The sequence below is a fragment of the Nyctibius grandis genome, chromosome 19, assembly GCF_013368605.1.
Source record: "Nyctibius grandis isolate bNycGra1 chromosome 19, bNycGra1.pri, whole genome shotgun sequence".
NCBI classification, from domain to species: Eukaryota; Metazoa; Chordata; class Aves; order Nyctibiiformes; family Nyctibiidae; genus Nyctibius; species Nyctibius grandis.
Window position 1 is genome coordinate 1544585 of NC_090676.1, and position 56447 is coordinate 1601031.

The following is a 56447-nucleotide window of genomic DNA, read 5'->3' on the forward strand; positions in this document are numbered from 1 at the left end:
AGCTCTGCGGGCCCATGGCAGGGAAGGACGAAACCCTCCTCTCCTGCCACCGCTTCCCCCTTTCAGGGCGGCTGCTGCCAGCTGCAGGTGGGCACCCCCTAAACAGCTGCTTTTTGAGGCACATCTGGAAGCGGGCACAGCCCCGTCCCTGCGCACCCGGGGCGGGCTGGGGGTGCTGGGGCAGGCCCGGGGCACCGCAGCCACCTTCCGATCAGCCCCAAACCCTGCGGAGGCTGATGGGTGGGCGGCGTGGGTTCAATGCCGGGGGGAATTAGCAGGGTTAATTAATGAAGTCGGGGGGAGAAGGCCGCCAGCACCGGCCTGCAGCCGGGCCCCTGCCCGGGCCGGGTGACAAGGGCCGGGGCGTGGAGCCCGGGAGCGGGGCTTGCCAGGGCGGGGGCGCCCGGAGCCGCCCGGGCCCTGAGGGGCCGGCTCTGCCCGGCGCCGCCCGGTGCCGCAGGCCGGGACTGGCCGGGGCTGGGGCGGCGGGGCCGGGCCCGGGAGGCCCGTGCGGGTGCTGCCCCCTTCCCTCCGGCCCGGCGCACCGCACCGCCGGCCCCGCCCGGCCCCGCGGACCCCGGGCGGAGCGGAGCGCCCGCCCCATGACGTCACCCACACCCATGACGTCACCCCGCCCCATGACGTCACCCCCGCCCAGCCGCCGTTTCCGGTGGCGGGGTGGAAGGGGAGGGGGGCGGAACGTAGCGCCGTCGCCGGGGCGACGCGGCGGGTGACGTATTGTCCCCGCGACCCTCCCCGGAAGCGGGCGGCGCGGCGCTGATTGCGTCACAGGGGGGGCGGTGGCTGGACGGGCCCGGGGCGCCGCCATGGAGAGCGCGAGCCAGGGTAGGGCTGTGCTGCGACCCCCGGGGACGGGCCCGCGCCTCCGGTCGCGTTGGGGCGGGGGGGCTTGGGGACGGGGCGGCCGTGAGGGGGGAGACGGCCCGGGCAGGGGGGGGGGGGCTGCCGGGAGGGGAGAGGTGGCCCTGGGGGCTGCCGGGCGGGTGGGCCCCTGCGGGGGATGCGGTTCCAGGGCCCCGTGGGGGGCACTGGCGGCTCGTCGTCGTCGTTCCCCCCCGCCTCACTCCGCTCCCCGGGGGTCGTGTCCCCCCCCCCCGCCTTACCCCACTCCCCGGGGATCGTGTCCCCCCCCCACCTCACCCCGCTCCCCGGGGATCGTGTCCCCCCCCCCACCTCACCCTACTCCCTGGGGGTCGTCCCCCCCCGCCCCCGCCTCGCTCCGCTCCCCGGGGGTCGTGTGTCCCCCCTCGCGGGTGTTCGGCAGCTGGTGCTGGGCAGAGGACCCCTTTCCGCGGAGCAGCGCCCGGTGCTCCGGTCCCTTCCCACAGATGCTCACGGAGGAAACTCCACCGCCGGTTTCTCTTCCCCTTTCCGCCTGCCCCTGCCGTCCCCTCTCCCCTCCGCCGGCCCAGGTTTGCATGACGCGCTCGGCTTGCTGGCTGCTCACTCCGCCTGCCCTCTGCTCCTTGTCTGTGGCAGATATCAACCTTAACTCTCCCAACAAAGGGCTGCTCTCGGGGGCCATGACAGATGTTCCCGTGGATAGCGCGGCTGCGGCCAGGACCTGCGCGCCCGAGGGCCTGACTCTTGCTGAAGAGGAGGAGTTGAGAGCCGAGCTGGCCAAGGTAACGGGGTGTTTGTCAGCGGGGCCGCGGTTGTGTCCTGCTGGGAAGGAACAAGCAGGAGCCACAGGAGCAGGACTTGAGTTGTGTTTTTTCTTTTTTAATTTTGCACTGGTATTACCTTTGGATCTCTCAGCTAATTGTTAAAATGCACAAAGCTGGCAAATACTTCAAACGCTGCGGTATGTTACGTGCTCTTTCCCAGAACGACTTTAGAGCTCTAAGGAAATAAGTGGCTTTTGATGCTGTGAGCTTAATCTAGGCTTTAGCTCCATTTGAAGCAAGAAAGCACTTCAGGCAAGTGGTATGCAAAAGAAACTCATTTTTCCTTAGGAAGCTGAAACAATGGAGCACTTACGCTTTCTTTTTCTACCTTTTTCTCTTAAATATTTATTGCACTTTATAGGCAACTATTTTTAGTGCCTGTATGCTCTTGAAGAGCTGAAACTTTGTAATGTAATATCCTAAATTTTGGGCACCTTTTGGGGTTTAAAGGTCAGTTTATAATTTCTGTCTGAAATGTAGCTGAAGAGAATTGCAGCTGTCCTCCTGTAGTCCTTTCTTTTGAGAATCTCATGATTCTTTAACTTGCAAGTTTTAGCAAGGGAGGACTTTGCTGCTCTGGGTGGTTGCGCAGATCTTGGTGAGCTGCAGTTAAAGTAGAAATGAACCCTCTCTGCCTGGAAACAACTCTGGAGTACTTTGAAAATGTTGTAAGAAAGATCTCTGAGGAAAAACTCTTTGCTTTGATGACATCAGAGGAAAAGAATCATAAGATAAAAATCAGCTGCCAAACCTTATTAACTAAAGTTTCTATCTACTGTTGAAATTACAATGCTAGGAATGAGTTCTGTTAATCTTGGTGCCATTAAGTCGCCAGTACAGTGACTTGTATAGATGTTTTTTTCCCAGTTGAAGTCTGCTCTGTAGACCTCCCATTCCAGCGCCGTTGATGTTCAGTTGAATTGTTCTGTGTGTACCTGACGTTCCTACCAATTCTTTAAATCCATGTTAATGAAATCTTGCTCGTTTTGAGGGAGGCAGAAAGTTGGCTTAATTTTCAGAATTTTACTGAACTGTGATTTAAGACAAACCTCTGCCTCTCTCTAAGGTTGAGGAAGAAATTGGTACTCTCCGGCAAGTTCTGGCTGCTAAAGAGAGGCACTGTGGCGAGCTGAAGAGGAAGCTGGGTTTGACTCCCTTGGATGGGTTAAAGCAAAACCTGTCTAAAAGCTGGCACGACGTCCAAGTCTCCAACGCGTAAGTGTTGCTTGTGATGCACGTTTATTTCAATATGACTCTCTAGTAATTATTTCCCAGCAGCATATTCCAGGGCTCTGCCAAGTGGCCGGAGGCTTTTGCTCTGGTGGGTATGTAGAATAAAAGGCACTTAAAAAAAAATTCATTGCTCTTATGTGTCAGTGTAAACAGAACTTTCCTATCCGTGATTGGGATAGGATAAATTGTTGCTGGATGCTCTTTCTCATGATGTTAGAGATCTAGATTGCTGCTGAATGGTTCAGTTGGCCCATTTCTGCCCATTCTTTGAGACGCAGGCAGCTGCCACCTTGTGCTGAACTCGGGCTCAAAGAGAAGTGCAATAAGTTTCAAAGCTCTACTGCATAGTGCTGGTTCAGAAGCTATTTCCTGAGTCACCCAGCTTGAATTAAAAAGCCTGCACTTCCAAGGAAAAAAATCTGTGATATTAGTGTGCATTACACATAGTCATCTCTGCCTGAAGGAGATCTGAAATTTGACTGTTCCTGAACAGCCGTTAAGGGCACGGTCACTGCAGTGCCAAAAGGAGAGCCACAGAGGTAAGTGTGACCCAGCAGTTGTGCCTGGATGTAAAGGGCTCTCAGTACCTGTAGAGATGTTGTCCAGTCTAAAAGGTCTCGTGTAACTTAACTGGAATTTGGAGTTACTGACAGTGCTACTGCAGAGCAGGTCGTGGGGCTGTTCATCTGGCTGTTTATTCTTTCCCTTTTTCCTTGTCATCCCTCCTACACCCCTGCCCCATTTCTGTTATTCCTTTGTAACTGAAATCTGTGTCATTGTCTTCTAAAAAATGAATATTCAAGTTATATTCATTAACACTTTCTGTTTCTAGTTATGTGAAAACATCTGAGAAACTTGGAGAGTGGAATGACAAAGTGACACAGTCTGACTTGTGAGTGCCTCGGGCTCCTCAGCAACACCTTGCTCCTCGCTGTGTTCCCTGATTTGTGCTGCTACTTGTTCTCCTGGGCATCAGGGGCTGACTGGGAGCTGGAGGCATGGTGAAGTGGGACTGTTATTAGCAGTGTGCCTGGCTTCCAGCTATAAGCATCCCTCAGTTGCAGAGGAGATGAGTAAATGTTACTGCTATCATCTCATGGTCTTGCTATTGCAGAAGAAAAATTCCAATCAGTTACCAGACCACATTTTATAAAAAAAAAAGGCAGAAAATCAACCAAGATTTCCTTTTAGCTGGTCATTGGTAGGTTAGTCTGTTGTAATCAGATGTCTGATTAGTGAGCCTCTATCTTTGCTGTGAAACTATTTCTCTTCTCATCATCACATGTGGTAGGAATCAGTTTGATTGTTGCCTTTCTGTGTGGCCACAGGGGAGAGCAGATGCCTGACGGCATTTACCTGTAGCTGGAAATAGGGGCTGTGCAGATGCAAATATGTTTATTAGCTTTTGAAAGCTGCCCCGCAGTGGCTCTTCTGCACTGATGTACGTGGACCTTTGTGATGATGTCAACACTAGAAAGCCAGGAATTTTAGCCTTTGCAGTATATTCAAGCAAGTGGCAAATGTGGACAAAGAGCATCTGGCCATTTTTGTCTCTAGAATATATTATTTAATTATATTAGATCTCCATTTGTATTAGACATGAATCATTTTAATTCCTGCTGCATAGCTGAACGTAAGGGAGACACTGAATGTTTGCTGTACTGAAGATTCTCTCCCTTCTACATCTTGTGTTGAAGGAGATGATTAATTAGTTAAGAGGAAAGTGTGGATTGGGAGCATCCCATCAGTAGGCGAGATGGCACTGGTCTAATTGGGGAGAGTTACGCTTGTGAGTGACGTGAGCTGCCTGCGATGTGTCACCTCTGAGCGCCTCTGCGTGTTGTCTGAGCTGATTGCAGACCCTTTCTGTAGTACTAGTGTTTGTTCTGTACCTCCAGTGTTAATTCTCACAGCCCCTCAGGTGCTGTTTTGTATGTAGGCAAACATGATTTGTAAAGATTAGAAAATGAAACGAAGTTTAACGGTTTTCCAGATCATGCTATATTGGTAAAACGTAACTGCTCTGTGCTTTTAGTATATAGCCGCCACACAGTATGCAGGAAGGGAGCAGAAGATGCAGAATCTTTCAATTCCTGACACCTTCTGAACTGCAGGCTTTGTTTCCTTGTGCTCAGCATTTGAATGTGCTTAAATAAGGAAGAAACTGGGGCTTAGGTGTCTTCCTGCCTCTCAAACAGCAGCTCTTTTCCTTCTGACAGAAATAAAACCTGTTATACCACAAGTGCAAAGAGACGCTAATAATGTGGAAAGTGTCAAAAGAAGCATCTGTCCTGAATCTTGGCACCGTATCTAACCTCCATTGTGTTTGTAGATATCTTTCAGCCAGCACCACACTGGAGGACTGGAATGAAAAATTAACTCAATCAGAAGCGTGAGTGTCTTTAACCATCAGCATTAACAAATGCTTTCGTGACAGTTTGCTGCCACTAATGTTCTGTGCCCCTGCTCACAGTCCTCTGCTTTGACTAGATCTATTTAAACGTTTCTCTTTTCTAGCTTTCGCTTTTTTAACCCAATAAATGCCTCTTCTGGGAGAGGGAGCATTTCCTAGGTCAGTATTTGAATGATTTCATTGTGGTCCAAGTGATACTCTTCAGATGCCTGCCTCTCTCAGAGGAAAACTGGCTGAAGCCACTGGGTAGCTGAGTCCTGTGTGCCACACAGTATACCTTCAGCTGACAAGCTGTGGAATAGCCAGACTCACCTCTTCTTCTTACCCTCAACATGCTCCACAGGGAGCAGGAGCTTTGCTTTGTGCCGTGGTACCTGATGAGAACAGATAGAGCTGTAGTGTCCAAGGCAGCGGCTTGGTCATGTTGGGGCCCCAAATGGACTTGCACAGCTTAAACCTCACAGCTGTTAACACTCCAGTTGTTGGCTGCAAAGGTCTCTTAGCCGTGTTTTTATTAAATGCCTGGAATTAAGTTCTCATCTGGACTAAATTATAGAAGCTTATTATGGCAGTTGGCCTTTGTCCTTCTTGCTGCATCTTTCCCACAGTATGTAGGGGAATCCTTTACAGGGATGTGGTGGGAGCAGGCAGGCAGGTCATGGTTTCCTGAGCTGATTTAAACCATGGTAAGGTGAGTCTTAGGTCAGCCAGCCTTTCCTCTTCTCTGGAGTGGGTATGAAATTCAGTCCTTTGAGCTGCCTTGTTCCTGGCAGTGTGTGTGAATAGAAGGTTTTCTTTGTAAGACGGGTGAAAGATGAGCAGCGATAAAAAGTAGATCAGAAAAACCTTTAAAGCGTGCAGATTTTACTTTCAATGCTCCACGTGTGTTTTCTAGGTTAAGATGATGTGAATTGTCACTATTCCACTTGCTAAATAGAACGACCTTGGGTTTTATGCTTGCTGACAGTGGGACTGGCTCCAGCGGTGTTTAATCAGCGTTCCTCCCTGGGCGTGCCTGCTAGAACAGAAAACTTCTCGTTATATCTGTTTCCTTGTACTTAATAAGCGCCAGAAATGTGGCGGAAGCGTGCTTTTGTGGAGCACTTAAGGCCTGAATAGCTGTGGCACGCTAGTTTTCCAGCTTGCTTTGGCACTAGGCAGAATGACAATTCATGCTAGCAAGGTAGATGCTGATTAAAAAAGCAAGATGCCAGCAACGTTTCAGAAAAACAGAATTTCTACTTCCTTTGTCTAAAGCTCAGTAAATGCGAGGAGTCAAGTTCAAGAAATCCAAGGATGAGGTTTTATTTATGTAAATTATGTTGTGGGTTTGTTACACAAACGCATCCTCTTCCCTGTCTTGAGCTTCTCTGCATTATAACTAACAAGCATCCTGACTGGGTGCCCTGATGGTGCTTTTGTGCGCTGCTGAATTTCCTGGTAGTGGCCATTCCTGGCCACGGACTTGCCCTCTGCAAACACTATATAGAGAGGACAGAAATCAGCCCAGTCTGTCCCTAACTCCAGTTTCACTGTAACCTCGACACAAGATGACTTAGATGGTTTCTGTACTTAGCCAGACAGCACAATGGTGATTGCTGGATGAGAGCAAGTGAGAGGAAGCTGGTATTAATGGATAAAGGAGGATTTGAGGGTGCGGGTCTGGCTCCTCCCTGTCAGGAGGTATAGGAGAGGGGTGCAATGAAATGATTGAATGCCACAGGATGAGCACCACAGGGCAGGGGTCATTTCTGCAGCTCCTGCTGTAGCAAATTGCCTGCTAGTAGAGCAAGGTATTAATCAGAGCTCATATTTATTAATCCCAGATTTGGATTATTCTGTTGTGCTTTGTACTGGTGCTAGGCAAAGAAAGTGAGTGTGAATTTAAAGTCATGGTAGACCTGGCCATGTCACTTGCAGGAGAGTGGTTGCAACTTCTGGGTCAGGGCTGGGCACAGATAAATTGCATTAAAATCTTGTATAACTTGATCCCTGGTTGTCACAGATGCAATTCCACATGTGTGTCTGATGGCAGTTCTGGGTTAAAGAACTTCTCATCTCAGCTGCACTTTCCCAGCTCTGCCTCCTGTGTTGCAGCCGTGGAGGTGTGCGCGTGTGAGCTGTGGATGCAGGACTGTGCTGGGGATCTGAGCTGGCTGCTGCTGTCTCTTTTGTTCTTCCAAGTTTATATTTCAGCTGGATCGTTTCCTTGATCTAGACCCCTGTGTCAGCACAAACAGTTGTTCTGGCATCAGGAAGGAGCACACTCAGGCAGCAGGAGCAGCACTTGAGTGCTAGAGCTTCAGTTATCTTAAGAACACTGCTGTCCAGTGTGGAAAACACAGTTGGAAAAATCTCTTGCCTTTATCTGCTGGAGCCAGACATAATACCTGGGGGTTTGCAGTGTGTACAAGGCGTGATGGCATCATTTGAGTCTGTAAACCGTTCCTCTCATCGCTGCTCTGGTGCTCAACGCTGATCACCAAGAGCTGAGTGCGAAGCAGATGCAGAGTCAGCGCAACGTCCTTCAGTGAGCACGAGGTCTTCGATGTTTCTGTGAGGCAGCTGTGAATCAAATCCCATGACAGGACTCAGTCAGCCAGGGAGGAGCCTGACTGCTGAAGGCAGGGACTGAGATCCTCCTCTTCCAAAGCAGCTTTGGCCCTAGGCTTCAAAGCTGAGGCGGTTTTGTCCTGTTCTGCGTAAGTCTCGTGTACATTCTTGATTCAGAAATACTTGGCTGTGGCCTTAAACAAACAAAAAAACCCCCAACAAACCAACACGTTGTGATTGGTATTGCTGGAATCCAGTTCAGGTGCTGTGGTGCTGTGTCCCACACTTCTCTCTGGAGAGAATGGGATGTACGTAAGTCTGCTTCTGGCCTGGGGAGCTGAGGCACAAGAGAGAACGTCAGGCTGTTCCCGAGGCCCTTCTCCTAAATATCCTCGTCAGGCAAAAAAGTAATCTCAAGCTGAAATATTTGGAATAAGAAAACTTGGCTTAAATTGTTGAACTTATTTTCCAGCCTGAGTCTTTTTTTTTTTAATATAATTTGGAGAATGCCATAAATCTAGATGTTAATCACCAACAGTGGAATAGCTTAGAGAGGATGAGTTAATGAAAGTGGCTCAAAGAGTCATTGTTCCTGAGATTAGTCACATCTCAAGGAAACTGTCTGCTCCAGCTCTGGTATAATCTCAAATGTAATCAGCTGATAAATACAAGCTGTCAGACTTCTTATGTGTTGTGGTTAATGGTAACTGATAGGAAACTTCTCTACCAATTTATTTCTAAACTGCAAGTTGTAGAGATAATGCCGATTCCTCCATTTCTTTTCTGTACAGTGATGTTAGTCTTGCCTCTTTCCCCCATAACCTAACACTACAACAAACGCTATAACTTCTTCAAGGCTGCAAGTATATTAGGGAATAGGTTCGTAGACCTATTTTTTTCAAGGAGACCAGAAGATAATTGTAGAGCAAATAGGATACGATGTCATGGTGTTAGAGTTTCCACATGGAAAATTGGGTTGTGGTTTTTTTTTCCCTCAAATGTTTGTCAGATTTAAGAACGTATGGTCCAAGTGGTAAAGTGAGTGTATTGAAAGGTTACTCTTACACTTGCTGCCTTCTTAAAACTTCCAGTCTTTGAATATATGCAAGATTGGAAGGAGTTCTTTCAGTGGAGTCAGTGCAGCTCAGTAACCTAGCTTCTTTCCTTTAATATGGGTTCCTTTTTCAAAATGGGGGGCGGGAGATGCTTCTTGCTTTCAGATCCTACCTGTTAGTTCAATTTATGATGTTTTTTTTCTATTTAGTTATAAGAAGACCCAAGAAACCCTTTCCCAGGCAGGACAGAAGACTTCAGCAGCCCTTTCCAATGTAGGTTCTGTTATCAGCAGGAAACTTGGTGACATGAGGTAAGATTTCTCTTTTGCACTCTGGTGCTTTCATCTTGGTTTCAAACAGTAACGAGACTTTAGACAATAACTAGGCTTTTTCCCATTTTTCTGTGTAGTTGGCAGCACATTGCTGTTTATGGGCTACCTTCTTCTGTGTGGCCCTGTACATCATAGTTTAGGGCAGACAAAACACTTATTAAAGACTTGTTGATGGGATGAAACCTGTTCTAAGGCATTTAAGTTTGATTTGGCTTGGGAGCACCGACAGAACGTTTTTAGCAGCCTTCCCTCTTTCGCTGTCATATCATTTCACTGCTGCTTTTACATCCTATGTCAGAAACTAGTATTACAGTTTACCTTTTCCATTTGTTACTGGATTATGGAGGTGTGTTTTCTCTCTCAGGATTAGAAAGGGGTCATCACTCCTGTGCTCTGTCATGCTGTAAAATGGGGCAAAGTCTGTATGCTGCATTTCATGCAGTTTCAAGCCCTGCGTGTCAGCTTTCCATGGAGAAGGGCACTATGCCTTCCAGGCACAGTTGTGTCATGTTGATGGGAAGATACGAATTGATTCAGAAGATCATGACAACATTAAAAACTACTTCTTGTGGTTGGTGGTTATCCAGATTCCTTAAGCAGGTGACCACTGAAGTAATTGCAAATTTAAACCTCTCTGAACTGGGAAGTGGAGGGCTGGTTCCCTTGGTTGCTGGCAGAGGTTCTTGCTCTGTGAGTTTCTCAGCTGTACAAAGTTCAAGGTTAGAACTGGTGATTTACCTGATCTTCAGAAATTTAAGCCAAAGATTGCGTCCCCATTAATGGTGATGTCCAAGTTTTTCATGCAGAATACCTTGATGATGTTTTTCTTGGAATTGAGAGCTGATTCTGAACATACAACCTCTCTAGGTTACTGAGGAAGTATTCTGAGAGCTTGTATTTAACGTGATGTATCAGACCTTGGATTGAATGGGTAGCTGTTGTTCTTTGTAGGGAATTTCCTATTCCACTGTGGCTGGGAGTATCCAAGTGGTAAGAACTTGTTGGCCTCTGATCACGTAGTACTGATTTATTCTAGTTCTGTCCTCAGTGAGTTATTTACTGTGTTCCTGGAGGGTAATTTTTGGTGTTTTCAGTAGCTCACTTCTCTGAATTTGGCAGAGGACTAGCTGGCTTCCTACCCTTCCTACCCTTTCCGGTATTCAAGTTTTAACTGCTCTTTCCTGGAAGCTACCTAGTCTACTGGAAGAAGAGATTTAGATGTAATCACAGTAGGTTACGGATACTGGCACAAGATGTGGTGGTAACACATTTTGCTAAACTGCTAAGTGAAGTAAATTTGGTGCCTGACTTCTGCAGTCTGGTCAGGCTGTTGTGGCAAAGGGATGGGAGCTGTGCTTTTCGGACCAAATGGGGACCTCCTGAACCAGTGTTGCCACCAGAAGGAGCAGTTTTGACAGGCGTGGTCCTGCCTGTTGTCTTTTGGTTGGGAGAATCCAGCTCACCATGCAGCTGCAGCAATGTTTGTGCCATCCCAGGAGCAGATGATGGAGAGAGGGGATGCCTGGCCAGGTGAAGAGTGTGCCTGTTACTCCTGGTGACAGAGCTGGCCTGACATAGTCATAGTGACAACTGGCTGTGTGGGCAGCTGGCCAACAAACAAGTCAGACCTTTGCAGCAATGGTATTGCTGGTATTGCTCAGCGTTAATCACCTTTTTATAGCTGATACCTTGGGTGATGTATTACGAAATAGAGGCAGCTTCTGTCTTATAACTGGGGCATCCCTGACAGAGTTATTTCAGCAGGATTTGCTTTGTACATGTGGCCCTGTGGAGGAACACAGTAATGATTTTTTTTTTAAGACTTTCAGTTTTTCTGTGTGTCTACAAACAGACTTCTGTCTGCTGTGCTGCATTCAAGTCTCGATATCTCTGATTCTGAATAAGGTTTAACTCTGAGCATAAGCTTCTGTGGGAACTGTCCCACTTTCTACCCTTGCCAGGTGAAACTGAATGGTGTTCTGATACGTGATCAGAGCTGAGGAGGAGTGAAGCCTGTTATGTTGTTGTGATCACTTCTCTGACCGAGTGGGGATGATCTCTGTTCCCAGAGAATCTCTGGTACAGGCGTTGGAGCCTACACTGCGCCCTCCGTTACTGTACTTTCTTTTTTTCCTCTTACACTACAAATTCACTTGTAAAGCAGGTTTATTTTCCATCCCTGGAAGTGTTGAGATAACAGAAGGGATTTCCTTGTTTAGTCAGCCTTCACCGGTTGATAAATGCAAGGAAGGCACAAACGCCTCCGACGCCCAGGCGTAGCCGTAACGCCATTAAAATGCTCGGACCAAAATGCTCTGAAATAATGTGTCCCTGGGTTAAATCTTGTAGGGTTGCTGTATTCAGGTCAAAATAATTGTTCTAGGTGTGGATTGTGAAGGAGACATTGTGAAGTTAGTGCGGTAACTGTGTGCTAACATTATTAATGCTGTAGCTCTATTAGCTTGCCTTGAGGGGAGAAAATGTAGCTTAATTAGTGGGTGGGATTTTTTCAAATCTTGGCCAATTCGGCTTTTTCTGTTATCTCCACTTACAGTTAAAAAGTAAATTGGCTTTTAGATGTTCGGTTCCTGCATTTTACTGATCCCAGTGAACTGCAGAATTGAGAGTGTTTTCTTTTTGTTGATCATAGCTTGCTCCGTGGGTTTGTATCCCCCAGTACACTTCATGTTGTCTGATGAAGTTTGCTGCTGTATGTAATACTACAGGCAAATTCATTATGAAATGTTAGCCCGAGCCCCAAAGGTGCCTGCAAATTCCTGAATTTATGTAAACTTTACACCCTTATGAAAGGAGGAAAAGGGTTACTGCCAGGTCCAGGCCAAGGTACTGAACAAACGAACCAGCGCTTGTGGTATTGCATACAGAGTAGCACAGTGCATGGACATGTTACCTGTGTTCTCCTTTAAGCAAGAGTAAGTAGAAAGTTAATTTATTTCCCATGCAAAGACAGCATTTCAAGGAGTCTACCCTGCCAAAGAGGTGACTTGGATGCATGGCAAAATGAAACCACAAAGCCTAACGTCTTCGCTCTGGCTGTAAGGAAAAGCCCTTGTACTCCTTGCCAAGTACTTCAGATCCAACTTGCCATGACTGCTTCCTGCTGCACAGAAAAGAATTATATTTAAGCAGAATAAAACATTGCTTCTGGTAGGAGAAGCCCCTTTAGAGCATCCTGGTAATCTTATTAGTAGAGGTAGGAAACCTCGGTCTGTTGTTTCAGACTCCCGAGATGCTCCTGCATTGCAAAATCACATGTGGGAATCTGGTAACCTAGTGGGGAATAGTTCGCCTTGAAACCTAAAAACAGGCAACCAAGTTGTGGGGTAAACATGATACCTTTTATCCAGCTCCTCTTATCTTTATTATGGCTGAGACGTGTTTGTTCTCTGAGCTGGAACTTTGAGAGCTGCAGGCTTGGCAAGATAACGTGCAGGTATCCGTTGCAGGTTCCTGTTACAGAAGTTCTCAACCAGAAATCCTGGCAGTGCTGTCTCTGTATGAGAGATCACGGGGGGAAATGGGGCACGGAGGCATCTTTACCAAATTAGCTCACGCTTGGTAAAACTCTCAGTTTAGGAAAACATGCTCTAAAAAAAAAAAATAATCACATGAAAGCAATGGAAAGGGGTAGGTAAAATGTTTTGGTTTTTTGTTGTTGTTGCACACCCACCCCTTTCCCTCCCCAGCACCCTGCCTCTAAGTTGCTGTAGGTGCTGTTAGTGTCCTCTGGAAAACCTCTTAGCTTGGCTTATTCGAGTTAATGAAAAGCAATTGTTTTTTGCTTGCTTCTGCAATTCACGTTGAGAGGCTTCCTCCTGGGTGGTTGGCTTTGCTGTCCCATGACCGTGTCCCTGCTTAGCTGCCCTGCATTTACTGTTTAGATCTGCACAAGTGTCTCACTGTTGCTTCCCTTCTCTCTCTGCTGCCCGTGGCTTCTCCCAGGGCTCACCCCTTCTCGCATTCCTTTAGGTAAGATACTCTTCAAGGCTACTAAAAGAGCGTTTGTTTCTGTGCCAGGCGTTAAAGGGGAAGCCCACACTTTTGACACAGATTGAGAAACCTACCACAAACCAATGCCCTGTAACTGACTTTTGTGTCACAGTTGCAGTTAAATACTCGTGTTTACTGTCCTGTGTCTGGAAAACTAAGTTCTGAGCTGTGGCTGTTAAATAAGGGGAGAGAGGGCTGGTGCTTACCGCTTCGGTTGTCCGCAGCCGCCTGTGTGTGGGCAGTAAGTGCTTAACAACCAGGGGCACGCTGCCTTTGCGTGGTATCTGTCTAAAATTGTCATTTAACTTTTTCTTCCTTATTCTAAATGCTTCCGAGTAGCAGCTACTCCATCCGCCACTCGATAAGTATGCCAGCCATGAGGTAACGTAGCAAAGAGCTGTGGCTCCTGAGCGGGGTCGGTGGGAGAGCTGACTCCGTCGTTACTGGGTTTTTGGTGCTGACTTGTACTACTGGTTCCCCTCTTAAGCAGAAGGGAGTATGGGGCAACCGTGTCCTGCAGTTTGAGTAATGCAGAGTGTTTTTTTTTTACACAATCTCTTTTTATGGTTATTAGCACCTGTGCTGTTCTTGGACTCATCACAGTGTCGCAACTGTACCAAAGTCTAATTGAAATTCGCAGCGTTCAGAGGTCCCTGAAGGGCAGGGATTACAGTCCTCCTCTCACAGCATACGGCGTGGCCATTGCTAATGCTGAGCTCAATCCTAACCTGAACCCTCTGTCTCCAGCCTGGAAGCTCAGCGCCCTTCTCAGCGTGCCCTTGTGCTGCATTAGGTGGTGAGCTCCTTGCAGGAGAAACGACTGCCAGGGCTGGACGAGGCCCACAGAAGCCCTCCTCTGTTCATACTCGTTCCAGATCGCTGGAGGTTATTTTATGGGCGCAGATGTAAAGCAATTCTTTGGAACAAAAATAACAAGAGATGAGGCAGTCGTCTCCCAGTGCTCCCGCAGCCCAGCCCAGGGAGAGCAGCTCTGGATGAATAATTGCCCACAGAGCACTCCCCTGGAATCGTTCTCCAGCAAAGAACCTTGTTAGGTTGTCAAACAGTTGACCTGGTTTTCTTTGCTAGAAATGTGAAATCCTCTGATTAATTTATTACACTGTGGTTTTTATGAGCATTTCCTGATGCAAATGATCACTCCTGTAGTAATAAAACTGCCCGTAGGTACAGGCCCATGGCCCTTCCCCTTCCTGCCCGCGGGATATAACATGGGGAACTGAAGCCTTTGTTTTAAACCCTTTTCAGCTTTTCCTTTCCATTATTTAAGACCAGCATGCTTTTAGTTGGAAGCCTTGTAAAACTAAGAGCTAGTTTCTTCCCTACTTCTCGTGCGTTGATTCCCTAGTGAACTGGGACTTGTTTCCCTCATCGTTTTACCTTGAGCCATTGAGAGGACTGCATGTGGTATAAATGTTTTCCTTCAGCGTTTCTATGTGGTGGGGTGTGGGGTGCCTGAGAGATTTGTGCCTAAGGCTGTGACGAGCTGGATGTGTTTGAGGTGCTGCTGCCACTGCATGGGAATGGCTGGAGAGCCCAGTCATGCTATGGGATTTGATTTGGTTAAGAACCAACTTGTCATGACTTGTTCTTTTTTTTTTTTTTTTCCCCCCTCTCCTTTCTTCAAGGAACTCTGCAACCTTCAAGTCATTAGAAGATAGAGTTGGGACCATAAAGGTAACAAATCTTCTTTGTCTTGTAAACATTCGTGTGAAGTCTTATGCAGAAACTTCGATTTCTGCAGTGTTTTTCTGGTAGACTAGTAGCCAGGCAGATGGCCTCTCAGGTATGTGAGGTCTGTGCTACAGTAGGTGACCTTGACAAGGGGGAGTTGACTTGGTATTCTCAGTGCTGGCTGCTTGTTGTGCTAACTCTCTTCTCTCCTTTCAGTCCAGAGTGGTGGGCAGCAGGGAAAATAGCATTGACAGCCTGCACTCCCCCTCGGGAGCTGGAGACAAGTCTCCACAAGACAACACTCCTTTCTAGACCTGTGATGTGGCTTTGCATGGCTGTGCTCAACTGGAAGAGCGAGCCCCCTCCCTCCCAGATCTTCACAACGGCACCAACATCCTCATCCATGAAGGGGCTGAGAGCCAGTCTGGAGAGATCCATCGTTCATTCATAGACACTGCTGCTGGATCTAAGTCAAATAAAGAGAATGCAAAGTTTTGTACACAAATAATATTTTACACTAAAGTTTGTAGATAAAATGTATCACCGCTGTCCTTTTGGGAGAGCGTGTAAGATGGAGTTTCCTTAAAGTAGCTCAGAAATGCCACTGGTAGAGATAAAAACAGTTTTCCCTGGTCTGACATAACTTGGAACAGATGCATCGCCCGGAGCAGCGTGAGGAGGGCAGTTACTGGAGAAGCTGAGTGCATGGGCATCTTAGCTTCAGCTTCTGGCTACATCTTCCTTTCAGGGCATGCCACGCAGCTACTTGGTGAGCTCCCAGGCTTCTCCCGTTACTGTTTTCTCTGGCTCTTGTTGGAGTTGTCTGGTAAAGGGGGTGAACAGTTGGGTTTTTTTCTGGGCTCCCAAAAGGGAAACTTCACTTAGCAGCTGCCTCGTTGTTACACTAATGCTTTAGCTTTAACAAAACTAAAAATCTTTATTTTTAAATGCAATGGACTTTAAAGAAATAAAGCTTAAAATAAAAAAAAAGAAGCTTTGGCATCATATTAGGGAAATGCTCCCTTGGACTCTGAATTGCAAGCCTTACATCCGTTTACGCTTTACTCGTTTATGATTTCTCTAGAGAAGACGGTCAGGGTTCTAAAGCTGGATGTTGAGCACTGGAGTTTTGCATCATACAGTAGCAGCATGCTTCTAAGCCAGTTCTTGTGTTAAATTTGATGCACTCCATTTCTTGAGCGTATGAAACATGCTTCTCCCTTCTCTGTTTATGCCTTTGTTCTTGGAGGAGGAATTTCTGAAGGCTGCTAGCAACAGGGCCAGAGGAAGGAGGCCACAGCTGTCCCTGGCACTACGGACACTGTGTCAGAGGGACTCTGCTCTCTGTGGGCTCCTCCATCGGGTACATCTGATGGTGACTGGATGGGTTTGTCAGTCAAAAGCCCTAATCTTGGTTTACAAAACTGGCAGAAATTCACGGAGCTTGACCAGTTCCCCCAAGGGCTGGATGTTCTGCTCTTCTGATGCCCAACTTCATTGCTCAGGAGCTGCAAAATTCTGAGTTTTCTTCTAGAGGCCTGATCTTATTCTAGGCAAGGTGCCTGCACATAGAAATACCCAGAGCGAGCAATTCTGTGCCTTAGAGGCAAAGCGGGACTTACTCAGGTCTTTAGACTTGCTTATGTACGTATCTGGGTAGTTTTAGTGGCTTATCACCCTGGAGGGACTGAACCATCTCTCACCCTTCTTTAGAGAAACAAGTTTTGACCCTTACCTGCTGATGAATCTCCATTTCCCCCAGCCCTGCTCCCTCTGCAGCCCTGGGGACACAGGATGACACAGTGGAAGGCAGATGTGCCGGGCAGGAGGTGCAGTGCAGAGTGTCATTGACTGGCGCTCCTTGTTTGACTGAAACGGGCCTGACGGTGAAACGGGGACTGCTGGAGCTTGGGTATTGAACTGTTTATAAATAAATAGTGAGGAAACTTGTCAATAAAGCATTCCTTTGGGAGAAAAGGGGGTGAATGTTCTTGTCTTGGTCTATCAATACTGAAGTCTGCTCTTGGGTGTGGGTTATGAACTTGCTCGTGGCGTGGGGCCGCAGCTGCGGTGGTAACCTTGGCAGTGGGGGCCGAGGCTGGAGAAACTCCTAATGGGGAAAAGCGGTTGCTGTGGTGCTGGATGGGATTTACGGTGATACCTCAGGGAATCGGCCTCTGGGAAGCACTGGCACTGATTTAAACAGCGTGGTGCAGGGGGAGCAGAGACCCGTCAGAGTTGGGGTCACCGCGGGCGGCAACAGAGCCAGCAACCAAAACCACGTCTCCTCTTTCCTGCTCCTCTGGTTTTACCACGATTTTCCTTTTCTTTCCTCATTGCTGGGCCTTCTCTGACCGCTCCTGTGTCTTGGGGATGGTCCACGCTGAGCAGACGTTATCGACTGGGGACGCCGTAGCTGACAAGCAGCTTTTCCCATGGCAGTGCCCCCCGTGCTGCCGCCTCCCGGGATGATGCTCGTTTCTCCCCGCACATCCCGGAGCACCAGTACCGGAGCGGGGCTGGGGACGGGGACACGGCAGCTGCTGGAGGAAGCCGGGGCTGGCGTGAGGAGAGGGTGCGGGTGCGTTATTACCAGCGATGACTCTGTTGGCAAATGGGCTTCATCATCGTTCATTTCTTTAAAATGTGACTCAGAGGCAGCAGACGGGAAAGGCCGTCAGAGCCGTGCCGGGAGGTCACAGGCCAGCGGGGCCGTGTCGGGGCGCTGGGAGGGATGGTTGGGGTGAGCTGCCAGGCCCGGGCAGCGTTCCCGCACCGGCACCGGGGTCACTCGCTCTGGGACACGCTGGACGGGGTCAGTCAGGCCTTCACCCACCAGTGGGAAACTGCAGCGTTCCCCAGGGAGCGCCAGGAAACTTGAGCAACTGGGAAAAACCCTGAGCTTAAAAACCCCCGTTTTCCTCTAATTGTAAATGCTCCTTTGCTCAGTAAAAGGCACCAGCTCAGCACCGCGCTCCTGGGGCGGCCTGCGTGGGGACAGGGCGGTGGCAGCGTGGGTGCAGCACCCTGCTGCAGCCCCCAGCCCCATTGCAGCCCCCAGCCCCATTGCAGCCCCCAGCCCCACCGCAGCCCGCAGCCCCACCGCAGCTCTCAGTCCAGCCCCATTGCTGCTCCAGGCGTGAACTGCGGTGGACGGAAACTCTTTGTATCGCTCCCTGGTGGTCTAGTGGTTAGGATTCGGCGCTCTCACCGCCGCGGCCCGGGTTCGATTCCCGGTCAGGGAAAGGCTTATTTCTTTTTCCCCGCACTCTGCCCGCTTTTCGCCCCCCTCACCAAGCCCCCGCTCCGTGCGCACACGCGCCCCGCGCACACTCGCCCCGCGCTGCGGACGCCCGCCCGCGCCCCGCGCACACTCGCCCCGCGCTGCGGACGCCCGCCCGCGCCCCGCGGGGGTGGGAGCGCTGCGTGCGCGCAGGCGCGGTGCGCTGGCCCCGCCCCTGCCCGCCGTCGGCGTCGCCGGGTCCCGCTCGGTGTCTGGTGGCGGTAGCGCCTGAGGTAACGTCGCCGCGACCGGGGACCGCTGGACGGCGGGAGGAGCCCGCCCGCACCGTGGGGCCGGGGCTGCCCGGCCCCCGCCCGCCCGCGGGGCGCAGGTGAGCGCGGCGGCGGGGCTGGGCCTCGCCGGGCCCGGCCCGCGGGTGGAGGCCAAGATGGAGCTGGTGCTACTGGCGGGGGGGGGGCTGTGAGGGGAACGGGGCGGGCGGGAGGAGGCCGGGGGCGTTTTGGGGTGGGGGGGATGTTCCCGCCCGCATCTGCCCGCATCTGCCCGCATCTGCCCGGCCCGGGTGGCACCGCTGGCGCGGGGCTCTGCGGAGCAGCCCTGCCTGGCAGGGCGCCGTGTCCCCCTCCCCGGGAAGCTCCTGCCCGGTGGCGGGGGGGGGGGGGCTGTGGAAATCCCGGCTCCCCCCTTGCGCCACATGCGCATTCCGCCGCGGCGGCCGGGGGGGGCCGGTCCGCTGCCGCCGGGGCTGGGGGCGCTGAGGAGAAACCCCCGACCAAAAGGGCCTGGGAAGGTGAATTGTAAATGAAAGTCATTTGCGTGGGGTGTGAGCCGTGATTCACCGCGCTGGGCTTTCGCTGGAGGGGCCGGGGGTGATCTCTGCTTCCCCTTTCCTTACATTGTTCTGCTTAATTTTTTTAAAAAAAAATCTAATTTCCCAACCGCTCGGGTTATTATGTGCTTAATGAATGACGTATTAGCGACGGGAAGTAAATCCAGCCTTTATAACGAGAAACTTGCAAAGGCAGCATAATTCTATTTATTTGTGCCCTGTCTTCTGGTTCTCCAATTAAGAATTCCGGTCAGGTCATTGTGGTGATACGGAACGCAACGGGACAGAACAGAAACCGCGAATTCACTGATAACGCCGCGCTCTTGCTTTTATGCTTTATCAATATCTGGCTGTTACACACACAGTGAGACAAAGCCGTTGACTTTATTACCGGAGTATATTACACTGGCGGAGCCGTTTCTCCCTCGGAGAGCAAGGTGAAAGCCATCCGTGTGACACAGAAAGGATAAGCCAAATGTTTGTATCTTTTTTTTTTTCAGGTTTGTTTTCATTGGGGTATTAATTTTCGTGTGCTCGGAGGCGTTGCTGTAGAGCTGTGTGTGCTTAATGTTCTCTCTCCTGCTGTAAAGCTTAAAAAAAACGGCATAAATTTGGTACATCATCGTACACCGGTATGAAATAACGTAATTCTAGCTGACGTCTGCCTGGTGTTGTCGTGCTGGCTCGTCTTAAGGAAACGGAAATGTTGTGTGTGTGTTTAAATGCCGTATTAGTTTGCTGCTATTGAAGCAAAAACTTGCAGGCCGCGCTCACCCAGTGGCTGTGTCACCCATTTCGTTGGGTAAATTGAGCTATCGGAAGCATGCAGAGCTGAAGGGATTTCCTTCTGAAATGCGTCAGGACTGCACCTATTTAAAATCTTCAGTGGTAGCAGCCACCTTTAAGTGGAATTTATTCTTTTGCCCACAGTTGCAGTAGAGGCATTTTCAAGTTTTAAGGTATCTGTTGGTTTCGGGCCGCTTAGGATTAGCGTTTGCATTTTTGTTTGCTTTTGCTAGAGTCCTAATCTAATTTTGTAGAGTCCTAATCTAAGAGATCCTGAGAAATAGATGCCAAATTTGTTTGCATTAATGAATTAGCTCTAATAATTCAAGTACACCGAGCTCTGGGAGGGAGAAAAGAGGCAAAGCAAAAGCTGGAGTCGAAGAGAAATTGACTTTAAGATATAGAGTGTAGGATGAAAAGAAGTTTAATTTTATTGAGCTGCTTCCTGTGGTTTTCTCGCGGAGCTCTAAGGGCTCTGGGGAAGCTTGTCATGATGCTGGCTGTGCAGAATCTGCTCTGTGCATAACGCCGAGTTTGGAGAGGAGATTTTCAAACAGCTTTTTATAAGCATAAATAAATGCTTCTTTCCCTCCCTCCTGTATTTCATCCTAGTGCTTGTCCACGCTATTTAAATGAAAGGGGAGATGCTGCAACGTGGTCATTTTCCTCCTCAATTTTTGATGTCTTCTGTTGGTAAATTCCAGGCTGTAGGTTCAAAGTGCTGGTGAAACCAAAGCAGAGATTTCCCAACTTCCCAGGGTAGCTGTGTGCTATATTTAACCATCTGTTATCAGTGAGTGTCTGAAAAAAGCAATGTTTTTGTAGTATGTTTTGTCTCATAAGACCTTCTATCCATGTTGTTTATTCCCAAGAAGTTTAAACACTTTCAGTCTTTCCTAAATGCCAAGCAATCCTCCGCCTGGTCAGCTGGGCGTTGGTGTGCCTTGGTTTGTAGCTCCTTTGCAGTAAGTTGATGTGGTTTTGTGGCTGAGGTGACACAGTCACCGGCCTGACTTCAGTTGTGAAGCTCTCCAAGATGGTTGGAGCCTGCTGGAGACTTGTTTTGGAGCAGAGGATCAGAGCAGGGGTTGAAATACAACCGTGATGTGGACAAGCTTTTCTTACCGTGCTGTATGAAGGCATCCATCAAGTCAGCGGTGGTGTCTGGATCTTCACACTCTGGAAAAAACTGAGTGGTACCAGAATCCGATTTAGGAACCTACCAGTGTGAACGCTGATTTGGAGACTTTGGGTCTAATCTGCAGGTGATGCTGTCAGGGAGATGGTAGTTGTCAGAAATGTTGTTGTTAATCATGATATTTCTTCGCTGTGTGAGCTTCAAGAAGGACTTTTGTCTGTGTTTAAGCATTTTGATGGTGAATACTAACAGAAGCCTAACTGGATTACTTAAGAAATAGGTTAAATGTAAAAAGTTGCTGATACAACTCTTTTTTATTTTATTTTATTATTTCAGTTGCTGGAATATCCTCTCTGGGGAAGTGGGCATGAGTTAAGAATGGGAGGTGGTTCTGCAAATCCTGTCTGTTGCATGACTTGATTTATAATAACAGTACTGCAACTGGCCTGTGATAATTGCTGTATTTCCCTCTTTTGACCAGTTTGCCCGTGTTTTCTCTTTTTAAAGTATCGTTAATGTTAATAACCAGATCAAAATATTTTTTCTGTATGTTTGGGAAGGGAAGGGTGGCAGAACTTTTCTGCAAAGCTTATCCATAGGACTGAGCACTCCAGTATCCTCCCCAGAGTGTGCAAAATGGCATCTGCCAGCATTTTCACTGCTCTCCCTCCTGCCAAACACACAAGCACGGGGATTAATTTAAGGTAATTTTAATACAGTCACTGATTTCCTTCGCAGTTTGATCTCGAGCCATGCAAGTCCTCTTTGTTGGGCTTTGCTGGTTGCAGTTCCAGCTCCGGGCTCTGCCGCAGCTCCTCTCACGGCCTCTCCTTCTCCAGCTTTACCTGCCTGGGTAGGAAGCGAGGCAGCGCTAGCGAGGGATTGCCTCTGCCTGGGAAGATGTGGCTCATCTGTCGCTTCCACTAGTCAGAGGAAAAGACGTTTTCCCGGAGCGGTGTGTGTGGCTTGGCCGGTCGCTCGGTTTCCGCGCGGTGACCCCCAGCTTGTGAGCAGATGGCACGGAGGGCTGCGGTGGGGCCAGTCCGCGGGCTCAGGAAATGGCTGTGTGGCCACCTGTGCCCTAAGACAGATGGGTCATGGCGAAGTGCAGAGGGATGAGGAACACGGCTAATGCTGAGGACCAGAGCGAAGTGTTGTGCTATTTTTTTTTTAACGTGAAAAAGTTGTTTTCCTTGTGCTGCTGTAGTTGAAGTAATTTGAATTGAGCAATATCGGTTTAGAAGTGTCCATGTAAATATTTTTTTGCATATGTAACCCTCTAGCTACCTGTCCTGGCCATCAAAGCTCTTCCACACATTGAGGATGATTTGGTGACTGTCTGGACATTCGTGAAAGGAAAGACATGGAGGACTAAAAGGGAGGTTGAGAAGCGATCTTGTTGCCCCTGCTCAGCATATGCTGTCTCTCAAGAGCTGTTTGTGAATTCTTATCATTATTTTAATGTATTTTTTATTCTTATGGTTTTGTTACGATGTCATCTACTATGTGTTGATGCTGGTTGGTTAACCACTGACTGATTTTAATCATGAAAGACAGGAGTTTGGTGCTGTATGTTAAGATCTACTTAGAAGTTCAGTTAAAGTGTTTTCTTAATCAATAAAAGATACACAGCACAGTTGTTAGAAAGGATGTGTTTTAGCTTTGGAGGCACTTTGTTTCCTATTTCAGGCAGTGCAAACTGATACAGAAGAACCACATCCCAGAGCAAACGTTCCTCAAAACATTGTTTAAATATTTTTAATGAAGTGATAGTAGCTACCAAAAAATGTAACAATTTTTTTGTGTACATAGAATAGGTAAATAATAATAATTATTGGTGTTAGATTATGGGGTTTTTAGGGCATTGTTGATGTGTAGGTTTTTCTTGGGAGAACGTGGGTAAGATTGGTTTAGCATACATTCAAATTTCTTCTGTCCTGGCAACTTCACCTAATTGCACTTACCTTGTATCTGCATTGCACTAAAATGTGCCTTTTTAAAGTCCTTTTCTGCCTTCTTCAGTAGTGCTGAAACACTTTCCGTGCCAGCATGTTGTAGAGCCAACTGTAAAATTTCAGCACGTTTTGCTTCCTGGTGCAAGTTTGTTTTTTTCTTTTTAATATACTTCGGTACCGTGATGTAAATTTTATTGGGTGAATGGCTGAGCAAACAAAAACCCCAGTGGCATTTAGTTACCTCGTATCAAAGGGCCACTAATGACCCTTTTTTTTCCCCAGTGACATAAGTATGCTGTCGTTAACTGGTATTTTTGTGGTGGTGATGGTCTGATGGCTTCTGACAGGTGAGTGATGCAGGTATGTAGTTCTTTAGATCTGATTGCAGTGACAGGCAGCAGGTAACACCGGTGGGGAGAAGCTGATAGACGAGCACAAACCAGAGATGCAGCCAGCACCTCACGCTTCCCCCACCTGCCCTCTGGGCTGTTCGTCCCTCCGAGAATATATATTTATCTATCTCTTAAGAACCGTTTTTGACTGCTTGCTCTAGGCACACTGATGTACACCATCCTGCTTTGCTTTTGTTCACAATCCTTACTCGGTTGCATCTGTGTCTTGCTGAAGTTGCGTTAGGTGGCAGTGGTAGGGATTGTGGAATGCTTGCAGCTTTTCCAGGACAATCTGTACAAGAGGTGGATGTATAGGACCTGTATGTTGACAATATTTTGCAGTGCAGATAGGAAAAGTCCAAAGTTTACTGATGTCATTACAGTAGCCAAATACGTAGTTACAAAAAGTAGAATCTTGCACTGGCTTTCTGTTTGCCTTTGCCCTTTAAATTTAAATTTTTGGCCCTATTTCAAATGAAAATATTCTTTTCCTTTCCATCTGCCATTACATACTTTATGTCTTAACAGGATTTTCTGTTACTGTGATGGTAATATCTTAGCAGTTTTATTTATGCTCAGAAATAGTTTGTAATTTTGTGTCACGGTTCCAGCACACGGTGTGTGACGCGTGCCTTTGCCTAGACTGGGTCAGTCCTTAAAGAATTTTCCTTGTGAATCTGCTCCTCGTGGCACGAGGATTTAGGGAACACTTACTGTCAAAACATAATTAGGTTTAAAGCTGCTTGTAGAGAGGAGAGGGACTTCGGAGCCGAACTCCAGATGTTTATTGTGGGCAGTTACGAGTGACAATGACTGCAGTAATCTAGAACATGCCGAGTGCAGGAGGTTCATTCTACCGAGACTAGATTGCACTGAGATATTTATAATTTCAGGTTGCAGCTATTGTTACTTGATGGTATGCAGTTAAGGGAATTTAAAAAAAAAAATGTTAAGAAAAATATGTTAAGAAATATCTTAATTTTTCTTCTTCGTGGTCATGATGTCAGCATGAAAGTTGGTGCTCCTGCTTTTGATATTTAGAAGTAGGAGAAGGGGGATCAGCGGACAGAACGGGATGTGTTAAGGTCTTGTTCAGGTACTGGAGCATGACAGTGTGTCTTTGGGAGATGGGTGACATTGTGATAACAGCGGGTAGAAGGGGAATAAAATTAATGAGTCTTCACGTGCTTTTACAAAGAGTGTATCCTTGTGAAATCATCTGGTATCTGCCCAGGGAATTGGAGCAGTGCTTTCTTTTTTAAGTTCTGCTCTAGTTCAGGCCTGTCAGGGACTGGAGTTATCCCGATACAGTTCCAGCTCAGACTGATAACTGCTTTGATCCGAAACAGTTGGACTGATCCGATACGCCTCAACTGACTTGATCTACGTGGTGTTTCGGGCAGGGGACCCAGCTGCGTACTGCGAGCTCTGGCAGAGGTGAGGTGGTTCAGCGTGGCTGCTGGGACCTTGGTGGGAGCAACTGTCTTGTTTCTTTTCCTTCCTGCCTGCATGGTTTAGCTTTAGCCGCTCCTAGTTCCTCCGCTCTTCCCAGCACCCTCTTGGCATCTCCTCCCCTGCTTCTCCGTGAGGAGGAGGGAAGGGGCCATGAAATTGTTCGGTGCCTCCACTGAAATCTGAGGTGAGCTGTTTCTTGGAAGCCATAACCAGACATATTTCCTGTTCTAAATTGAGTTAAAAAAACAGATTCAGTTACTGCGAATTCATTTAAATTCCAGGTTCATTCTGAGTTGCTGTTCTTTGTGAACTTCAGGAATATTTTCCATGTGATAACTGGCTAACGAGCTCTGTCACACAGGGACGCTGCTTCTCCGCACGTGTACGATTCTGACCTGTGTCTGAAGGAGTTAGTCTGGCCTAAGTGGTGAAAGAAGAGTAGGTGATGAACCATGTCTTTTCTTTAGAAAGTTTCTTTTATCATTGTTGGGGTTTGGTTTGACAAATCACTGATCAGTCGTTCTTTTGAAGGCCCTAATGTTAATGCTGGGAAATAACATTCTTGCTTTGAATAGACCATTTTTATCACAGAGCAAAATAAATGCATATTGAACAGAAATATTTTGCCTGGGCAGTAATTAGTGAAAATATTTATCTTCCTCAATAATGGTCTCTCTCTTTTTTTCCCTACAAAGTTCTTGATTTCCACACTCACTCACTTCATTCTTGTTGCACTTTTAGAAATTGCTTTGGCACAACGTTTGTTATTCACAATTAACTTTGGAAAACCAGGCAAGTGGAGTTAATCAAAAGGTGTTTGGAAGGTGCATAGTCGCAATTTCCTGAGCATACCTCGGTGTTTCACTGAGTGGTTTGGACAACAGGGACAACAGTCAACATGAATTTATTTTTTATTACTGGACCTGGAATTGAATATATATATCTTGGGTGATGAAAACCCAGCATCTTCTGTAGCTGTCCTATAACACGCAGCCCCGGTTTCCTGCATCTTATCTTAAAACCACGTTTCTTCCAGTGACTTGTTCTGTTGCCATCTTCCTTATAAAGCCCAGTTAGTCCCTCTTGCATGTTAAAAATTATCTATAATGACTTTCGCTCTCCTTTCCTTGCTGTTTTGAGGCTGTTTAAATGTGTAGTTGTGTAAAATATTATTTAAAAATAACCCTAAATGAGGAAAGGTGCTGTTTTGCAACTAATTCTGTTCCTCTTATGGATTTTCTGGAAGACATACCCTTGGTTTGGGGAATATGTGCAAGAATAGCACTGGTTTCACATTGCATTGGCAGCATCGTGTCATGTGTACAGGCAGACTGAAGAGACGTCTGTCGTCCTGTGGTGGTAGTTGAGATCAGAGGGAGGGGTAAAAGCATCACTGTCACAAAACCTGTAAGTTTTCTGGCTTTGTTCTCAGTTATTACTTTAAGTGGATAAAAGACTAAATGTGATAATTCTCTACACTGAAACTAAAAGGCACGTGCATTGGGAATGGCAGCGATTAGATTATGCATCAGTATAACAGTGGCCTTTTTGTTCTAAGCCCTCTGAAGTGTGATTCCAGTCTGAGGAATAAAATCTATGTGCGTTGAGATGTTCTGTTTCTTATCCCAGTTATAATGTTAGAAAACTCAGTTACAACTGAAGTCTAGAACATGGTTTTTCTTTAAGTGCCAGGTTTGCAAACTAAGTCTACGGTCTGAAATTCAAGCTGTCTTTTCTGGTTAATCTCTAGTGAGAAAATCAGTAGGACAAATACCATTCTCAGTTGCCTTATTATTTCTAAATTATGGGCTTGCTTTTATTTTTTCCTCCCAAGCAGCCATGAAATACTGTTGCCAGACTGAATGGTGGAACTGAGGACAGACTTCATCACACAGTTTGCACATTGAATGTCTGCAGAGTGAGAGAACAGTGGAAATAAATACCAGTATGGTTTCTGTAGGAGTAGTATAAAATAAATCTTTTTGTTGGTGAAACCACACTGTATCGTTAGAAAATACCAAAGAGTTTATCTCCTGTAAGAAAATGTCAGCTTAAATTAAAACCACTTTTAATCCAACCCTGTGATTCGTTTGGATGTTTCTGGCCAAATGAGCTCGATGGAGACAATGTACAAGGTCTCAGGTCCTGAGCACCTCGCAATCCAGACCGACTCAAGCGTGAGAGTTGTATACTGGTTAGTATATTCTTGGTGTAGTATAAGAATATAGTTACATTAGTCATGCATTCATAGTGACTTGCTTCAGTGCTGTGAAAACTTTTGGATCTCTAGGGGATAAATGTGTAATCTATCCCAGGGTGCTTTCTGCTGTGTCTTACTGAGTGTTTGCCTCGGGACATGGGCTCCCTTTAGTTGACCTAAGATGAAACAGAAATATTTGCAGTGAAGGCATGCCCCTCCAGCACTCCAGAAAAGGAATTTTATTGTATTTTCCTGCCAAAACAACAAGTAAAAGTTTGAGTGATATAAGCCGTGCTGGTCAGTCTGACTTTATAATGAAAATCTTATGTCTTAACTTCTTTTATGCTTCTAGATGTCTGTGTGCTGGGGAGTTGAATGGGGCAGGTATGAAACTTGTCTCCTTGTGCCTTTTAAACAGGTTTCTGTAACATCTGACACTATTTTTTCTTCTCAGAAAGTGTTATTTTCTTCTCAGAAAGGGTCATTAGACACTGGAAGGGGCTGCCCAGGGAGGTGGTGGAGTCACCATCTCTGGAGGGGTTTAAGAAAAGCCTGGACATGGCACTTAGTGCCCTGGTCTAGTTGCCATGGTGGTGTCAGGGCAATGGTTGGACTCGATGATCCCAGAGGGCTCTTCCAACCTGGTTGATTCTGTGATTCTGTGATCCAGTGAGGAGGAATTCGTGGTGTGAAGATGACTGAAGAATGTCTTGCATGTCCAAAATACATATTGTTTGTTTGTATCGATTAGTTTAGTAAATCTGTATTTATGACTTGCCATTTCACTCGCAGTTTTTTCGGGTCCGTTCTAGCGCCCCGTGTTAGTGCAGGGACGGTTCTGGTTTGCAGAATTGCAGGATATGCTTTGAGGTCTTGCGACCTCTGGGGTAGCGCTGTCCTTAGTTCAGCTGACACTGGCTGCGGACAAAGCAGTTCATGGTTTCTCTGTCAGTTGACAAGTTGTGTTTGGGACAGAGGTTTACCTGGGGGCCTGGAGCTGCTCTGCTTGGATTTGTGCTCCCCCCCTCACCGTAGCAGTGTCTGAGTTTGATGAATGCAGCCTTGCAAATAGGAAAGGAAAAGGAGTGGTGGTTTGGGTTTGGTTTGGGGTTTTTTGGTGTTTGTGGAGTATTTTTTGTTTTCTTTTCTTTATTTTTAACATTTCTTACTAGTATTCAGTCTTACCTGAAAAGAAGACAAATCTGTTGCTCTTTTTTTGCCTTTGTTTCTTTATGATCTAATAAAGAAGTCGTTGAAGGCATGTTAGAAGCCCACGTTTTCTGTTTTTTACGGGAGGAAATGAAAATGTTGGTTTCTCTGTCAGTTTCTGTGAGGAAGTGAAATAATGAAATAGGGAAGTCTCCTCCCCACTCTCCACAAAAACTGGGGAAACTGCAGTTGAGCAATTAGCAGAAGGAGAGATTTTCAGATATGCTTAATTTTTAAACTTTGTAAAAGAATCTTTGGAACTAAAACCTTCAGAACTGAACTGAGCGGATACAAGTGTTGCTTGAATAATGATCCATCTGCTTAGGCTGGGAGGACCTGAAGAGATACATGAAGTAAATCAGGTAAAAAAAAGTTCCTCTTCTGCCTGTATTATTAAAGAAATAAGCTTAATTTTTAGAGTAAAATCTTATAGGTTGCTAAAAACTAATTACCCTTGAAACAAAGAAAGGCTCTGACGTTACAGAGACAATTACGTTGGATTCCTGGTAGTCGTATAAAGGCATTTTTAGCTTTTCTTTTCCTGAGCTAGGTGGCTTGGTGGGTGGTCATTTCTGGAAACTCGGCTTTATGACTTCTGGTGTTCAGTTCTGCTTGGTTTTTATTCATAACTTTTTGAGAGGAAGATTGGTGTGCTTGGTGAGGAAAGAGAGAACTATTAGAGAACTGGATGCCAGAGATTAATAACCTGAAAACAGAGGTAAAGTTTCTTGAAGGGAAACACCAGACTTGATCAGATCAGGTTGAAGATCTGTGAACTCCCTGCTGCTGTCGGTACAACCTGGTCTTTGGTTTTGCTTTTTTTACTCATTAAAGTAGACTATTCATTTCAAAGTCATTAACAAAAACTGTTCATGATTGAAGCTGCCAAGAGTGGGTTTTTTGACAACAAAGCGATTCCAGTAATGAATTAGTTGTGAAACAGTTTTGGTCTGCATTTTGCTGTTTGTAAAACCATACTTGTACATTATTTAAGTTTGGAGGGGGGGATACCCCTTATTTACCCTTTCATCTGCCTCCACAGTTGATAGCAAAAGAAGATAGGAACTTTCTTTTTTTCTCCATCTCCTGCTACTGTAGAGGAGTGCAGAGGGTAATCTTCCCCTGCCCTGCCCTTCCAGATTAATTTCTGATAAATCTCTTTTTCTTTCCCTTTGCTGACCAGCTTGTAATTTGAAAGACGTATTCATGGCTGAGAAGATCACTGTGTCATTTCTTTTGCCTCACACTGCTTACGTGGCTTTTTTAGATGTACTCTGTAACCTCACTTTGTTCCTCCTTTTTGACCAGGCCAAAACTGCCTGCGCTGTAAAAAAGGTGCCACTTAGACCAACGTTGTCTCCTTAACCTGTTGCTGAAGTTGTTTTGTTGCTGAAATTGCACAGTTACTGTGTCCTGCAATAGACTTATCCTAACCGACCCAAAGTGTTGAAGCATTCGGAGCAGAATGTCCAGAGGTCGGTGATCACATCTTGACAACTGATCCAGTCGCTCAACCTTTTGTCACACGAGTGAATAGACATTTTTTTCTTTTATTGCTGTTTAAAAGCCTTTAGTTGTCTTACCTCCAGGTGTGACATAACAGTATAAATCCCATTTTTATGTGAGTAAACCCGTTTGTTCCAAGACTCCTTCTATATTTTAAAGGTTTAATGCTTTGACTATATGGGTATAGTCATTAGCAATATGATTTTTTCTAATTGATTCAGTTTATTCAACCCATGTAGCCCAAATGGAGCTGTACATCTGTGTAGGTGCTTTTGAAGGAGCGTGAGATATTTCTTCTTTGGAAGCAATAAGTGACAATGGTGTCACTCCACCCCCAGTAGTGAACGTTGTGGTTTTTCTGATTTGTTCCAGTGAACTTGCCTGCTATGAGGAGTTACAGCAGTTCAAACGCTGCATAGATTTATATAGAGAAACAATTAAGAGTAATAATGAGGCAAGCAAACAGAACTACTGTTTTTTCATAAATTTTTAAATAGCTGAGTAAGCAGATGTAGAGTTTTTTTATAGCCGTATACAGTTTGTGACACTTGCACTCTGCCATATAAACTACTCTAATGCCATAAACACTAATTTAATTTTACTGAAGGATTAAATAGGAGCGATGAAATCCTAAGTAGGGAATCCACTAAAAAACCCAGAGTTTTAAGTAATAATTCTTTTAGTTGAGGAGAGACGGTAGAAAATGTGAATCTAATACTTTATATTTTTTTCCCTGCTAATATGGAAAACCTTCTTTAGTCGGTTTGAATCTTACTCTTGTGTAGGGTACAAGGTCACAAGTCTTTATAACAGGTTGGTCAATCAGACTTAAATGGCTAAATTTTAATCTGCTAAGCTTATTAGAGGAACAGCGCTTGTATCACTGTAGTTAAGTTTGTCACAAGTCTCAGTGTGACATCTCTTTCAGTCACTAATGATGGATGTTGTATCAATTTAGACTTGAATTTAGCAGAGAAGTTGTGTTGTCCCAGATTTCATTCATTTAAAAGCTCTGTGCTTGTGTTTTGGTGGTGTGGTTTTTTTTTTTTAAAACTCATATTTAAGAGAATTTAATGAAAATTTTAGTGTCGCAATCACTGTTGGAGACCTGTCTTCTATTCCAAAGGCAAATGAATTGGGCCGTAGTAAGATTCTTTTTTTGTTGGAGAAAGATGTATGCATTTGAATTAATTCCCTGGATAGTACTTTAGCTTTACATCAGGATTTAGATGTTAAACCGGAATGTTTTTATGGATAGGAGATTTCTCACAGGACCTTTGAGTTTTTGTGGTTTTTAGAACTGGGTAACATCCATTAATCTTGATTTCAGATGCTTCCGTCCTTTCATTTTCTCTCCTTTTGTATTGTGAATATCACGTAGTAAGGAGGGGAGATATTTACAAGTAGTTCCAAGCAGGGTGTTATGTAGAGCTCTGGGTCAGTGGATCTGGCCTGATGAATAATGAGGTTGGGTGGGTAGATCAAAACTAAATCACTAAATTAGAATTGCTGGTTGCAACAGAAACGCAGGGAGCAGGACCCCAGGCAGGCTTGGGGGGTGCGAGATAGCTGCCATGGGTTTCTTGTGTACTTTGATTTTTGTCAGAAGTAGTTTCCCATGGAATTTGTTTTGGTCTTGTTTGGTTATTTGCAGCTGTGAGTGAGGCTTTCTGCTGTTCATGAAACTTTGTATTGGCATAGCGGAGAGACGGAAGGAAATATTGCTGCTTGCATCCGTATTAAGATAAAAAAATTACTTTTCGGTATATTCTGAGTTCTGTACATAGCTGGGTATTGTGTATGTGTACTATTAAAAAAAAATACTTTTATTCTGATGGATTTTTGACAAGACCTGGGCCAGAATCTTGTATTTGAACTATTTGAAGCTTCTATCCACATCATTGTATTTTCATTTACTTCATTATATGCCAAATGCTGACTTTAGCAGAATAGCTCATTTTGTCAAAGGCAAGCGAGTATAATCAAATCTCCAAAGTATATTTGCTTTCTTTTTCCAGTTTCATTCACAGGTTTCCAGCTGTGCACATCTATAAATTGAGCATACTCTAGCTGGTTTTCAGTTTGACTGTCGACATTTCTGAAGCTTTGGTTGCTATTTGAAACAGAATTAGTGGTAAATTTAAAGACGGTCTTCATCTAGGTATGAAGGCAGAGCTTATGTAGGGAAAAAAAATACTGTGCATCTGCTAGAGATTGAAAGAGAAGATTTGCAGTGACCACAGGCGGAACTGGTGGACTCGTGCATCTGAGTAAGTCTGTTCTCGTCCCCAGAGCCCGGAGAGCCTGGGCCATCGTTCTGGTCCCTGGTCCCGTCACCACCCACAGCTTTCTAAAGATCACTTTAAAAATGTTCCTGTTGTTGCTTACTTTGTGATGAAGGAAGCAGTGAGCAGGGAACCTGGGAACTTTCATAGGTTCACAAAATAGGACATTTTGCATCCAAGAGGTAGTCCACCCTTTAATATTGCACACGCTCTGAGTGGGAGAGCTTAAATTCTGCCTGTAGCTTGTGTGTTCCTTGCCTTTCATTTTTCAGGAAAAGCCCTTTGATGGTATCTATCAGATGACTAAATAGATCTGTCAACAGTCAGCTGATGATGTAGTTGTTGGTTGGTTCATTCTTACTCATTTATGGGAATGCTGCTAAGATCAAGCAGCTTCCTACAGGCTTCATAAACCAAATTCTGTGGTCAGTAATGCCAGCAGCTTACTGGGTGTATTCCCAACAGCTCTGTTTGCCACACCAAAACCTTCCAAGTCCGTGAAAGACGTACTTTTTAATTGAATGGGGAGTTTATTTCTCAAGTGCATTCAGAGCTTGGTCCTTGGAAACTGTTGAAAGGGTTTGGGTGATGATTAAGCGATGACTTGCTGGGTAAAAGCTTCTCTGAAGTCCCACTCATGAAGCTTATTGTTCGGTATCTAATGCATAATTGACTGTGATTAACGACATGGGTTAGGGGTATCCTGTACCTGCTTAATCGGAAAGATATTTTAATCTGTCGCAGTGATTTTTCCCTAAATTTTTCCATAGCATCATCTGGCATTCCCTGGGCTCCTCTTGCCCATTCGTTCTCTTGTCTTCGTGTGATCTGTGATCCACAGCAACCTGACTTTGCCGTGACCGCTGAGAGAAGGGGGTTGTGTTGCTGGGGCATCTCAAGTTCTCCTCCTCTCTGTACACTGAAGTGAGACTTGTTTCTTCTTCGTGTAATCTGCTTCAGGACGAGGGAATGTGGAAGGGATAAAACTGTTTTTCTTGATGCGAGTTTGTCCTGGCAAAATGAGCTGGTATTGCTCAATGGTTTAAGCACGTGAAGCAATTTTGATGCCAGGTGGAGTGGCATTAGGAACGGCGTAGTGGCATTCAGCTACTCCGTGCCCTTGGACATCTCCTTCATCTTGGTGGCAGTGCTGTTAATAACTTGTCAAGAAAGGTGCTGTACAGACCATACTGCTTTTCTATTGCAATTTAAAAAAAACTACATTTATTTGTCCTGAAGGCACCTGGCATCTGAACAGCACCAAACCTCTCTGGGCTGTTGTGGAGTCTCCCTCCGTGGTGGCTGGCCTTGCCCTGTGCCAGTGCTTGGCTGGTCCCTCGCAGGTGGCAGACCAGGCTGTGTGCCCGCTGCTCGTGTGCCGGGGCTCGCAGGCGCCATGGTGGCTAAGCTGCTTTAGCAGTCTCTCTCTAACAACATTACAGATTATCAAGGCTTGAAAAACACACTTCTCTCGTTTCAAGTACAGATTGAAAAAGTCCAAAGTCAAACAGATAACGGTTATTAGAGTTTCTGTGCGACTGGTGTCTTCATTTTAGACAAGTGGGGGTCTTTCACGTGGTAAAAGGTTTGGGAAAAGAGGATGAAGCTACAGATAACAGTATAGAGCCCTTGAATCTATACTTTAAAATATTTGTTGACCTACTTTGACACTTAATCAATTCTAAAGATCACAGAATCAATCAGGTTGGAAGAGCCCTCTGGGATCATCGAGTCCAACCATTGCCCTGACACCACCATGGCAACTAGACCATGGCACTAAGTGCCATGTCCAGGCTTTTCTTAAACCCCTCCAGAGATGGTGACTCCACCACCTCCCTGGGCAGCCCCTTCCAATGGCTAATGACCCTTGCTGAGAAGAAATGCTTCCTCATGTCCAACCTGAACCTCCCCTGGCGAAGCTAAAGTATTTACAGATAAGTAAATTTAAAGATAAGTATTTACATTGTGGAGACTTACAGTAGTATGAAATATTTTAGACAATAAAACCACTTCTGTTTATTCTGGACTTCCACATCAAGGCGATGTTTGAGTGAAAGCATGATGAAAATCCGTAAATGCAGGCTTTAAGGTGTATTCTCTGGTGCTGGCTGGCCGTGTCGTAGGAAGGCGTGTGCCTATTAAACACACCCAGACTGCAGCGTGCCTCCACGTTCCTGGAGGCTTCAACACTCACCTGCTTTAGGTGACAATTCTATAGGTTACAGTTCTGTTATTTCACTTCCATCTTGCCTTTAACATATTATGAAGGATTGTTATAATGAAATAATGTGATAACTTTGCAATGAGTCCTCAACATATGAGTTAGTGAACAATTGGTTTGCTTTTGTTTTGTCTTTAGGAGATTCAGTTTTAGAGGTGTGTGGAAGCTGTTACCACTTGCCTTAGAATATTCAAACTAGACCAGGTAAGTACTGTATTTTTTTTGATTTCTTGAAGCTAAAAAAATTCCACTCATTTAAATGCAAAATAATGCCAAGGAAACAAAGTTCTAAGTTTCATATAGAAATCTCTAATACTGCATGGAGCCAAGCTTAAAACACCTCATATTTTTCTTGATAATACAGTCTTGTATATGTTTCTCTACTCTCCCCTTTAAAAATTATTTTTTTTCACTCTAGAAAAATACCAGATTGTGAGAACGACTCTAAATGAATCTGAGACAGATGGACAGGATGCGGAGGCCAGTGGTGCTATTTTGGTTTTATGATAAATCAATATTTACTGAAGTGTTTTCTGGCTTGGTGTTTTTATTTAGATTTTTACTAGTAAATACTGGTTGAGATAGAATAATTTAGTTTAAAATTAACACCTGTAGCTAGTCTGCACTGGAAATCTTTGAAAAACTAGTAATCTTAAATTTAACTGACATTATATTTTACCACACAGTCAGTAACCAGAAATGATTTGCAGAATACAAATCTTACTGAAAATACTCTAGTGCTTCCTGAAGGTATGTAATAAAGCATCAACTAGACATAATTTTTGTAAGAGCTGGCAAAATGTCATTTCCAAGCCAGGCTTTTTAATCATGTTTTCTTGGAGAAGTTGATCCCCCCTCGCTGTCCCCTTCCAGTTAAATTCTTTGCAGCATCTTGCAGCAGGGTCAGGTGAAGTTTTAGTCCTCCCTCCCTGCTTCTGGCCACCTGATCTGCTCTCACCCTGTTCTGGTGCTGGCATTCATTGGGATGTTCTGTGAGTGTTTAATTCCCTAAACTGACAGAACTATTCATTTTTTTCTTGGCTGTAATAATAGTTTGCCATTTTAATGAGTTAAATACAACTTATAAAAGGGTCAGCAGACCTGGCAGAGACTAAGGTATCGCCAGTTTCATGAAACTTGATAGGATTCTTTTGGGAAGCTAGAAAGAAAATTACTCTAAGGTTCAGTTTATCATTGATGCATTTAAAATATTAAGGCTGCTTCCATATAACCTGTCAGATTTAATCTAAGTCTTTTCAGCAAGGTAGTACCAGTTGTATTTACCTGGTCGTGCTGAAACCAGTTGCATTTTCTGGTAAAGCTGACTAATGTGGGATATTCTGGGACACAGATGGTTAAAAACGGTGCTGTTTAATCCAGGGGATTACCTTTCTTCAGAGCCTCCTGAGAGAAACCTCTTCAGGGCATCCTGCTTGGTTAGAATAGGTAGCAGATGGCTCGTTGCTGCTGAATACAACACTTTTTAAAAATACAGAGCAGCTTTCAGTGCAGTGAATTAGAGCCACTTGTAAAAACAGTAGGATAGATAATATCCTGCTTTATAAAGTACTCCGGACTTAAATAATTTCACCTTTATTGTCTGTTTCATATTTGAAAAGCCAAAGGTTGAGTTCCTAGTAATAATACTCTGCTGTTCCCTTAAATAACAAGCTTCCAGATGAATTCCCGTTGCCACCTTGTCCTCCACTCCTCTCCCAAGGCCAGTGTGTCCATTTCGTACCAGTTTTGAAAAACAGACACCTCCTTACACCGAACTCCAGGTACCCTGAACTGTTCAGATTGAAGAGATTAAGGATTGCAGCAGTGTGGAATTTTATTCCTGTGCCTGCCTTTATTCTTGACAGGCAGCCTGCAGACTGATAGACATTGCCTGGATCAACTTGAATTAGTTCTTATTAAACAAATTGGCCCTAATTTAACAGTGGAGGTTTTATTAAGCAGAACATAGCGTATACCTGTGATCTGCAGCATCTGTGCACCAAGGGCACGTTGGATGGATTTTAAAGGCAGCTTGTTGTGCCTAAATAGAGCTACAGACTTTTAAACAACACAAATGCTCATCATGCCCTCGAAGCTCCATTTTGAAGCAGTACCTTTGGAAGAGCTAAATGAGCATGTACAATCTCAACCAGGATGCTTTTTTTTCCCCTCTGATTTCAGAGTAATCCCACAGGTCCGTGGCCAAGAGCAACAGTGATAGACGCGCTCGCCTTGGCTGGGTGCTGCTGACGGGTGACGAGTGTGACAGAGCTGCAGGAGAGGGTCCTAGGAAGGCTGCGAGGAAGAGGTGGTGGTTGTGGTGGAGAGCAGCAGTGCTTAGAGCAGGCCTGTGCGATTAGTTAGATCACCAGAGAGACGTGGGGATCATCAGTCTTTGACCTCAGCACTGGGACCGCTTGGGCAGAGGGGGCTGGGAAGCTGTGGCCGGGCTCACCCATAGTTGTGATGGGAAAAGGCTGTCACGTAGGGTTGTGCCTGGTGTATTCCTGCATGGGATATTTATTTCCTGAAATATATTTTTTTTCCTTTCACTGAATCATGTTGTGCCCAAATAAGTTATTTGTGTTTTGTCTCCCAGCACTCAGTAATTTTTCTCTCATACAGAAACCCTTTGGTAGCTGAACAGTATCCTTCAAAAGAAAATTTGAGGGAGCTGGGAGCTGGAGAAGAACAGACTGAGGAGGGATCTTATCAATGCTTACAAATACCTTAGGGGTGGGTGTCAAGGGGATGGGTCCAGACTCTTCTCAGTGGTGCCCAGTGACAGGACAAGTGGCAACGGCACAAACTGAAACATGGGAAGTTCCATCTCAATATGAGGAAAAACTTCTTTACTTTGAGGGTGGCAGAGCCCTGGCACAGGCTGCCCAGGGAGGGGGGGAGTCTCCTTCTCTGGAGATATTCAAACCTGCCTGGACACGACCCTGTGCAACATGCTCTAGGGGAACCTGCTTTGGCTGGGGGTTGGACTAGGTGATCTCCAGAGGTCCCTTCCAACCCCAACCAGTCTGGGATTCTGTGAAAAGAAAAGATTTTCTCTCCCTACCCACATGTTCACCTTCCAGTTTTGGGGTGTATTTTGAATTCTTAACCAAAGCATTGGGGTTTAGACCTTTTCTTATTATTAATAATAATTTATAGCTTCCTTATTGGGTAGCCTTTAATTAAACTTACCAGAGCTGCCAAAGAGGGAAATGAAGTGAGAGTTTGCTAGTTCAGCAGGTGTATTCCAGTCAAAGAAAGTGGTCATAGTGCCCAGTGTTAAACTAATGTAAAGTTGGAGAGGCCAAATGTGGAAGAGTTAGTTAACAGTAAGCTCTGAGGTGAAGAAAGTTGTAATGTCTCTATCCACATCGTGCCACCTAGTCACACTTGCACTAGCATGACGATACCTGTGTGTTGGTACAAACAGAACTGTGTTTTTTGTGAAGTGTGTCCACACTACGAGGTCATACCAAGAGCCAGGCAGTGCGAGATGTGATGTCTGAGAGTATTTCTTTCAGGTCGCCTTTTAAAAGCTGAAGTTATTAACTTTGTTATGTAAGATAAAGGGTTAAACTAGAAAAGTCTGGTGCTTTAAATATCTTTTTCAAAGACTACATAATCTGGTGTAGGCTAACTAATGACATAATCCAAAAATAGCCAATAGTCTTCTCGTCGATGCTCATCCTTGCTGCAGTTGTGCAGCTAACGAGTGGCAAATGCTAATCTCCTCAGGCTGTTAGAGGACATAACCATACCTGTCCGTGGCATGGCGCAGGGGAGACCTGGGGCCTTTCACGTTGGAGTTTGGAGCAGGGGGTTCATTCACGTTCAAGTAGCATGAGTTTAACTAGAATACATGTTAAATGTTTGATCCACGACTTTGAATTTTTAACTTCCACATGTGTTAAGAGCCTTTTCTTTCCAAAGCACATGTAAACCTTATAAAAGATGAATTTTCACGTGGAAACTCTGGTTTCAAGGCTGATGTTCTTGAGGTCTGTGTTCTTCTTTCTTTAAGCATTTCTTAACCTCTTGTTTGGCAGGGGCTGGTTCTCTCTCCAGGCTAGTTCAGGATGGCAGACCAGAGGCAACGTTCGCTCTCTACCTCTGGAGAATCGTTGTACCACGTGCTAGGGTTGGACAAGAATGCCACTTCGGATGATATCAAAAAGTCCTACAGGTAAAGGTTTCAGTTTTATGCGTGTTGCCCAGTAGCACAAATAGCTTTAATTAAGTGTTCAACAGATGGCTTATTTATCTCTAGGCTCCAGTGGATTTGTTTAAACCTTTTGCAAGAAAAACATGTAAGAAAACCAGGTGAAAACGTGGTTGATTCTTGCAGAAATTGGTGTGAAAACATGCCTAGGCTTTGTATATAAGTGCTGTTAAATTTTTACATCTCACCTCTAGTAAGTTAAATTCTCAAATATGCAGTATCATTCTGAAAGGGCTTTATTTGAAGTTGAAAAGAGTTTTAAGACTGTGATCAGAGTGGAATTCTTCGTATTACGTAGCCTTGTGTCTGGCTTGCAGAGACCACAGATGTGCAGTATTGCCCTTTAGTCCATCATTTCCAGTTCTGATGCAGTGAGGTATAGATTAAAGATGCAAATAAGGATGAAAACGGAGTATCAACGATGACTTTTTGCTAAAAAATCCATTCAAAATTTCTTGTTCTATGTGAAGTTACTATTTTTAAATGATGATTTTTTACTATATTTCATTTCTTAGACACATGAAACGGCTTCACAGTGACCAAATAAAAACCAACAAGCAAAAAAGAGTCCTGTAACATCCTCTCTTTCCACTTTCCTCCAAAATCTGCTTAAATGCAATTGCTTCCTCACCTTAAGCCTGAGCTCTGGTCCTGAAGGCGATTTGAGCAGTGGCAATGTATTTTCCATGACACTAGGGGACAGCAGTGACCCTCACATGAGGATACTCTTGGAGTTGTTTTATGTTAGTCTTTAACATGTACCAACATTTTTCCCTTTCAAAGTTACATTTGAGTACTGATGGCAACTGCATGGTGAAGTCTATGAATCAACAGGGTCCAGAGGTTCTCAAAAATCAGCTGTACTTCCTAAAACCTTTAAGTGGAGGTTTGGATCAGTGATCTTCAAGCCTTAGCAACTGGAAAATCATTTTATCTTCTTGGGGGAAAAACTGCAGCAGTTTTTCCTTTGGAGGAACGACCCAACTAGATCCTAGGGTGAAATGTAGCTGCTTCATACTTGAACCTTCGTCTAATCTTGTTTCCTCTGCTGCTCCTTTACAAAAGGAGGACTGACACCTCTTGTTTTCATTCCATGTGAACGTCTTTGCTGGCCTGTGGGCTATGGGGTTTGTGTATGTGTAGGAAATGGGAAATGAAAAATATTTACCTATTGCAGCCTGATAGTAGCTAAGCCCTTTCCAGGTTTATATAACTTCCCTCTAATTATAAAAACTGTGATTATTTCAGTCCTCACTGAGGCTACGGCATTAGTGACAACCCTGGACATTATTTACCTGAGCAACATAATTTACAGTTTGAGTATTTCAAGTGCACGCTCAATTTATTGTTTGAACACTGATATCTTTGTGTGCTTGCATAAATCTTTATTTTATGTTTGTCTAAATATTTCCTCACTGCAAAGTTGTTGTGTAAATGTCTGCAGGTGTCAAGTGTATTTCTCAAATATGGACTTTGTGGTAGTTTTCTGTAGGAGGATAAGTATATTTTTTGGTGGAGGAGACTCTTAGCATACAATTCTGCATCATTTTTCTGCTTGGGAGCACAAATGGCTCAGATGGCAAAGCAGCATTTTTTCTGTTTATAAGGAGGTGTTTGGGCAGGTATTTCTACTGATTTCTGTGGATAGCCTGGGCCACGTCAGAACTAGCACATTTATCAATGCTTAGGCTGATTTTAGTCTGTGTTCAGAGACCTCCGGGGACTGCGAACTGCTGTCGTTTAGGTGTAAGAGATCTGGCACGATTAGGGGAGGTACGTTGTGATTTCCTGGTATCTCGAAACTCTGAAGCTTTTTCTATTCTAGCAAGCCTTGAACTGAAAAGTATTTTGTTCCTGCACAGGAATTGGTGAATTAACCACAAGTGATTGTCTAGTTATTTTTGTGTTCAGACACTCCAGATTAACTGTGGCAGCTTGCTTTTATTTATTCTTTGGTGCTATATCTTAGACTTGCGGTGTGTCTTTTTTCCTGTTCACTTGGTCTTTGCTTTAGCAGGAGTGAAACTTACTGGTGGAAATTGCTGGAGCTGAGGGGTAAAAACCAGTACTACTTTTCTTCAGTGCTTCTCTTTTTTTCCATTGCATTTCTGAGGGCCAAATCCAGCAGGCTGAAGTCAATCCTGTGAACTGAGCTAGACAGTGCTGGAGCCTTTTGTTATCATCTAAGGAAGAATCATGAGGGAAGTTGAACCAGAGATGAGGGAAACCAACTGGAACTTGAAAGTCTCCCTTGAGTGACAGGCTGGGGAATTAAAAAAAAAAAACAAAACACCTAAATCCTATTTTTTAATCTATAACAATCTCTTTTTTATTTCTGCAGGAAACTTGCATTGAAATATCATCCTGATAAAAACCCTGATAATCCAGAGGCAGCAGAAAAATTTAAAGAGATCAATAATGCACACGCAATATTGACCGATGCCACGAAGCGAAACATTTATGATAAGTATGGGTCTCTGGGTCTGTATGTAGCAGAGCAGTTTGGTGAAGAAAATGTGAACACGTACTTCGTGCTGTCCAGCTGGTGGGCAAAGGTAAATAAAAGTGCAAAGAGAAGTTGTTCTGGGTTGGTGTTTAAAACTCTTAAAGAGCTCCATTTGATAATTGTGGTTGTTTGTACGTTTGGGAATTGCTGAATTTCTGACCTATACATTGTACATTACACATTTCTCATACTGAAATTGTCCAGGCTTTTGCATTTTGGAGTTCACGTGATCGCAGTCTCCTTGCACAGAAAGTAATGAGTAAAAGAGAGCGTGGCTACGAAACTGAAGTATGAAACCCTAACTGCACCAGCTTACTTATTTAGTGACATGAAGTTGTTCACAGTGCTTTATGGCTGATTAAAACCTTTTCCTAGTCTTGGCGTTTCATTTCATGGGTTTATTTTTCCACCCTTTGCCAGCATTGTCTCCATCTCTTCATTCCCTAAGAGAATAGGAATTATCACCATGCTGGTTTGCTATCTTTAATATTACTTTTTCAAACAATTGTGCAGTGATTTATGTGAAAATTTTAATTTTGCCCGTTGTCACTGTGATAAGCAGCTGGCAGATGTGGCCTTGCTCATGTATTGGTAGCACCCACCTCAGCACCCCGAACTTCAGTACGGTGAGCTTTGCAGCCATGCCTACAGCCTTGGGTGGGTTGAAGTCCCTGCTCTAGGTACATCACGATCTGTACGTCAACTAGCTGGCGTAAATCTTTTCCAGGGTTATTTATGCAAGCTACAGTCTGTCCTAAACTATTGTACCTCTGCATTTTAGTACAGATACACTTCTTAGACCTGTATCTTCTTGCAGATGTAGCAGAATAGTCCACTTAAACCTAAATCGTAGGAATTCTTCAAGTAAACCAGGTTGGCAGGGTTCACCTCTGTAAAATGTTGAGAGCTGCAGCCAGTTTGCCTGTATTTTTAAATAGATCTTGGTGATCAAGTATGGAACTGTAGCTAGTGAGTTCTGTCTCTGCATTTCTGTATTTTTGGTCTCTGTTTTCCTTATCTGAGTCTCACAAGCTCAGTGGTCATGCATGGTAGACACAGGTTCTGAACATTTCTTTGTCTTCTGTCCTCTGCAGGCCTTGTTTGTGTTCTGTGGGCTCATCACAGGCTGCTATTGCTGTTGCTGTCTGTGCTGCTGCTGTAATTGTTGCTGCGGGAAGTGTAAACCTAAACCTCCTGAAGGTGAAGAGCAGGAATACTACGTCTCTCCAGAGGACTTGGAGGCACAGTTGCAGTCAGATGAAAGGGGTAGGTGAAAACACGGTGAGATTTCTAGAACTGCCATCAGTCTCTGACCGAGTGCTTAGTGTGCTGGGTGAGGAGCAGCGCTTGCTTTGTAGAGATCAGCACAGGCCTCACGTTGTAGGTGATGGTCAGGGGATACCTGTGGCATGAGAATTCTGTGGGTGACGCTAACGCTGGAGATACAGCTGCTGAAAACTCCTGGGGGGTCTTCGTTGAACTTGGGATCAGCTTCAGAGCAGTAGGTCACCATCATTCACCTTCCTTCCTGCCTCGCTGGAGTAACGTTACCAGCCAGACACGTGCGGTTCCAGAAAGGGGCTCTTTTACCCCAAAGGATGGGGGGTGTCAAGGCAGTTTTGTTCACTGTCAGGCGTAAAGGAAACAGCACTGCTACCCTAGTAGCTACATCTAATACTGCTTGTGAAGATGAGATGCTATTTCTATAGAATTAAACCAATCATTTAAAAAAAGAGCCTTGTGTGTGCTCTGATCGTGTTTTTAATGGGCATTACGGAATGGTGGGCGAGGATCAGCTGCTCTTACATGAAGAAGGAGATACAATAAATGTTCCACATGTAGACTTGAGTCGAATGGTGTTGTGTGCAGACTGAAACCCAATAAATTAACATCGTGCTCCTAGAGGAGTGTAAAATTGTGTTATCAGTGTTGTAGGGAGATCTAACTTACGCTTACCAAAAGATACGATGCGTGGTTTCTTTTCCTTGGTGCGCTAAGCCTTTTGTCTTCGCTTTTCAGAGGCCTCAGACACACCTATTGTGATACAGCCAGCACCAGCCACAGAGACGACCCAGCTCACGGCTGACTCTCACCCCAGCTACCACACTGATGGATTTAATTAAGTTAAGAAAACACTGTAATTAGAATGGATAAAAAAAATTACATGGCCAACTCAACACTAGATTCATGAACATTAGAAGTAGAGAATGGGGAGGGGGAATAATTCTGCCACCGTAAGAAGGCAGCTTTCCAACCTGCCGAAAATATTTTGTAATCCCTTCAGCCTTTTGTCACCTTTCAGTGTCGTATCTTGATGATACGTGAAGTGCTGTAGCATGCAGTATTTAAAGCAGTTTAGCTACGGTCTTATTTGTTTCCTTTTTTTTTTCCCCCCCTTTTTTTTTTTAATAGCATGTATGGAGTTATGTTAAATGTCTGTGGTGTAATGTATTGAGTTGTCACAATATAAGTGTGATGGAGACATTCTGCATTTTAAGCAGTGGTACTGGCTTAAAAATGAGATGTAGAAAGTTTCACAGAAGCCACCGTTCTTCCGTACAGCTGAGCTGTCGAAGACCTTTAAAAGTTCATGATTTGAGTGCAACAAACCAATTCCTTTATTCCTCTGTCTATTCCTGCGTTGTCATCTAAGCAAGTTTACAAAGCCAAGAACCAAAAAACGCCAGTCCTGCAGAGCTGGAGTTCTCTCTAATGCTGGTTTTCAGCTTAAATAAATCGACCTTGATAAATAAAAAGGCAGAGTTTCCAATCCTGGAACAGCACGTTGATGGACAGCTCTTTACGTGTGAGGCGATCTTCAGTGACGATGTAACCACAAGCTGTAGTTTGCCACAAAACCGACTGTGAACGGGCTTATTTGGTGGTGGGATTGTAACTTCAAGCACAATTCTGGTTTGGTTTGAGTTCAGTCATTTTCCTGAAATGCTAAAGACCAAATAGGGCGGCTTCTTGAATGCATGAGAATCTTAAAGTGAAACTACTTACTGGTTTTCACTGAGCAAGTGACTAAAAGCAGGCAGTAGGCAACAGCATAAATGTTTTTTTTAAAAAAAAAAATTGGTTTTTAAAAATTTATTCTAATAATTTGAGATTCTAATAGACAAATTGGGGTATTACATGTCTTTTTTTAAAGCTTTTATAACACACTAGCCCTTTAATTTTCTCATGAGCATCTTTGTGGAGTACTTAAATGGATTGTTAAGAACAAAACACCTTTCTTTGTGTTTATATTGTATAATTTGCACATTGTCTTGCGTTTAGACTTGTTTACACCAGTGTTGCTCTTTTCCTCAGAACAACTATAGGGGAACCATTGGAAGGTTTCCTGTACTATTTTGAATCCAAGTCATGTTTGAATACTGCTCTAGAACCTGTGGTTTATTTCGATTGAACTGTCAAAAAAGCATTTTAGGCAGCTGCTGAATTGCTGCTCCGTTTTGTCATTAATAATCTTACTTTAGATGATACAGAGTCAGGATCTAGAGCAGCTACAGAGAACCTACACTTGGCACTTTTAGCAGTTAATTACGGCCTCTTTAATTGTGATCTTTATGGTTTTATATCACAATGCCTCTACTATCCTTTGTATCCCCCATCTCCCCCTTGCATTTTTCACCTATTTCTGTTAGGCTATTTACAGCCTCCCACCGGGGTTTGCTCTGAAGGTGTTTCACGCCGCTCTGTTACAAGATCCAGGTGTTACTTTTGAACGGGGTAAAGCACTGTCAGTCTGTGAGAAAACCACCAGAAAACGAAGGGGACTCTCCTGCCAGAGACTTGTTTTGACTATATTTTCATGCTACCTTTGCATGAGCTGAAAATGATGGAGCACGTAAAATCTGAGCGTTAAACGTCCTGGGTAGAAGAAAATGTTCTTCACACGGTCTCAACGCTGAGTGAGGGATGTTTGCAAAATCAGACTTGCCCGTGGCTGTTGGTCCAAGCGTGTTTGTTGCCTGCATGTGAGCTTGTTGCAAATGAGCATGCTTCTGATACCACACCAGGTCCCAGAAACTCAAAAAGAAATGTTACTTTTAATTAACTGTCTTGATTTCGGTAGCGTACTGAAGTCATTTCTTCCTCGTTGATCGTCCTTTTAGACCTGAAACTTGGTGGTTTACTGGAAGATACTTTTAGCTTCTTCTGTCTGCAAAACTCTCTTGGGTGGCCTTGAGGACAGTCGTGTATGATTTGGCTTGAGGTCCTTATTTAATTAAAGTCTTTGACCCCTTGGAATGAAAAGCAATTTTTAGGCTTAAAAAAATGATGTCACATTGGCTGTCCTTGTAGGTGTTGCCTGGAGCTTGTTCTTGATGTTGAATTGCACGCTGGAATATGCTTGAATATCTGCAGGCTTTGTCCCCTAAAAAAATCACTGGTTAATCTTGCCCTTCGCCGTGCAAATGATGTTCTTGGTAAAAAATAGTGAAGCGTTAGAGGTGTTTTGGCTTTGTATGAGTGTGGTCGATCAGAGTGACTGGGTAGGATGAGGGAGAGGCCGTTTCCCTGCGTGCTGTAGTTTGTAGTACTCCGTGTCCCCGTGTCCATCTAGGCGGGTGACACAAGGTCGGTTGTTTCGGATGTTGCTCTGCTGTGACCCCTGATGCTGGGGGCTGATTGTTGCTGTTAACTTGGATTGATTCTCTCTTAACCCCTCTGGGCTCCTTCTGCAGCAGAAAGGCTGGCGGGAGGTTGTGTGTAACGCGCCTGGAGTCGCTCCGCAGGCTCCCGGCATCAGAACCGAAGCGTGGGCAGCGAAGGAGGAGCAGAGGCGATGCCATAACCCGGGGAAAAGGTGACATCCCGGGGAGATGTGCTGGTTTAATTCTTGGCTTAGCAAGGCATCGGTTTGAGAGAGACTCCTTTCCTTTCAGCCGTGCCTGGGGGTGGGGTGTGAATCGTAAATGAGTCTGTCCGCTGCTGTGTGCCAGAGTGATGCTGGATGCTCCAAGGGAAACTGCTCCCAGATGGGACAACACGTTTTTAGATGAATATTCATGGTTTTTGAAACTGTGTTAAGTTTGCCCATGTTACTCTCTAATCTCTGAGTTTAAGATTATTGTGTATTAATGTGGTTCTTCTTGAACTATGTAAGAAAGCCATTTAAACATTGCTTCTTTAACACCAAACCTGTGCAATCAGAAGAGAAGTAGGTTAACCCCCACATTTTTTCTGCTCTTGTAGGGAAGCTACAGGAGTATCCCGGGCTCTAACACAAGTTGCACTTCAAAGTGGCCCAGTTGAATCCTAGTTAATGCAAAGTTGTATTGGAAATAATGGTTAAAAGTGTGGTGCAGAGGTCACCCAGCAGCTCTGAGCTGGGGCAGACGGAGCTGCCGCGTCCCTGCCAGAGCTGCCGTAGCCCAGCTGTTTACGTGCAGAATGTTTCCTTCCAAAATTAAACCCGAGTACTGTTGCTCTGTTCAGCGTGTTGCCAGAATTAAAACTTGAGCTTTGTATTTTTGTTTTGTTTGGGGTTTTTTTGTTTGGTTTTTTTTTTTTAGAAGTCGTACCATAATTTTTTACAAGTTGCCTGAGCCCTCCCATATCAGTAGTTGGGCTGCCTCCATCTAGCTCATCCAACCTCTCCAGCACCAGTTTTCTTAGTGCTTGTAGCTCCTCCTGACGAGGAGTATTGGGGAGAATCTGAGCTGGAGACATTCCGCTGGCTGCTGTTAAGGACCACTGACTTTATTCCTGAGCTGTGTTGCGTGGAGAGCCGTTCGTAGCTTAGGGTGAGCAGGGAAAGCTGCTGCCTCGCCGCAGAGCACCCGGGTGCCATCCCTCCCGGCAGCGGCAGAGCTGCTGGAGGAGGAGGAGGTGCTGGACCTGCGGTGCCTCGTCCTCCCCGGGGCTGGGGAGATCCCCAACGCACTGTAGTACAACGAGTTGTACACTCCACTTGAAGTGAATGAAGGGGCGTTGCACCCCTTAAATGCCAGTTTCATTTCGTTAGTGATGTTTGTAGGAAATCCGTAAATATTTATCTGTATATAAATTTGTTTCTGTAAACCTCAGTGGCGTCGAGGGTGTCGATTTCTGCTGATTCCATGCGGTGATGTTTTAGAGCCATGTTACCTTTTTAGTCTTCTTTTTAGATTTGTAATATTTTTAAACTGCTTTAGATATTAGCGCTCATAGTGTTCTTAAAACGCGACGCTCTCGAGGTCTGGGCGAGCACGGGCTGCGGTGGGAACAGAAGCCCCTGCTGAGGAGGAAGGTGCTGAGGAACACCGGGTCCTGCAGCAGTGCTGGGGGTGGGGAGAGCAGTTCCCAACCCCCTTTGTGTCAGACTGTAAACACTACAGGAGTAACCAGGGCAGGAGCCGGGCTGAAGAGATGTCTCTGTCCCATCTACAAAGTGGTTGTGTGGTGCAGAGGGGCGCCGGTGGGCTTTGGGGGGGTTATCCTGGACCATAGGCACTCCTTGAGAAGGGTTCCTGCTTTTCTCAACTAGTTTGCACGCGTCGTCTGTCTGTTGCCCTTTGGTGTTCTGGACATTTCCAGATAATTTAGGAAATGTGTTTGTGCTGCAGGTTTTTCCTACCCGATGCAACTGGATGCTGGCATCATGTTTAACAGGAGACTCTTGGGAAGTGGTTGGGGAGGCTTTGGCAGCCCCCACCTCGCGTTAATCGTTCTGGACGCTGTTTAAATACTCATTAATCTTAGAGTGCCGAAACGTAACCCCCCCAGTACAGGTGTTTATAGCGTAAGGTCGGTGTAAACTTAACATGCTTAATTCGATGCCGCTTTTCTGTATCATAGTGGAAATCATCTAGTTTGTAGCGTATCATTACACCAACAACTGCTTAAAATATCTTGGAAGAAATGTAACTGGTAGCTAACGAAGTGGCAGGAAATTCGTCCACGTTCAAGTCCTGCAAGAGCCGTGGTCTGCTCCACGAGGGCTTCCGAGCTCTGCAGGACTCGGCAAGGCTGAAATTCCCGTCTCCTTCCAAGAAGATCTTTCTTTACAAGAAGAAACTGCGTGAGGGAAGCTGTCTTTGATGCTTGCACAAGCCAAATGCCATAAATCTGGAACGCCGAACCTTCGTTTGGAAATCGGATGCCAATGTTACATGCATGGTTCATTTTTATTGTTAAAAGGATAAATGCTGGGAATTTCTGGTGGTTATATATATATATGTATATGTATAGAGGAAGCTCTTATATAAAATGGCCATTCATTCTGGAGTGCTGTTGTCTTCTCTGCTCCCGTTCCCCCGCAGCTGGCTGGGTGGGTGTGCTCTTGCAGTCTGTGAGCGGTTCCTTTCATACCCTTCCAAAAACTTAACCATCTACTTGAATTCTGTGAGCTGCCCCTCGTCCCCGTCCCCCCGGGCCGGAGCTGGCCTTTGCCTGCCCCAGCTCCCCTTGGGAGGAAGGGAGGGAAACCCAAGGGCAGCGAGGAGGGCAAGGGGCCGTCTCTGGAGGGACTTGGGCTGGTACGTGGGGTGTTTGAAACAAGGTCGTGTGATAGAACACGTTGAGTTGGGGTTTTTCCTTACGTTGGTCTTCACCACGTTGTACTCTCCAAAGTGGGACTGGGTGAGCTCACAGAGCAAGGGCCAAACCCGCGCCGTAGGCTTGGGGTTGCGCCATCACGTGTGTGTCTGTATGTATATATGCACATATGTATATATTTATACAACAGGTGTGCACCGAGTGCTCGCTGGTGGGTTTTTGTTGGTGGTAAAAACGTGACATTTGGCTGCTATGAACCCTCGGCCGGATGAGCGGAAAGTGGGAGTTTTGTGTGTCCAGGATTGTGCTTCCTCCTTTCAGCTGCAGGAAAAAAACCCCAAACACGATCTGTCGGGGTCAGTGGCTGCTGAAGGAAATGGTGGAAGGATAAAGAAAAGGGTAGTACGAGCAGGAGAGCTGTGCTGTGCAAAAAGGGAAGAGCAATCTCCTCCTCCCAGGGCTTTTCCTCCGTGCTGGAGTGAATTTACTCTTGAGGAACATGGCGTGTGCCCATCACCGTCGTTCCTGCCTGCTGCCCATCCCCACCTTCGCCCGCTCTCCTGGGGCTGGGCACGGAGGGTTCGGGGTGTGTTGTCGCAGACATGCGAGGCGGTTTATCTTCATTTGGCATGTGAGCAAGGCCCTGAACTAAGTAATTCATGGTGGGGTTTGGTTGTATTGGCCTCTTCGTGAAGCCTGAGGGAGATGAGGACGCCGGGAGAGAAGGTGTTCTGCCTTGGGGGGGTGGGGGGAGCCCGTCTTTAAAAAAGACAAAAAATTGTAAAAAAAAAAAAATAAAAAAAAAATAAAAGCAAACCACAATCGAGGTATAAATGCATCTGAAAAGCAACTATAATATAGACATATATATATTTTGTTATGTTCCTAAAGGACCATCCTTTGAGTTGTCTGTAAGTAGATGTGGCTGTCTGAACGTCGTGGGTTGTAACACTCGATACTACTGAGCTCCTGTACATACACATATGGCAGAAGGAATTATTTTATGTTCTAGCATGGTAATTTGTGTATCGTATGTCTGAATATAAACTAAAATAAAGATCGCTAAGTTATCTGAAACCACTGTTGTAAAATAAATGTTTTCAATGCAGAAACATGCGTCGGCTTTTTCTTTCCCTCTCTGCGCGCTGGGACTCCCCCCAAGGGGAAGGGCAGTGGGGTGGGGTGGGACAAGAGGACACAGCCTCAAGCTTGGCCAGGGGAGGGTCAGGTTGGACATTAGGAAGCATTTCTTCTCAGCAAGGGTCATTAGCCATTGGAAGGGGCTGCCCAGGGAGGTGGTGGAGTCACCATCTCTGGAGGGGTTTAAGAAAAGCCTGGACATGGCACTTAGTGCCCTGGTCTCGTTGCCATGGTGGTGTCAGGGCAATGGTTGGACTCGATGATCCCAGAGGGCTCTTCCAACCTGACTGATTCTGTGATTCTGTGGGGCTTGTTTCACAACCAAGGTGGGGACTGGGGCAGCTTAAGCTGAGTCCCACTCCTGAACCCAGCTCCCTGGCGGCTGAAGGGCTGCCCTGGCTGCAAGGTGGCACCAGCGGCTCTTAGGGCCTGTACGGCTGCCCTGGGATCGCTCCTTCTGAAGGGGTTAATTCTGTGTTTGGTGGGAAACTCCCAGAAGGAGGGAAGCACCAAATCAGGCTGTTCCAACTCAGCGCGTGCTCCCCGATGGGACTCTCCGTGGGTACGGCCTCGGGGTCCCACTCCAGCCCCTCGCTTGCAAGATGGTTCCCCGGGGGCAGCTGCCTCTGGCCACCCTCCCCTCGTGCCAAAGCAGAACCGTGTCCTGGAGCCACCACAACAGGGCACGTGAGGTGACTTTGGGCAGCTGTGCCGAGAGCGGGCTCAGGTAATCCTTTTGCTAGTGGGGGTTATCCGTGGCGGGGGGAGCCTGGCAGGACGCCGAGGACCCCCCCTGTTTGCAGGGGGCTCCTTCTGTGGCCCCTGGGACACTCTTCCTCCTTCCCTGGGGGGATGCAGCAGAGCGAACCGCCCCCCCCACCATCGGTCTGTGCCCGGGAGCCTTCCCCAAACCCAGTCCCTCTCCTTGGGAGGGCTGCGATGCTCTTGCTGCGGATGCAGTCGGGAAAGCTCGGATTCCTCCGAGAGCCACCGAGCTCCGTTCAACCTTGTCCCAGCTGTGGCACCAACAGGCGCAGACGCTGCGGGACTGTTGGAGCCGTTCGCTGAGATGCTGGAGGAGGAAAAGCCCGTCCGGGTCTCAGGGCGCAGCTCCCAGCCCGGGGCTCCGAGCAAACCCAGTGTTGGAGCTGTGGCTGCCCTGGGAGGGTCTGCAGCTGCTCCCACCGGAGCTCACCGGCACCCACCGACCGTGCCGGGTCCGTCGTGGGGCAGGAGCCACCAGCGCCTGCCAACCCGCTGTCCCCAGTGCAGCATCCCAGAGAGAATCGGCCCCTCCAGCCCCCCCAGGGAGGGACCCGCACACCCGGCTGTCCCCCACTCGTGTCCCAGGCCATCCCCAAGCACTTGTCCTGCCTTAGGCTGCTGCTGGCACCCGGCAAGCAGCAGAAATCCTCCTCCTCCTGCCAGGTCTGGGGCCTCAGCTCAGCGGGTCCCAGACCCCCTCCCACCCCAGCGAGGCCCCAGCTTTCTGGAGAGGGTTAAAAGTGCCTCTGAGCCGCTCAGGCTGCGTGGAATTGCCTCTGGTTTAACAGAGGGTTCCTCCCTTGCCTTGCAGTAATTACTGCTCTCACGCACTCCTGATCTTTTTGTCATGAGGGGAGAAAAACATACCTTTGGAGGGGAAAAAAAAAAGCGCCCCCAAAGCTGTCAGGGTGCATCAGCAGCATGAGGAGAAGCTTTGTCCCATGTAACCAGCAGCTCCAGAGAAGATCATACTCGGTTTCAGAGATCCGGGACTGCTTTCCAGGGTAGTTTTTGGCTGCTAGCGCAGCCCTGGAAGGGGGATGAGGAGGATGAGGGACCGTTGGGTTCCTGTGGGATGATGGGTGATGGCGATGGGCTCATGGGTGATGGTGATGGGCTCGTGGATGATGGCAATGGGCTTGGGTGATGGTGATGGGCTCATGGGTGATGGACTTGGATGATGGCGATGGACTCATGGGTGATGCTGATCCTTCACGGGCTGCAGACAGGCTGTGGTGGGACCCGATCACCAATGCCACATCCCAACCAACACAAGACCCTCTTGCAAGACTGACCATGAGCACGTGCTGCCCCATCCCAATGCCGAGGGCTGTTTGTGCAACCCCACTCCAGCTGATGGCAGTTTTTCACGTGTGTGCACACATGTGTCCGTGTGCACACGCGTGTGTGTCCCGTGTTCCCACAGAATGAAGTTCCTCAGGCGGGAGACGTGCGAGCTGCACCACTCAGAGCACTTTATGCCGGCGCCTTTCACCCAGGGATGCACCTAGGATTGCTCTGGTGTTTTGGGGAGACCTGGTTTGGGTCCATGGGGGGGTGTGGGGAAGCGCAAGAGCACGGCAGCGGGGCAGGTACGAGGGCGACTTTAATGCACAACAGCGAGAGCAACACGTGGGCTGCAGCAACAGGGACCCCGCCGGGCAAGGTGGGGGGGTCCCTGGGCACGGCTCCCCGCCTCGCCTCTGCTCTGCCGTGGTTGCTCGCTATGGGGTCGGTCTCCCCCCAGCCACGACCCTCCCTCATTTTCCTATACTCTGCAACAAGAGCTTATTGCTGAGCGCCTTCTGGGCCAGTCTCTCCTCCCGGGACATCTCCAGGAACTCGCGCAGGAGGTGGAAGGTGAGATCCAGCGAGTTGGGTTTCCCATCCCGTCTCTTGCCGGTTTGCAGAGCCCGTCGGGTACGAGGGGCCGGGGTGGGCTCTGCCCCACGGGGTCGGCACAGTCTTTGGGGTAGGGGGCTAGCAGCGGGGACCGGGGGTCGTGGGGCTCCTGGCCAGGACTCCCAGGTGGGTTGGGGGGTGAGGGTCAGCCTGCGGGACTGGCCCCGGGGCCACTGCAGGGGCGAGCAGGTCTCGGAGGAGAGGAAGAGCAGGACGAGGATGGAGGCAGCCGAAATCATCCTGACCCGCATCGCAGCCGCTCCGGGGCCAGACGCCTGCAAAAGCCCCCCCCACCACCACCCCCGACCCCCACAAACCCCCCCCGCTGCGGTCAGGGGGCACCCGAGGGGCTTCACACCATGGGGGACCCCCGCCCCAGGGGTGAGACCCCCTGGGGATAGAGCCCCCTGGGACGGGACCCCCGAGGATGGGACCCTCCCTCCCCTGGTAGTGGGACAGGACCCCCCCGGGGTCTAGAACCCCCCACCCGGCGATGGGATCACTCCCAGGGTGGAGAACCCCCCGCCCCGGGCTGGGTCTCCCCCCCCGGGCATGGGACACCCCTGGCGGCTGGGACGGGACCCTCTGGGATCTGGGGACCCCCTGGGATCTGGGACCCTCTCCGGGATCCGGGACCCTCCTCCTCCCGACACGGGACCCCCCCCAGGGGTGGGACCCTCCTTGCCCCCGGGCCGGGGATACCCCCCGCCCCAACGGACCCTCACGCCCCCCCCGGACTGGACACACACCCCCCGCCCCGGGGTTGGGACCCCCCCGCCCCGTGCCGGGGGTGCCCTCACCGCTCGCCGCCGCTCCGCCCGGCAGGACGCGCCGCCCGCCCGCCCGGCACCGCGCTATATAGGGGCGGCGGCGGGGCCACGTGACCGCGCTATACCGGGCGGCGGCACCACACCCCCCCCCGGGACCGGGGCGGCCGGAGCTGTCCGCGGTGCTGAACGGGCGGGCGGGGGACGGGGGAACGGGGGGTCTGGGCGGGGGGAGCCTGGGGGGGCACACGGGGGTGAAAGGGGGAAAGGCCGGGGGGGTGAGGGAGAGCGAGGGTCTGGGGGGGGCACGGGGGTACATGGGGGGAGAGTCTGGGGGGGCACACGGGGGGACACAGGGGGGTGGGGAGGAGAGCATGGAAGTTTGGGGGGTACACGGGGGTACAGGGGGTGAGGGAGAGTCTGGGGGGAGGACACGGGAGATGGTGGGGGGCAAGAGTCTGGGGGGGCACATGGAGGTACACAGGGAGTGAGGGGAACTGAGAGTCTGGGGGATGCGGGGGTATGTGGGGGTGAGAGTGTGGGGTGACATATGGGGGTGCACGGGGGTACGTGGGGTTGAGGGGGAGTGAGAGGCTGGGGGGGATACAGGGGTTCATGAGCATGTGAGTTTGGGGGTACGTGGGGGTGAGGGGGGTGAGTGTGTTGGGGGGTGTATGGGGGGGCCCATGATGGGGTGGGGGGTGTGCAGGGGCCTGTGTGCAAGTGGGCACAAGTGTTTCTGTGTGGGTCAGAGGGGTGGGGGGGTGAGGGGGGGGTGTGCGTGGGGGGGTGTACACATGCATGTGCATGATGGGCCCTCTGTGTGCGACGGGGGGTGCAGCACAACCAGCCGGCCGAGCCCCCCGCTCCTGTGTCCCACCGGGACGTGTTTCCAGGCCCTCGAACACGAATCCACGCTCAGTCCCCTGGAAACCCCACGGAGCACCACGGTCCCTGGGGGGCTGCGTGGGGGGGGGTCAACCCTGACCTCTGCAGCGCTTCATTTCCCAGGGAAAGTTGCCCAGCGAAGGCAGCCCCGGCCCCCTCCCCAGCTCCTCCGGGTGATTCCCCTCCTGGCATCGTGCAGATGAAAAACTTCACTTCAGAAGGTGAATGTGCTGCCGGGGCGCAGTGTCCCCCCTTTGGCACGCTCTGTCCCTGCCCTGGTTGCCCAGCACCGATACACACAAACTGGTGTCCCAGGGATTCACACGTGTGATGCATTTGCCTTTCCTCCCTCCCCGCTGGAGCTTCCATCAGTTGGCACTTGGAGCTCAGCAATCACCTCATCTTGCAAAAGTGCTGCTGCCTCTAAAATTGAAATTCCCTCGTGAGGAATAAACATTTCAAGAGAAAAGGGAAAAAAAAAAAACCCCAAAGCAACCTGTATTAAATAGAACTTGAGTGAATGGCAAGAACCCCCACATCCTCCTCCTCCAGGTCAGGAGCCACGGGAAAAACAAGGGCTCTGCTGCTTTCTGCAGGGTCGCTGAAAAGGGCTGAGGGGTTTTGTGGGGGCAGCAAGCGGGGGGCTCCCCCACACCCCCTCAGCTGCCAAACAACTCCCAGCAGAAGCGAAGTGGCCGCCAGGCGGGCGGAAGCGGGGAGCATCTGCCTCCCGCTCGCTTTGTGCTCCGTGCATTGTGTGAGTCCTTTTCTTTACTGAATCACCGGGAACTGCTGTAATTTCCAGCGCTCCTCCCGAGCCTGCTTTTCCCTCTGTCCCCCCCGAGCACCGTGCCGGGTGCTGAGCCTGTCCCTGCTGCACTGGCAGGAGCCCTCGGCCGGGGGCTGTCGCTGCCCTGCCTGCAGCTCCCAGGGCACCTCGCAGACCTGGTGGGTGCTGAGGGCAAACCCCCTCCCCAGATCCCAGGAGGAGATGGAATCAGCTCCACCAGCGACCGGAGCCCCGGCCCTGGCAAGCCTGAGCGCAGGGGAACGGAGCTGCCTCCCCCGTGCTGCCCGGCTGCTCGTGGGGCCTCCAGGCATGGTTTCAAGTCTCCTCAAAGCTGGGTCGGGACTTGGCGGGTGCTGGTGCTCCTCTGCCTTCGTGGTTGCCCCCCTACCCACCCAACAGCTCCTCTTCCTGCCCACCCGCTCCCCTGCCCACCCACTTCCCTGCCCACCCGCTCCCCTGCCCACCCACCCCCTCCTCTGCCCACCCACCCGCTCCCCTGCCCGCCCACCCGCTCCCTGCCATGGGGCAGCGTCGGTGCAGCCCATCCAAGCGAACCTGGGGCTCATTTTTAGGTAGGCCAAAAATGGGGACAGGTGACCCCAGGTGACCGGGGGCCAGTGGAGCTGAGGTGACGGAGCCGGGCACCGACACCCAGGGAGCCCTCGCCGCAGGGTTGGCCCGTGTTTCAGGGCTGCTCTGCCCTCCGGGTGTCCCAGCAGCAGCTATTTAGGCTGCTCCCCTGCACGTGGGGCTGGGATCTCTCTGTGAAACTCTTTTTTCTCCATCTCCTGGGGCTGCTCTGCAGAAGCAGCACTCGGGAGGACCAGGGGCTGCAGGGGGGCAAAGCTGCAGCAGGAGGGGCTGATGCCCGGAGCATCACCCGTGGGGCCTTGGGGCCACCCTGGCTCGGGAGGAGCGAGCCAGCGGCTCTGGGCAGGCAGAGCTGCTCCTGCTCTGACACCCTCAGGGCTGGGAGCAGATGCGGGGAGCTGCAGCTCGGTTCATCTGTTACCCCCCTGGCCAGCACCGGGGCTGGTAATGCTTTAGACTGTTTTTCTTTCAGTCCGTGTGCTTTAGGACTCGTCAGTTAATTGTAGGAAGGACAGTGAATGAGACAAGTGCGTCCTGTGCTCGTGTTTTCTTTAGAAACTCAACTCAGAAAACTAAAAAAAAAACTTTTTTCTGCTCCCTTCATGAATTACTGACACATCCAGCGCTGACGGGCCCCGCGCGCTGCCTGGGGATTCATTATCAGCACTTCTAGGGATGTCACTGTCTCTTCCTCTAGTCAGGAGCGGGAGGAGCGGCGTGATAATGACGCTTTCAGGGATGCCAAATTCACCCCTCGGCTGCGCTCGCGGGCTCGCGGAGCCACGGATCCGGCGGCCTCGCAGCTGGTGGGAGGCTCGGAGGCTCCTAATTAGGCGCTTTTAGCACTCGGAGCCTTCTCTCTCGTGAGCAGCGAGCGGCACGTGGCAGCTGCTGCTTCGCCGACCGTGACAGCTTCAGCGCTGGAGTGTGGCCAAGCTTCCAGCAGCTTCTCCCAAGGAGCGGGTGGGATTTGCCGGCCGCTTTCCTCCCTTTGCTCCTTGGCAGCTGGCACCCACCACGCTCCCTCCCCATCGTCACACGCAGCCGTGCCAGGGCTCACACGTGTGTCGGTGAAAGCACAAAGCCCCGGTGCCCCTCTGCTCCGGGGGGAGGGGGGTGGCCGTGGGGCCGGTGGGGCCGGCGCTGCCCGTCCCGCTCTGGAGAAGGCGTCTCATGGGCTGACGAACCTGA

General features: G+C 47.7%; 2 protein-coding genes and 1 non-coding gene across 10 annotated transcripts; all 3 read left to right on the forward strand.

Moving 5' to 3' along the window:
* The first annotated feature begins 749 nt into the window (after nt 1-749).
* On the forward strand, nt 750-16954 carry TPD52L2 (TPD52 like 2). Of its 7 annotated transcripts, XM_068416412.1 has the most exons (9): nt 750-846; nt 1501-1646; nt 2755-2903; nt 3754-3813; nt 9152-9253; nt 13238-13264; nt 13625-13666; nt 14932-14980; nt 15194-16954. In XM_068416412.1, the coding sequence occupies exons 1-9, from the start codon at nt 828-830 to the stop codon at nt 15287-15289; spliced, it is 690 nt and encodes a 229-aa protein (XP_068272513.1). In that variant the 5' UTR covers nt 750-827; the 3' UTR covers nt 15290-16954. The 7 variants fall into 7 exon arrangements, with proteins under 7 accessions (XP_068272513.1, XP_068272514.1, XP_068272511.1 ...); XM_068416413.1 differs by lacking the exon at nt 3754-3813; XM_068416407.1 differs by lacking the exon at nt 13625-13666 and having other exon boundaries at nt 751-846.
* A 1196-nt stretch (nt 16955-18150) lies between these two features.
* On the forward strand, nt 18151-18222 carry TRNAE-CUC (transfer RNA glutamic acid (anticodon CUC)). The gene has a single exon. It is a non-coding gene; the product is annotated as a tRNA-Glu (tRNA).
* A 242-nt stretch (nt 18223-18464) lies between these two features.
* DNAJC5 (DnaJ heat shock protein family (Hsp40) member C5) lies at nt 18465-49525 on the forward strand. 2 transcript variants are annotated; one of them, XM_068416415.1, is made up of 6 exons: nt 18465-18591; nt 34336-34401; nt 38247-38383; nt 40761-40974; nt 42020-42191; nt 42945-49525. In XM_068416415.1, exons 3-6 carry the CDS (start codon nt 38277-38279, stop codon nt 43046-43048), a joined length of 597 nt encoding a protein of 198 aa, XP_068272516.1. In that variant the 5' UTR covers nt 18465-18591; nt 34336-34401; nt 38247-38276; the 3' UTR covers nt 43049-49525. The 2 variants fall into 2 exon arrangements, with proteins under 2 accessions (XP_068272516.1, XP_068272517.1); XM_068416416.1 differs by lacking the exon at nt 42945-49525 and adding an exon at nt 42310-42636.
* Nucleotides 49526-56447: the final 6922 nt, after the last annotated feature.

Excerpts from the sequence above, each read along its gene's own strand:
- TPD52L2 (XM_068416412.1), top strand. Across the intron at positions 2,904-3,753 it reads GACGTCCAAGTCTCCAACGC|TTATGTGAAAACATCTGAGA; the intron begins GTAAGTGTTGCT and ends TTCTGTTTCTAG. Across the intron at positions 9,254-13,237 it reads AGGAAACTTGGTGACATGAG|GGCTCACCCCTTCTCGCATT; the intron begins GTAAGATTTCTC and ends GGCTTCTCCCAG.
- DNAJC5 (XM_068416415.1), top strand. The coding sequence starts at position 38,277 with ATGGCAGACCAGAGGCAACGTTCGCTCTCTACCTCTGGAGAATCGTTG. Across the intron at positions 38,384-40,760 it reads GATATCAAAAAGTCCTACAG|GAAACTTGCATTGAAATATC; the intron begins GTAAAGGTTTCA and ends TTATTTCTGCAG. Across the intron at positions 40,975-42,019 it reads TGTCCAGCTGGTGGGCAAAG|GCCTTGTTTGTGTTCTGTGG; the intron begins GTAAATAAAAGT and ends TGTCCTCTGCAG.